This window comes from Sipha flava, unplaced genomic scaffold (genome assembly GCF_003268045.1).
Source record: "Sipha flava isolate LNK unplaced genomic scaffold, YSA_version1 199_pilon_pilon, whole genome shotgun sequence".
NCBI lineage: Eukaryota > Metazoa > Arthropoda > Insecta > Hemiptera > Aphididae > Sipha > Sipha flava.
The window spans coordinates 449,026-517,767 of NW_020272782.1; the positions used below are offsets into that span (position 1 = coordinate 449,026).

A 68,742-nucleotide genomic window follows, 5' to 3' on the forward strand; every position below is an offset into this window, starting at 1 on the left:
TATAAATTTTTTAAATCTATTTCAAACATTTATATTTAACTTAAATATATTAGCAGTAGCAGCAGTAAGATACTTATCTAGATGGTCTTTGATTAGCTAGAGTAGAGATTCTCAAACAATTTTTTCATATACCACATGTGTATATTATCAATCAGTCACATACCACTAATGATTAAAAATAGAACCATACAAACTTTACAGAGTTAAATACATTTATTTTAAATAAAAAAAAACAGTAAAATACCAAAATAAAATTATTATTTATTTATTAATAGAAATTTATTGGTGTTTTTAAATTAGTATATGAGTTAAATATTGAATTTTTAATTTCCGTTCCACCACCCTGTACGAGCTTGATTTTTTCAGTAATGACTAAAAAGAGATAATCCAGTTCTTACTATAAATATATAAATAAATAAATAAATATATATATATATATATATATAATACTAGGTGACATGTCACGTCTTTAAAAAAAAAAAAAAAAGGTTAATGAAAACATATTGAAATGTTTCTAAAAATAACATAAAATCTCATGTTAAAATCAAAATCATTAGATAGTTCGGGTTCCTAGTTCGAGAAAACCCCATGTATAATTGTCTATGCAAAAATCATTCTGAACATACCTAAATGTTTGACCTTGAGATTTGATAATCATAATTGAAAACATATATATATAGTATAGTTGATATTTTACAAGGAAGGTTTAGGTGAACGTTTTATAGATAATTGATAATAAATTTAAAATTAAAATTAAAAAAAAAAAAAAAAACTATTATAGTCAACTTGTGCGAAAATAACATTATGATTTTATTTTTTGATGGGGAATATGTACTGTTATTGCTGTAGTAAATTGAATCTTAAATGTATATATACTATAGTTAAGTGTAATTAGGATTAATCATTTTTGTTTTTATGAGGATTTTGTTGAAAAATATTTGTTTTTTTATTATTAGTCAACAATAAAATAAATTAACGTTAAATAAATTATCAGCAACACATCTACTATAAAAAACCAACTGGGTTAGCTCGTTAATTATTAATGATTGATAGTAATAAAGATTTTACAAAAACATCATCAATTTATAGAGTTGGAAAAGTATTGTTTTTTTTTTTTGTTTTAGATCCCAGTTGAAACAAAAAAAGTTAAATATTTGAAAAAAAAAAAAAATTAAAATAGTCAAATATTTAATTTAAGTTGAATATAAGCATAAATTTATATTAAATTAAATTAAATTATTTGTTAAGTCGAGATTAATATTCGACCAAATCTATAAATTTAATAAGAGACCATAAATTCAATACTATTATTACATAAGAAAATAAATTTAGATATTGACACAGAGATAAAACATAAATAGTAAGTAGATGGCGCCAAAATACAATCAAGAAACTACTTACATTTAGCGCCCCTAGTGGTTTATAAGTCCCCACAAATTACAAATCAAGTGAATATAAATACAATAATGAAACTAATTAAAACATTTTTTTGACTTGGTATATGAATGGCGAATATTAATAATAAAAATTTGCCAAAATAACAATATAAACTATTAATTTAAATACATCAGTAGTTTTTCAACAGATACACTATCTAAGCCAAATTACATAGGTCGAAGAATCTAAATTTCATTAAAATGTGACATTTTCAATTTTTGCACAAAACCACATTTCTATAATAAATTATATTATATCCATAAGATAATCAACAGCAAACTGTTCACACAATACTAATAAACAATTAAATAACTACAGAACTTTATCATTATCATAGTACAGTTAATAATTTAAAAGCCAGAGAGCGCTACATGTCAATGTATGAACTCTGAATAACCTTATCATAAAATAAACATTTCTAATAATTCTAAAGTTGTTTTTAATTTTCAATACTCAGTTTTAAAGAACATATTAAGATTTAAGTCCTATAATAAATATATATCTTTTTAATAAATAATACTAATAAGTTTATATTCATTTTATTTTTGGTAATTTATAGTTTTTGCTTAGTTTGTTTATTTAAAACTAATAAGCATATAAATAATTTTATAAAATTTTAATAGTATATATAAATATATATATATATATATATATACATATATATTTAGTTATAAAATCATATATTTATTTTTTACCTTCTTGAAGACCGTTTTGTGAGAATGAATCCCAAGAATCTTCTTTAATCCAGTCAGGCGAAGGCAATCCATCAAGCAAACACTCGTAACGTCCATTTTCTGTAGGATCAACAACACCTTCCGCACCAATATTTTGTATCTGTGCACCGTCAACATTAGAACACAATTTTTTATTTTCATCATCAATACCCATATAGTTAGATTCTTCATTGTCATTGGACTGTGGTATTTCTACAGGACTTGTAATAAGATCATCAGCTTTAACGTTGTTCTTAACCATTGTTTCATTTTCAGGATTAGTTATATCTTTATCCAAGTATGTATTTTCAATCAGTGATTCACTTGACTGATTATCTCCAATCAGTTTACTTTTATTACTTGAAATATTGTTCATTGATTTTTCCAAATCACTTATTTGATCCAAAGTGTTAACAGTTTTTTTTAATAATAGTTTACTACTTTCAATTTCATTTTCAAAATCATTTGTGTGTCCAGTTTCAGAATCATTAACATGTAGTTGAGACCCCAAGATTGTGCTGGTAATAAATTCTTGATCACATTTGCGACCAATAGAGTCATTCATTTCACCAACAATAGTAGAATTAAAATCAGATTTAGATGGTCGTAAATCTGAGATAATATTTGAACTGTCATCCTCTTCAAAATCAAAAACTCCACCAGAAATATTTTCATTTGATTTGCTCAGAGAAGGTATATCTTCCTCAACATCTTTATCTAAAAAACCACTTGTCTCTTGAGGTATATTTTCAACCACATTATTAACTTCGCTTGTATTCTTACTTTTATCATCTTCAGTTGTACTTTTGTCTAAGTCATTTTCTTTACCACCTTCAATTGTATTCGTATCAAAAGCTTTTTTATCCTCATCTTTTTCTTCATCTTTTTCAACTGTATTAGTATCCAAATTATTTTTATCTCCATCTTTATTTGCATCTTCAGCTTCATCAAAATCCCAATCCTTGAGGAGTTCATCATGTAATTTAATTTTTTTGGTACATGATTTTCTGTTTCTTCCATAATTTCGTTTAGTTGATGTTGGTGATGATAACTGAGTATTGGTATTCAAATTATTACTGCTTGTTGCAGATTGCTTCATAAGTTCAGCCTTAGCTTTATGGTCAGCAATATGTCGTTTTAAAATGTCAAAACGAGTAGTATTGAATGTACATCTATTTTGTTCACCAAAATAACAGAAATATGATTTAGTAGCAGAGGTATTACTTGTAGTAGTAGAAGGTTTAGGTTTAGCTTTTGGTGTTGAAGGTTTTATCTTATTAGGTAAAGGAGCAGATATTTTTGTTGCTGGTAATGATGGTCTACCTCTAACTGTACCCGATTTTCTAGCTTTTGTTTTTCTTGATTTTTCTGTAGTAAAAAGTTCATTTATGTTTATTTTAAGAGGTTTCTCGTCCTCTTTTTCTTCAAATTGTTCAAAAATATTTTCATCTCCACCAATTTCCTTTTCAAAACTTTTTACGTCAGCAACAAAATGTGTCATATTAAAGTACAATTTTTCTTTGTTACTTTTTAATTGTTTTTTATATAACACTGCAAAATAAATATAAATAATATAAAATAGAGTTAATATAATATTAAAAAGTTCAAAAATAAATACTCACAATATCCTTTTTTGAGAAATTCAAGTTTTCTGTTACAGTTATACATAGCAATCTTATTTATGTTAACAACACCTTCACTATAAAAACAAAAATGTCATTAATATCTTATTTTTTTATTGGTATGATAACATGCATTCTTTAATTAAAATTAATACTTACTACATTGACGCTTCACTTAAAAAACCAACTACACAGATTATCTTTTTCTTCTTAATGAATTCTTGATACGATTCAGGAGTTGTTGATTTATCAACTACAATCCCCGGCCACCAAACATGATTTAGTAACAAGACCCAGACCTTATCGCCTAAATTGTAAGGGTTTGTTTGGTCACACATTATCAATGACTATTTCTCCTATAAAAAGATAATAAATTAAGAATTATAGATTTATTTGGAGATCAATATACTTAAATAGGGTAATATGATTGATAAAACAGACATATTTATAACTATTTTAATATATAGGATTATCTTATTTTTAACTTTTATTTTATTTTTATAATTTTATTAGTTTTTTCAAGTTGGAAATGCTAGTGATATTACCAACAAAGAAAAATTATTTTAGGTTAACAATAATCCTTTAATGTATAAATTATCCAATTGTATTGTAGATAACAGATTTTAATATTATTAATTTTATCATAAAAAAAACTTGGTTATATAAATATAAATACATACTTCATACCCAATTTTACCAAAAGTAAATAAAGATTATTTATTTCAATCAAAAATATTTCTGTGAGCAAAAACGCAGAAATTTACCATTTTAAATATTTTATTAAAACTTTTCTATTTTAATACTTATACCACATTATGACAATTAAATACACCAAGTTATAGGACATATAATTGTTTAAAATCGGAGAACTAACTTTGAATAATAGTTGAGCCATTATTAGTACAAGGAATGAATTATTGAGTATATAATTAATTCTAAATGTATGTTAATACCTGATATGTCAATATTTCAATATAACGCAATTGCTACACAAAATTAAAATTAAAAATACAACACACATAAATATTTGCTACAATATGTACGCATCTCTAAAGTTTATCAGATATACTTGAGCATCAGACGTTTTACCAAGGATTAAAGCTGTGAACATTAATTTGATACGCGGCATCTGTACATCCATCACTAGATGGTAAATTTACAACTCGTAATGAGGTGGAAATTAGTGAGGACTGAGAATGTGATGGACAAATACTTACAAACAAAAAAACGAAGTATGTTGATTCAGTCCCGAAATGATTTGATTACTACGTGTACTTAACTAAAAAATGACGTTAAAGCATTTATGAGTACAAACAACATTTATCAGCACGCCTCGACTACCTCACCGTTAATCGGAGGTATTCATAAACGCAGTATGCGATCTATAAGTTGTCGACCAAGATTTAAAACTATACCAATCGGCACTTAAGAATTGGTTAAACTAAAAGTAACACGATTTTAGAATGATGACAAGAACGGCACACAGACGAAGTGGATTAAAACGTAACAACGAACACGGACATAAAAATAAAAAAAAACGCCTATGCGCGATGTGCAAATGGCATTACGGACAACGGGTAAGGCGAATGACAATTAGAATCATGAATGACGCCATTAAACTCTGAAACGCCGCGACGCCACCGCTATAGACAGCGATCGCTTGGTTCAGTGAGTACCACAACATTACGTCCGTGTCAAATTGGTAACCATGTTTTTGTACCTTCAACACGCGCCAACAATTTCAAACGACTTTAAAATAGTAAAACTTTCTTTTTTTTTTATTGTATAACATTTCTGGTGCATGGAAGTGACGACATTCATTGTTCGAAATTGAGTCAATTTGAGTACTAGATTTCATAATTGCATTTTTTTAACTATTTTATTGGATTCTACAGGTAATTAATCTATTAAAAACATTTTTTATTTCTTGATAAAAAAATCATGCAATGAAGGATTAAATGGAAAATTTTTTTATTATTAATTTAAGGTGTTGAGGTCTATTATAAAAGCACAGGTTTATCTCAATTGTATTAGTAGTGTAATGTACATGGGCATTAGTGTTGCTCTCAAGAATTTTATTTATTTTATTTTTCAAGGAGTTTAATCTACAGCTATAGATAATTAATATTTTAATAATATTAATATTAGTTATAAAGTATTTGTAATAATAATATTATCTATAATCATGGTTTAACCAAAATACAATGAGTTATCACAGTCATTCATCATTCAATTATTATCAATTATTTATTTTTTTTTGTGGAACAAATAAATTTATATTGTAATTGTAATAATTCTTTCACAAATTAATGACTACTTAATAATTAATGACCAAGACTGTTCCATATGGTATTGAATTTGATAAGAAGAATTAAATTCTTATAAATTTAAAAGATGTTCTTCCAGAGAACCAAAATACATTCTGGAAGAATGTTATCAGGAAAACTTCATTAGAACTTAATTTCAAAATTGTAATACTCAATTAAAATATATTAAATTGTTTGATTAAAAAAGTCTCTTAGCTAGGTAATTGCCTAATAATTTTTTATTGTATTTAAGTAATTAATTTTTAACTATCTGGTCTATTCTAAGACTGAAATTTTTATTTATTCAAAATGTTTGTTATAAATAAGATGGTCCTTTTTTTTTATATCTACTAATTTGTTTTTATGTGATATAAGTCTATTCAAAAATCTGAAATGATTATTTATTACAAAAGAAATATCAGTTTTTTATTGTATAACTATTAAATAGTGTATATGCGATATAATAGGTCCATTCAAAAGATTGAAATGGTTTTTTTTTTCAAAACATTTATTGTAAACAAGCAGTTACATTTTTTTTATTCTATAATTTTTTAATTGTTTTTATGCGATATAGGTCGATTAAAAAGTTTCAAATTTTGCTGTTTTATAATATTTAAAGATATTATTTTTATTTTTTTTTAATTTGAATATTTAAATTTACTAAAATAAACATACTAAATGCAATTTACATTGTTTTATTTTATTTATTAGTATGATATTTCAATAAGTGGAATGCCCATTTTACACTACACCAGATAATAGTTTTAAATTTTAATTCATATAAATGTGTACTTTTTATAATAAAAAGTTTCTTTATGGAGATACTGCATTTATTAAAGTTTATTTTTCTCTTAATACACAATAATACTAGATACAAATGCAGTATCTCCTTAAATATGAAAAAAAAAACAAAATAATGATCAAAGAACAAAAAATTGAGAATGCCTATGACTAAAGCACGGATTTCTATGTAAAAACATCTTTTTAATGTATGGATGACTTGAGAGTAAGATATGTCAGCAATTCATAGTACAAAGAATCTAAATACAAAGTTTTATTTTGCATATAAAAGATGTTTTTAATTTTGTTTTCGTTTTTATTAATTGATTTTGAAAATATCGTTTTTGTTTCACCTTTTTTTAAAACGTTATTATTTTTTTTAATGTTTCCAAATAACGTTTTTGTTTTTTTTTTTTTTTTTTATTTTTTTTTTTTTTTTTAATGTTTCCAAATAACGTTTTTTATTTTTTTTTTTTTTTTTTTTTATATAAACTATTATTTCTTATACCTAGGGTTGCCACAAATTTATAAGGCGAAATCAGGACAAAATAAACAAATTATTGAGTAATATAGGTACTTTTAATATATTGAGAGAACCAGTGGCGTATACAAGTGGGGGTTGTGGGAGCAGATCCTCCATAGGCGTTTTTTTTAAATGTTATAAAATAATTTTCTTAGTCTGAGGGCGTTAGAAACGTAAAAAAAAAAAAATGATGAAATAAAAAATAATGATTTGTTTGCAAATGATCGCTCCCCTATCCCACATATAAAATTTATGTATACGTCACTGAAGAAGGCTATTAAAGGTCGGTAATATAATATCTAAAAAAATTTTTGTAAAATAAAATATAATATATGTCTAAATTACAAATTATGTTTTTATTATATATTTTTATCAATTACGATTAAAAATGTACTTTGAGATTAACTGGTCGAAATTAAAAATTAAACAATACTGCATTTCCTCTAGACGTCTAAGCCGAGACATAGGGACATCCCGAAAACATTTTTCGGGACACAAAGTCCAAAACCAGAGACAATCCCGGTTTTCCGGGACGTATGGCAACCCTACTTATACCTAACTTTAAGGGCGGATCTAAGATTTTATCATGGGGGGGGATATAAAATATTTTCGTACATAATATGTATAGGTATGATAAGCTTTATTCTACTAAATTTACAAAATAAAATTTAATTTTCTTGATGACTGTGCCATTACTCTATGGTTGTATCCCGGGTCATGATATAAGTACGAGGTGTATATCCGTAATCTGATATAAAGTTAGATACTAATGTTTACTAGTGTAACCTTATTGGTTACGAAATAATGAAAACGAAATAATAAAAAAATAGTTTTTATTTAAATTGTGCATGCAAAAATTGAATTGGTTGCAAAAAAATTTTTTTAACTCTCGGCCCACGGGGGGGGATCTATCCCCCATACCCACCCCCGTAGATCCGCTACTGCCTAACTTATAATAGTTACAATGAATATTCAATATACTGAATATAGGAATGCACTTAAGTTATAATTATTCTTAATATTTAAAATATAAATTTCAAATAAAAATTATAATTTATATTTTATATGAAAATAAGAAAATTTAAAGTTATAAACCCTAACAAACATAGACTTGTTTATCTTTATATATTATTAAAACGTGAGGCGATTTCTTATGACAGTTATATCTAAAGTTCTACAGGACCGATTTTCATGATTTTTTTTCTTAACGAAAGTACTCGGTGTGTAGATGAGTCATCAAAAGAGAAAAATCAAAAAAAAAATAATTATTTAAATAGTTATTAGAATTATAAAGATTGCCGTATTGATAAATTACCATTATCTATTCAACATGAATTAATTGATAGCACAAATCAAGAAAAACGTGATATTATACGCACTATTATGAAGTATGTGAGTCTTGAAAATACAAGAGTTCCTAATGCATATTTTATTGATGGACCTGGTGGTATAGGGAAAACATTCATCTATAAATGCCTCATTAACAATTGCATAAAAATGGGTTACGATGTAATTCCGGTTGCTTGGACTGGAATAGTAGTATGTTATTACCCGGGGGTCGCACAGTACATAGTCGATTTAAATTACCTTTGATTTTGACGGATACTTCAGTTTCATTATTAAAGGTTAATAGCAAAGAGACATCAACTATTCGAAAATCAAAACTTATTATTTGGAACGAAGCTCCTAGGGCAAGTGTGTATGCGTTAATGGTTGTTAATCGATTATTAAAAGATATAATGGAAAACGAAGTTTTCACTGGTGGGAAAGTTATTGTCTTGGGAGGAGATTTTAATAAAGTTTTACTAGTTGTAATTTAAATGTCACCTCCAATCTACTGAATGGCACAAGATTTATTGTACGAAATATATATGATCATTCTTTAGACTTGAAATCTATTACTAGTCAGCGTTTTTTATTGCCTAGAATTGATTTGACCCCGTCAGATTCAACTCTTCCTTTTTCATCTACCAGACGTCAATTTTCGATAAGAATAGCTTTTGCTATGACAATAAACAAAGCGCAGGGTCAAACATTGGATAAAGTAGAATTGTATTTACCCCAACATGTATTTAGTCATGGTCAACTTTATGTTGCCATGTTCAGAGTTAGATCTTATGAAAAGTTAAAAATACAAATAATACCAAACAATTAAAAAGATATAAAGAATATATTTTATAAAGAAATTCTATAATAATAATACACAAATTCGTTGAACTTCATTTGTTTATCAATTTTTTTGTTTTAGGTGAAATATTTTCAGTTTTCCCGTTTATAAATATATTACGTATACCTTCTATAGTATCTATAAATGTAATTAAAGCTCAAGAAATTAAATTATTTTCTATTTTATGTTCTTCCTATACGTTAATTGCATATTATTCTAACGATGTATACATGATACATTCTTTATATTTATTTATTATATACAATTATTCAACTATTTGATTTTTTTACCGTAACACGGCAGTGACGGGTAATTCAGTCAGTTCTTGATTTTAAATACCGTATGGATATCAGAATAATGAATGTTAAATAATTTAACCATTTAAGAAAATATTTAAAAAACAATCACTAATAAAGTAAAAACTATAGTCATGTTATTGTTACTATTAACTATAATAGCCAATATGGTAATGAGAGGTATAATAAATTATAAAACAAAGTCAATTCCTAATCAACTGCTAAAATCAATAGATAATATAATTATCATATTATAATAAAGCGGCAGCCATGTTATTGATTATACTATGAACCATGACCATCATCATGAAAGATAATAGAATTTTACAGTCACCACTGCAATGTTTATGTGACATGTGGACTGTAATTAATTATTGTGTTATACTATTAACGTGCTTGTATTTCACTGCTTGTACGTCACTTGCCACGTGACGTGTATTTAACCAGACCGTGTTCTATGAAAATGTGTGATACCCATAGTCGCAAATTGGAGAGCTTGTGTGTGTGGGGGGGGGGCTAAGCCCCCTAAACTTATCCGTAGCCTTCTAAAAATCTACAAATTTAAAACACTATAATATTAAAAATGAGTATAATTTTTTTTTTTTATATTTAAATAATATCATATATTATGAGATGGCTATGTTAATTATAAAATAAAAATTATCACTGGTATTGTAGAATTAAATGTATATTAGTTTGATGAGCGATTTTCCAGTTTCACAATAATAAACGTTGAAAGAGAAGTATCGAATCAGCTTAAAGCAGAGGACATACTACTTGAGTATGCTAAGACCAATAAAAGGTTACAATTATAGTTTGTTGTTTATTTTAATTGACATATAGGTAAAATAAAATAAATTAATAAATGTATTACTATGTTGTTAAAACTATGTTATTATAAGTAAGCCCCCCCACCACTTGAAATTTGTGATAGATCGACCGTAATAATGAAGATAAGATTTTTTTATTAGATTATGAAGTAATATTATAAGGTAAGATAGGAATGGTGATTGGTGGTGGATGTGGGGGGGGGCAAAGTCCCCACGGGTCTACTTGACCTTATTATATTCAGCCCCCTGAGTCAAAAGTTGAAATTGCACCTATGGTGATACCAATATATATCTTATATATGCTATCAAATTTTGGTTACATATTTTCACAGTTATCTTATTAGATATGAAATATTTTCATAAGTTTTAATATACAATAATTGATGAATATTAAATTATATAGTAGACAGTATGTATTATATTATTATTAGGGCTCCGAACTTAATTCACTTAAAAAGTACTAAATATGCATGCACTTATGCGCTTAAAAAAGTACAAATATGCTTCAAAAATATGCACTTAATTTTTTTTCAACACAAAAATGTTCATAAATAAAGATATTTTATTAAATTTACTCGTATATAACAGTACTAATGTTGTTAGTATATTATACTAAGCTAAACATAATTTCTAGGTATAAATATATAAGATAAAATAAAATAAATAGTTTGAAATTTAAAATTTTCTTTCAAAATCCATGTTCCCATTAGGTTATTCATAGTGTCATGAAAATAATTTCAAGGTTACTTAGCAATAAATTGAATAGCCCAATAAAATTATGCAAATGCAACATCTTCCGAGCCCTATGTTATTATGAATACCAATGTTCGACTTGGAAAAATTAAAGAAGGGGGGCTCTATTTACTTTATAAAAAAAAAGAGCGTCCCCAAAACTTGTTAAGCGTTATAATTATAACAAAATAATATAAGGGGGACGCTAAAATTTCTGAAAATTAGTTGGGGTACTCCGTCCCCTTGCGTCCCCCCGGAAGTCGAGCACTGATGAATACTGTTATCATAGAATATTAAATTATTACTATTAAAATCTGTAACCACACGCTCAAAAGTTGGATAAAATCAGTGGTGTATCTAGGATTTTTTTCTAGGAGGTAATATAACCATAACTATTTTGTACATTTGGAGCCAAGGGGACAAATATCTTCTAGGAGGATCTTATTATTATACTTTTCCAGTTTCCGTAAAGTGCACTTTTATATAACATGATTTTATTTAAAACTATATCAACATTAATAATATTAAACATTTATTTTCATAATAAGTATAAGTTAGATCACAAAATAATGTCAATATTCTGTTCACCGATCGGTTAATTTTAAACGAGACACTATTACACGAAAGGACTGAGAGCAAATGTGAACAATGAACACATGGTTTACGCACTATCGCTAATATAGTATAAATTAAATAATCACAGATATAATTGATTAATAGATATATAAACTAACCATGAACATTAGGATATTAAACTATAATAATAATAATAATTCATCATAATTATTTAATGTTCACGATTTTCTTGAAACTAATAATAACTATATTGTCTACAACTGTCTACGTCTATTATTAACTTCTATTGATAACGGACTGATGGAATACTAAGAAATACTAGGAATCCATTACGGACTTACGGCTCAAGCATTTAAAAGAAAAATAAGAAAAGTGAAATGAATAAAAAAAAAAAAAGGTTCTGGGGGTGATATATCACCCAGAACACCCCCCGTAAATACGCCACTGGATAAAATCAACTTCATGGTATCTTAAGGTTAGTGAAGTAACTTGTGATTTATTATATGGTATACCTTGATGTAACAATATGATTCAGCCAATCAGAGATAATTATTTTAGAAGACACGACACGGCACGGTGTAGTTTGAATCCGGCTTTAGTTAACAGAATTATCAACTTTTTGATAACAGATATATATTTTTTTTTCATAATAAATAATAATAGTATTATACTATAATTTATTTTCGTTTTATTAATTGATTTCTTTAATATATTTTTTTCGTTTTCGTTTTTTTAATTTTTTTCCGTTTAATAACGTTATTTAAAAACGTTTTCCATCCCTGATATTTTTGCATTTTTCACCAATTAAAAATATATGTGTCAAAATAATTCTAAGAATAAAAAAGTATATATTTCAACCAGGTGCTTATTAACTGGCCCACCGGGATACGGGGAAAATCCCGGTAGGGCTTCTCAAAAATTATAAGACCTGGACGGCTGTATGCATAAGCACCAAAGGTACAAAAATGATCTATCATTTGTGCCAAGATCTGTAGGACATAAGCGCCAAAATTAATATTTTATATAAGTAGGTAGTTATTTAAAAATAGCTATCTTATAAAAATTATACTATATATTAATATAATATATAATATTAATGTCGATAATAAATTATAATATACACGGTGTATCAAAAGTCTTCATCCAATTTCAAAAATTTATATTTATATTAAAAATGAAGATATAAGGGTAGAATAAAGTAAAATATATTCTTAAAATAGTCAAGTTTTATTTACTTTGGTTACAAATGTTTAATATGACCCCTACCGGCTGCCCGACACACATCTATACGGTAATCAAATTCTTCCCAAACGTTGCTGATCATATCTGATATTGCGGCATGAACAGCATCTTTGATTCTAATTTTAAGCTCTTCCAAGGTTGTAGGTAATGGTGGTACATACACTTTATCTTTTATGTAGCCCCATAAAAAAAATCACACACTGTAAGGTCAGGGAAACGTGGTGACCAGGGATGAACTTCGAACAAAACTGTCGAACATGCTCGATGTTTCCGTTAGAGAAAAGAGGTCGACCTGAGCGTTTTTGTGCACACAGACAACCACTTTCTTGGAACGTTTGGTGCCAACGTCGAATCCTTTGAGCAGTAGAAGCTTCAGTTCCCTAAGTTCTTCGAAAATCACGTTGAATGGTTAATGCCGACTCGCACTTATTGAAACGTAGGACGTAAAACGCTTTCTGTTGTGGAGTCGTCATAACGAAACAAACTAACGGTTCCTAGTTCACTAACCATTACGGTGCCAAATTTATCAACTAAATAACTTAAAATAAATTTATTTAAATAATCTTTCCATTAATACATCGGTCATTAACCTGCAATTAACTGTTGCCGAACTATATCAGTTCGTAATCGGACGAAGACTTTTGAAACACCGTGTTCATGCAAATCCCTATAAATATAATAAATATTTATAATATATAATAATATATAATATAATATATAATAATATATATAATAATTATATAATAAATTTCGATAATAAATTATAGTATAAAATTATATATTATAATACATAAATTGGTTGATTTTTTAATCCCACTCTTTTCGCGTATTCATTCTGTACAATTTATTTCATCATCCTGGTATTTCTTCCATAGAACAATTATTTCTTCGTGAGATATCCTTAATTTATTGTTAAGAGTTTTTAAATAAATATGTTTTGCTTTGTAATTTTAATAATACATCAATTACTATACGAACGGAACAATGAGCCACATAAAATTTATCTTTTAACAGTCGATGATATAATTCAGTTGCATTTGTAGTTCGTATAACCTCATTATCCGGAATTTCAGCCCAAATTAAAATATTTTATTTAACCGAGGCTCACAGGTACCTACGATTTTGGCGCTTTTGTAGGATCCTTTTTTTTTTTTTGTATCTCATTTTGGCGCTTATGTCTTTCATCGGACCTGGACCCCCTTAGATACCTGTAGTTTCAGTTAAATTCAATAATTTTATTATTTTTAACAATTGCAATACAATACTGATGAACAGTCGACTTCTTAATTTAGTACCCAATGGAAAATGAGTAAAACACGCAATTTTTCGAATAATTTAATTGATTTGCTTTTGGTAAATATATCTGTTACCATTATTTCGATTAATAATGTCAATCAATTATTCCCATCACTAGTTGTAACATTACCAGCAGAATCGGTAAGTAATGTCACTGAAGTTCGGAGGAAAAAATGATCTGTATCAGCTAGGCAATATAGTAAATTTAAATATATTGCAATTTCTTTAAGCATATTTCCAATTTTGTTCTTCCGATAACCTGTTGATGCAATAACAGTTTTTATAACTAAAAAAAAATCTATCTGATGTTACATTTGTGGGTCATAAATCCATGTATTTCTTAAAAATATCATGTAACTCTTCTTTAATAGTAAATGATCGTGAACAATTTGTTTTTGAGTAGAGAAGTTTAATGTGTAATATATATTTCACTAATGAATATTATATATATTGTAATAAATGAACAGATATATATACAAAATATACAAAACAATTTTATCCGACCTACCTTTTTACTAAATATTGAGTATCAGGAGCTTCGTCAATGAATTTTTTATATCAGTTGAAGTCAAAACTTTAGAATTTTTACTTTTAATCCACTCGATTTTCTCTTAAAAAAAAACTTGTAATTTTAAATAAGTACCAACATTAATATTATGTTTCATATTTTTCATGCTTTTAAGCATTGAATAAATAGACCATAGAGTAAATGGTTTAATATCTAAAGATAATTTGTTAAAATTTGTAAGGAACACATTTTCCGAAAACAATTTGGTTTTATTTATTTTTCTCAATTTTAAAAGTTTTTCATAAGCCATTATTATCTTTCTTTTAATTTCTCGGGCAATAGATTTAGTGAAACAGCATTTGCCGTTTAAACCATGTATGGTGAAGTTAATGGTTCACTACAACTACTGTACTGATTGTCATCTTTCGTATTCATGCTTGTTTGCGCGCTTCGCAGTCAAACCATCCACTGGTTCGATTGTGTGACGTACTCGCGTCGCTTGCAATAAAAAAGAACACTTAACAAGGATAATTAATGAAATTATAACAAATCCCGAGATAAACGGGCCAAAAGCGCCACAGTAATATTAACTAAAAAAGTAATAATAAATATGATGAATCTAAAAATAACAATAAAATCACATAAGCTCCAAACGCGTTATAATAATATATCAAGACAAATCGTATAAAAATAAATATAATATTTTTAACAAATATAATGAAATATACCTTGGACGGTCTGGCGTTCGAGTGGTGATGCCCACGCGACCGTGTTCACACGTGCGACGAACGCCACGTAACCGGCAGAAGAATCGGTTGATCAGCGGCGTCGGTCTCAATTTACAATAACTGGCTTCTCCGCGCACGACGATAACCGAAAGAAAATTTCGCGGTCATAGGTCAGCTACGGTTCAAACAGTCGTCACACATTCGAAGTTGTCCCCGGAGATGACGACTCCACCGTGTTATGCCGCAACCACAAGAACACACGGCCGGTGGCACGGGAAAAACGACGAATTGGACGTTCGCAGAGAAAGTGTCGGCGGAAAAAAGTCCTGGCAGTAATGGCGTCTACGGATCGGTGATAATCGTACCGCGATAACGCGCCGATCGAAAATTTTCGACCATCACACGCTGACACTATTATCGGGTGCTCCGGTTAACGCGAAATGGGATAATTTGAACGGCAACGTGACACTTGGGCGAACGATCTAATTTTCTAATTCGAATTATTATATAAATCGCGCAAAACAAATTTATCCGTAACGTCCAACGCACTTGTGTGGGAACAGTGAAAACGAAATATGTTTAAATGTTTATACGTCGTGCAAAGAGGTTGTGATATGTCTACAAGATTTAACCGAAAGTTGGTAGTAATGTCGTACGTGATCTGCTCAAATGGGCGATCTACTGGTTATTCCAAGCGCCGAGCAGTTCCAAGATAATTTACGACTGTATATTTGTACGTTTATATGACTTCCCTTTTATGGTTCAATTAATACGATAAGATAAAATATATAATATAATATATAATATGAAATATACGATAGCCAGACGCCCAGACACATCGCCGCCACCGACTCACCACCATCGCCGTCTCTACTCGTTAGACAATAAGGCGCAGTGGCGGATCTACGGGGGTCGATATGGGGGATAGATCCCCTCCCCATGGGCCGAGAGTTAAAAAATTTTTTTTTGCAACTGATTCAATTTTTGCATGCACAATTTAAATAAAAACTATTCTTTTATTATTTCGTTACCAAGAAGGATACACTAGTATACGTTAGTATCTAACTTCATATCAGATTACAGATATACACTTCGTATTTATATCATGACCCGAAATACAGCCATAGAGTAACAGCACAATCATCAAGAAAATTAAATTTTGTTTTGTAAATTTAGTAGAATAAAGCTTATTATACCTATATATATTATGTACAAAAATATTTTATATCCCCCCCCCCATGATAAAATCCTAGATCCGCCACTGATAAGGCGTAAGACAATTAGGCGTATTGTGAAGAAAAGATACGGTATAAAAGTAAACGGAGCTTCATCATTACTCGAAAGGCAGTCGAAAGAAGAGTGGTGGCGATCACTTCATCAATCCATCCATCCATAGATACAATATTTGACGATTTTCTTTCAGACATGAAAACAACATTTTTATGCCGGGTTGCATGAAACCGAACTTTAAATTTATTTATGCTGAGTTGCATGAACGTCCGTTAAACATTTAACGAGCCGTTAGTGCGCTAATTCTGATACAAGTTTATCAATTTTCGTTGATGAATTTGTTTTGGATATTTTGTACATTTACCTATACCAAGGTTACTTAGAGATCGATCAAATCCTTTGGAGGAATTTAACGATCTCAATTTTAAGTGTCGATTTATGTAAGTAAGGTGTTTTAAAAACATATATAGCCTATATATTGTTATAAATTTAAATTTTAATAACACCAAACTATTTTTATTATATTATTTATATTCTAAATATATATTACGTTTTATTTAAAACAAAAATCTAAAAATATTCCATCATAATTAATGCAGTAAAAATTATTTATAATCCTACCGGCCCAGCCTGACTTTTCCACCCCTCCACCCTGGTCAAGTTCACTCATATATATTATAATCATTATATATAGGTAAGAACTACCAGTCTCATCCCCCCAGAAAAAAATTTACAAAGTTATAAATCTTGGTACGTAGGTACCGAGAAAGAAAATTTTCATTTTATACTATGGATTTTTAATGTTTCTATTATAAAAAATAATATATACAATATTGATTGTATAAAAACTTGAATTTAACTTTTGGTTATTTTTGTTGCGTCGTCGCCGTCCAACGACGATAACGAATCCGACGACGGCAACAACGCCGGTAATTGCTAATTTATAATTTCAAATTTAATTTACAAATATTGTTCTTTGATGTAACGTGTAAAATGAAAATATTAAAATGATCTAATTTTTATTTGATGCATTACTCAAATTTTTATACTTCCAAGTATACAATGCTTGTATACACTAGGTATACATAATATCAGTGGCGTAACTGGGAAAAAATCTAGGGGGGCAATATAATATATTTATTATTACCAAAACCCTGACACCCCTCCCCATCATCAGTTAAAACATATTTTTATTGTATGTATTTTATACAGTTTATCTAATTATTTGATTTTACATAAGTCTTTTAACTCATTTTGTCGTTTAGATTAACATAAATTGTAGGTAGCAAGTACTAGGTACCAATATTATTAAATAATACCTATATGAGTTCATTGATAAAAGGTGTTATTTGTACTGTTGGATTATCTGGGAGAGGAGGGTAAAATTATACCTTTATCCCTCAAAAAATTGTCAGGGGGCACTTGCCCCCCCATAATTACGCGACTGCATAATATTAATGTGTTTTATATATTATTCTAAATAGATCACAATTATGATTTCTAAAAAGCAACCCAATATTCAGTCTTTTTTGAAACCTCAAAAATTTGATAATATACAAAATAACACAGGTTCAGTAGTTTCAGGATTAGATATTGGTATCCCTACGTCATCTACGTCCTATATAAATAGACACGATATTTTCAATTATGTCAAAAGAGTATTGACTCAAAATGAAATACATGATATATAGTGAAATATAAATAATATAATTATTACATCATAACTCGTGTGTGTTTTTTTATATTATAAGCTTTAGGTACTTAATATTTAGACCTCCCCCCATAAAAAATTTGAAAATACGCCACTGAGAATTACCTATATATAATGTATAAATGACATTGGCGTAACTAGTCTTTTAAGTATGGGGGGATCGCTAGATTCCAAAAAAATGTTTGGTAGGAACATTTTTTTAATGGCTTGAATAATTATTCGTTTATATGAAACAATAATTTTTTTTATAGTGTAGGCAAAAATAAAGTTAATACTAATTTATAAGTATTATATTTATTATTTATTTACTAGTTTATAAGCACATACATTTACCCGAAAATTCGGGGAGGGGGGGGGGGTCGTAGCCCGCCACTAGTTACGCCTACGATGAATGGTAGTTGAATAAAATTACACTAAAATGTATATAATTTTTAAATTTAAAAACAGGCTATCAAAGGAAACATTTGGTTCAATGGATGCTTTATCGCAAATCTTATAATTGGTGTTTTACTCAGTGAAAAGGCCATACGCTCTTACCTTATTTCCTGTAAAGAACATTGTAAAACCAACCATTCCACTGTAACACGTTTTCTAAATGATAGCCTAAAATATTATGGCCCACTGGAGGCAAATTTTAAGTGATATTGCACCATATATAGTCAAGTTAGGTGATATTATTTTGGTAAATAATATCAAAAAAATATTTTTGAAAGCTCTGTAGTGAAAAGTTGAATAGGGCAACTAGATTATTTAAATTAAATAACACAACGATGATAGAATTATAATATAATATTTTAATAATTTATTCACAAGAAAAGTTAGTTCTTACAAGTAGGAACAAAATGAAAATTTTGGCCCGAGTAATATATCGGTTCTCCTTATATACTAATATTTATTAAGTAATCAGCACAATTCATATTATTAGATTAATTGCGTAATATGATTTATCTATAACAAAGGTTATTTCAACTATTATAAAATCCTTAACATTATATATATCACGTGATACTACATTCCTCCCACCATAGGTGAATTATTATATTTTGAAAATGTGATAACTTGCTTAGAAAAACATAGGATTACTGATATATGTTTAGCTGTATTTTTTTTTTTTACATACATTTCCTTACTAAGTTACGAGGTCCTATTGTAATCGATAATATATTAAAAATAGATTTTGTATATATTACATCCATAACAGCATCATGTGCATAACTTACTTCATGTTGTTTATTACAAACCAAATTGTGGGTCTCCTCCAAATTCAATTGTCTGCTATTATTATTTTTATTTACCTCCCCTATAAATTCTTTATAAATGATTTCATCTTTTTCCATATTTATTATTTTTGTTATATTTATTATCTAAATTGTCTAAATATGTCGTTATATTCAAAAACGTGTGTATGTTTTTATTTTTAAAATGTCTATTATTTTTTTTTATCAGTTATGCCATTCCACATAACTATTATGGGTGTTTTCCATTTTATATTTTTATAGTCCATTATACTTATTGTACTTAATATATTAATCTTAGCTGTTAATGAAAACTCCAATTGTTTTTACAATGGTATGAATGTTTTAGGTTTTATTAAATATTTCAAATTATTAATATCATTTTTATAAGTTACAGTTAATTTATTATTCGATAATTTCAATGGTCTACCTTCTCATTTTAATGTTTTAAAATTTAAACTATTACATATTGATCCTAATATAAGTATCATATCATCTTTAGTTGTCATAAATTCAAAATCTACTATAACGAATTTGAATTCCTCCCTATAAATAATAAATCACGTTTTAATTCAAATTCTCTGTTATAGGATAATTGTCTGTATTTGTGGGTAAATTATGTAATTGTTGTCCCCTACTGATCTTGATGTTTCAGTCTTTCTTTCTTCTAACGTAATGTCTTCTTGTATTTTATTTATAAGTCTTTTTATTAATTTGTGTGTTAATATACCTATTAGTGTTATTATTACAATATAAATGATGTAGTGATGTATTGATATGTGAAAGTTTATATTATTTTTTTCTGTACCATCTAAATCACTTTCTTATAATTCTTTATATGTTTTTGAATTTATATCTAAATCTTGTAGTTTAATTATATTTTTACCCTTTTCAATTTTTAATTTGCATTTGATTTGAAATTTTAGTTTGAGGTATAAAATCTGTTTTTATTGTTGTATTTACTTTAGTTGCTTCTAATATAAAAAGTATTTGTATGAGCTCTGCATGAATTCCCTAGACTTAATAACCTGTTCCTGTAATTGTCATTTGATGTGTGTTTGTATATGGTTTACATGTTATTATTATTGATTCTTCTTGAACTATATATAACTATTTATTTTCTGTATGAAGTTTATGATAAGTATTCTTATTAAATTATAATATTTTTATATTACAGTTGTCAATGTTTACCTCATTATTAAAGAAAAGTTCTACTTCAAAATTTGTTTTACCGTCTTTTAAATTAAGTTTTCTATAGGATTGCATAAATAATTTTTATTGATTATTTTACATTCATCTAATTACTCTTTTGTATATACGTAATATTCTTTATGCGTATTTATTGCTAAGAATTGATATTGTGGTTTAATGTTAAAGTAATTGCTATTATTATATAATTTTGTTGGACATTGAATTACATATATTAGATAATTATTTTTATAAAGGATTGTTACTTTTGATAGTTTTAATAATACGTCTATATTATTTTCGTTTATTTCTAATGAAAATTGAGTTTGTTTAGGTAGTGTTACAGCTTCTTCAAGAGTGGAAGTTTATAGAGAAGTAATGCAAGATTTACCATTACCTCCAGAACCAATTTTAACGAGGTGGAATATTTTGCTTGAAGCTGTTGTTTTTAATGCGTCACATTTTGGTGGTTTAAATCTGTTATAACAAGACTGTTAGCATTGAAAAATTTCAGATATAATAAAAATATAATTAGTTAAAAATCATTTTCATAAAATTTAATTTTGAAATTCTTGTTACATGCATAAAAAATTGGATCAAAATAAACTTTAAAAGAATCATTGGATAGTGTACAAACATGTTCAACGCAACTAAAAAACATCCCAGGAGATAAAGGCCATCAAATTTGTTTGAAAATCAAAGATGTCTTACAAAAAAAATCAAGGATATCAAATTTTATTAAGTATACAAAAAATGCTATCTGAAGATGAAGATGGACAGTTACCAAAAAATTATTCACTAAATATGACTACAAATAAGAAATTTTCAACATGAACAACTGTAAATTTTGAAAAATCTTTAGGTTTGTATAAGCATATTTTAAGTGATAGCAGAACTCACATGAATCCTGAACAATACATTGTAATTAATTGTTTCATGCATGATACATAAATTACATAATTGCATATTTTTAATTTTTTTTATTTTCATATATTTAAGAAAAACCATAGTGGTTAATTAAGTTCCTAATTTATTTAAACAAAAGATTGTTATTTCATTTTTTTATTTTGATTTATGTTATTTTGTTTATAAATTGAACAAAAGGTTAAAAAATATAATGTTACTATTTTATTAGTTTTATTAATTATTACTTATATTTATTCATTTTTATGTTAAAATAAATAAATTGATTTAAAAAACATATTTTTTCATATTTTACTAATATTTTTAAAGAATATTACAAGCATACGTTCAAATTTTTAAGAAAATATTAATTCACGTTTTACCTATGACTAATAGGTAATTAATAAAAAAAAAAAAGTAGGTAAAAATGATTTTATGGTGAAACCATAAGAAACCAAAGAAATCGAAAAACTCATTTTATCAACGATTCAATTATTGGAGATAATACTTGTTCCATTAGGAGGGTAGTATACATCCAATCCATTTTCAGCAAATTTAGTTGACCCAAACTACCAAGGACAGAACTGAAAAGATAGCTAAGATGTTGAAGATATATTGAATTTAAAAAAAAGTAGCAAAAAGTTGTTCTTAACCATTGTTTCTTTTGCAAGGTGATTATTTAGATCTTTATCCAAGTATGTATTTTCAATCAGTGATTCACTTGACTAATTATCTCCAATCAGATTACTTTTATTACTTGAAATATTGTTCATTGATTCTTCTAAATAACTTATTTGATCCAAAGTGTTAACAGTTTTTTTAATAATAATTTACTACTTTCAATTTCATTTTTAAAATCATTTGTACCCAGTTTCAGATTCTTTAACATGTAGTTGAGAATTGTAGACCCCAACTTGTCCTTTGAGGTATATTTTCAATCACATTTTTAAATTAATTTGTATTTTAATTTTTCTCATTTTCAGCTGAACTTTTGTCTAAGTCTGTTTCTTTACCACCTTCAATTGTATTTGTATCAAAATATTTGTTATCTTCATCTTTTCTTTCATTTTCAATTGTATTAGTATCCAATTTATTTTTATCCCTATCTTCATTTGCATTTTCAGCTTCATCTAAATCCCATTCCTTGTGGAGTTCATCTGCTAATTTAATATTTTTTGTACACAATTTTTTGGGTCTTACATTATTTTGTTTAGTTGATGTTGGTGTTGACAACTGAGTATTAATATTCAAACTATTGCTGCTTGTTGCAGATTGCTTCATAAGTTCAGCCTTAGCTTTATGGTCAGCAATATGTCGTTTTAAATTGTCAAAACGATTAGTACTGAATGTGCAACTTTTTGGATCACCAAAATAACAAAAATATGATTTAGTAGCAGAGGTATAACTTGTAGTAGGAACAGGTTTAGGTTTAGCTTTTGGCTTTAAAAGCATCATTTTATTAGATAAAGGAGCAGATATTTTTGATGCTAGTAATGATGATCTACCTCTAACTGTACCCGATTTTCTAGCTTTTATTTTTCTTGATTTTTCTGTAGTAAAAAGTTCATTTATGTTTATTTTAAGAGGTTTCTTATCCTCATTTTCTTCAAATTGTTCACAAATATTTTCATCTCCACCAATTTCCATTTCAAAACTTTTTACGTCAGCAACAAAATGTGTCATATTAAAGTACAATTTTTCTTTGTTACTTTTTAATTGTTTTTATATAACACTGCAAAATAAATATAAATAATGTAAAATAGAGTTAATATAATATTAAAAAGTTCAAAAATAAATACTCACAATATCCATTTTTGAGAAATTCAAGTTTTCTGTTGGAGTTATAAATAGCAATAAAACACCTTCACTGTAAAAACAAAAAAATAATTTATATCTTATTTTTTTATTGGTATGATAACATGCATTTTTTAATTAAAATTAATACTTATTACAATGACGTTTCTCTTAAAAAATCAACTACACAGATTAACTTTTTCTTCTTAATGAATTCTTGATACGATTTGGGAATATTTGATTTATCAACTACAGTACCCGACCATCAAACATGATTTAGTAACAAGACCCAGACCCTATCGCCTAAATTTTAAGGGTGTGTATGGTCACACATTATTATTGACTATTTATCCTATAAAAAGATAATAAATTAAGAATTATAGATTTATTTGGAGATCAATATACTTAAATAGGGTAATATGATTGATAAAACTGACATATTTATAACTATTTTAATATAAAGGATTATCTTATTATTAACTTTTATTTTATTTTTATAATTTTATTAGTTTTTTCAAGTTGGAAATGCTAGTGATATTACCAACAAAGAAAAATTATTTTAGGTTAACAATAATCCTTTAATGTATAAATTATCTAATTGTATTGTAGATAACAGATTATAATATTATTAATTTTATCATAAAAAAAGCTTGGTAAAATAAATATAATTACATACTCCATTCCCAGTTTTACCAAAAGAAAATAGATTTTTTATTTCTATCAAAAATATTTCTGTGAGTAAAAATGCAGAAATTTACCATTTTAAATATTTTATTAAAACTTTTCTATTTTAATACTTATGCCACATTAGGATAATTAAATGTACCAAGTTATAGGACATATAATTGCTTAAAATTGGAGAACTAACTCTGAACAATAGTTGAGCCATTATTAGTACAAGGTATGAAGTATTGAGTATATAGTTAATTCTAAGTTTATGTTAATACCTGTTATTAATTGATACTTAGAAAACCAATATTATACTGTCTCTATGAATGTATCAAAATTATATAAAAGATGGTCAATCCTTCACAATACATGTAGTGTAGGGCTAGTGTTTTCCATGTATGGGATTAGATAAAAACTAAAATACAACTATTACATTTTGCAAACATTTGAAATTAAATGAAATTACCTCCAGCGATTGCCAGGTATCCAAGTGGACCAAATTAACACTGACTTCAACTATTATATATATTTAAAATCAGACATTATTTTTTTTTTTAGTTATTAATTTTTAGGTATTAATGTATTATAAATATTAAATTAGGTAAATTAAATATTACTAAATACTTAATCAAAAATATTATTTTCAATGTTTTTGTATAAAAATAATAAGTAGGTAGTTTAGGTAAACGGGAAATAAATAATTTGAAAATTTTTACTACATAGCAATTTGTATTTTATGGAAACCATTTTATTTATTTTAAAAGAAAACACATAACTGTTAGAAAAATTAATGCTTCTAAAACGTGGAAAATATTTTTTAAATATTAGTATTTATGGTTAATATTGATGCCTTATAAGTAAAAATATATCATTATCAATAATTAAAGAATGAGATATCAATATTTCAAAATAACGCAGTTGCTACACAAAATTAAAATTAAAAATACAACACACATAAAAGTTTGCTACAATATGTACGCATTTCTAAAGTTTATTAGGTATACTTGAACATTAGAGTTTTACCAAGGGTTAAAGCTGTGAACATTAATTTGATACGCAGCGTCTGTACAACCACCACTAAATGGTAAATTTACAATTCGTAATGAGGTGGAAATTAGTGAAAACTGCAAATTTGATGGACAAATACTTACAAACAAAAAAACGAAGTATGTTGATTCAGTCCCGAAACGACTTTATTACTACGTGCACTATGCTAAAAGATGACGTTAAAGCCAGTCTTAGTACAAACAACGGTTTTCAGCACGCCTCGTCTACCGCACTTATAATTGGAGGCATTCATAAACATAGAATCCGATTCCTAACCTCTGATACGCCGCGACGCCACCGCTTTAGATATCGATCGCTTGGTTCAGCATGTAACACAACATTACGCCCGTGACATATTGGTGACCATGTTTTTGTTCCTTCAACACGCGCCAACGATTTCAAACGATTTTAAAATAGTTAAACTTTCCTTTTTTTTTTTTTATCGTATAACATTTCTGGCAGTGGAGTACATACAGGGTGGGTTTCCGGGTTCAACCTCCCCCAGGGCCATAAAAAAAAAAGAAAATTGTTATATTATTGATGACGTGTAATATATTTGTAGTTTCATTATTACGCTTTGAACTTAAAATATACAACTATACACATATTATGATAATTAAATAATTATATTGATAGGTGTTTGAAAAGTTTTGTTAATTATGCTGTTTTTATATTCCAATAGCTATTAATTTACTGTAATGTAAAAGTAAACTGTAAATTGGTAAAAAAGTTGTATAAAATAATAACTGTTTTTAGCAGTTATTTCTCTTATTTATCTGTACAACGAAAAAAAAAAAAAGATAATGATTATTTTTGTTAACCCCCCTCCCCCCCGAGCAAGATCGAATGTACGCCACTGATTTCTAGTATACGGAAGTGAAGACATCCATTGTTCGAAATTGAGTCAAATTGAGTACTTAGATTTCATAACTGCATTTTTTTAACAATTTTATTGGATTCTACTGGTTTTAATATATTTAAAATTTTTTTTTTATTTCTTAATAATAATTCATGCAGTGAAGAGTTAAATGGAAAAATATGATAATAATAATTTGAGTTTTTGAGGTCTATTTTAATAGCACAGGTTTATCTCATCTGTGTTAATAGTGTGATGGACTTGGACATCAATGGTGTTCTAAAGAATTTTCAATGGGGAGTTTAATCTATGGCTGTAGATAATTAATATTTTAATAATATTAATAATAGTAGGTACTTAATAAAGTATTTTTAATAATAATATTATCTATGTTCGTGGTTTAATCAAAATTCAATGTCATGACCACAAATATTTAATACAATAAAGAAATAATAAAATTATGTGGATTATAATATTGTAAGATAATGAACAATACAATTTAGTTTATTTTTATAAATAAATATAATCAATATAATAAGAAAATAAAACATGAAACTATCATCAAAGCATTTTATGATTTTGCTTTAAGATATGAAATTGACATTAATTCTAATTTTACTCAACAAATAATATCTTTTAAATCAATTGTTAATCAAATTTAATTGCCTAATATTCTAGGTATGGTAAATTACATAATAGAAATGATTTTTCAATTAGCTTTCCAGATATTTTTTACTATATCTGAATCTGTTGCTTCACCTGAACGATCATTTTCTAAATAAAAATTGTCAAGAATTATTTAAGAAATACAACTTCTCAAGAATGGTTAAATATATTCAAATATTTGAATTTAAATTATAGAATGAGAGTAATAGAAGAACTAAGTATTGACCAAATAATTAACAATTTCATGAACAAAAAAGTAGGAAAAATATTTTTACTACATAACACTGGTATAAAGTATTAAAATTGCGTAACAAATCTAATATTTATAAAACTTATTTATAACTTAAAATAACATAATTTTAATAATTATTTCCTTTTTACAAAGCAAAATTAAAAGTAAAGATTATAATGATTAATATTTATTGATGTTTTTATACTAAATTATAATTTGGTAGAAAAACATAAAATATATTTATTTAAATAAAAATCATATGTTGTATTCATACCGTATTTATTAATAATGTGTATTTCAATTAAAAATATTTTTTTAAATTTAAATAAAATAAAATCTAATTGTTCATTAAGTTATAGAAAATGTATTTTGGGAACAAATGCAATTTAATTGCCAAGTTATTTTTAGCAATTTTATTTTTAAATTGTATATCTTTTTCATGTATTTGTATAATCAAATGATAGTTTAAAAAAATGTCAGCTAAATTTTTTTTAAGAATTTATGGTCAAATTATTATTATACATTTTTTTTTTTTTTAAAAAAAATTATTATAATTATTATATACTTTTATTTATTATAATTTTTTTATTTTTGTTTTTTGCCAAATTAGGTATATGTATAGGTAAAACATTTTATACTTGTTCAACACGTAAGTTATATATTTAAAACTAATCCACAAATCTATTTGCTGTGCAACGTAACGTGAGGGTACTTCAATTTGATAATTATCAATTGTACGTAAATGTATTACTTGTTTTGTTGCAGGAACCCAATACTTCCCTCCATTTCATCAAACCACACTTAATTCTATGTTTTACATCCATGCCAAAGCCCCCACCCTTTTGTACAAATGATCCTAAATATTTAAAGTCACCTACATTACCGTTTATTTTCATTGGTCTCCTCATACCCCCACTTCTTAGAATCTTCTTCCAAATTTCATATTTAGATATAAATTAAAAATAATTTTTAAGGGTAATATAATTGATGAAATGAGTATTGAAGTAATACTGGAGAGTAATGAAGTAAATACCAGAAAGTATGTATTTATTTACCAATTTATGATACTACTCTAATCTAGACTAATACTGGTGAAATCCATTGTTATTATTTGTGAATTTTCATAAATATAAAAATAAAATTATGGTAATTTTAAAACCAATAACATACACATCATAACTGTATTCAAAACAATAGACTATATTTGTATTTACAAAAAAAAAATAATAGTAATAATAATAAATATGTTCACTTATATACAAAAAAAAAAAAAAAAATGGTAAAATATCAGTAAATAAATATCAAATTAAATTAGTAAATTAATGCGATATTTTTCTTTTTAAGTAATTATTATAATTTAATTTAATTTTAATAATATATTACAATAAAATGTTAGTCCTTATGTATATTATTAATTACATTTATAGATTATTATAATATTTGGTTGTCCACATTTGTGGTTTAATATGTACATTTTTATAAATAATAAACTTTTTTAAGTTCTAAAACAACTAATAAAAATTAATAATCAATATTGATGTTCAGTAGTATTATTTATTTGAATTCCAAAACTTCGAGCAAAATTGTCTCCTATAAATAGAATATAAGCACATTAAAAAAATTACTGAAAATACTTAAGTTAATATTTCAATATATTAAATGACATTGTATGTGATAATTTATACAAAATTTTTACAAAAATATTTCAAATGTTTTGAGTTAGCTACAGTCACAGTTATTAAATAAAAGGTAAAATCTGTCTATTTTTATAGTTGTCAATTAATATTAAGGAACTGTTATGAATTTTAATATAAATTAAGAATTATAAGATAAATGGTTGTACCACTGTAGCAAAGTTATCACAGTTATGTAATTAATTTTAAACTTATTTATTAAGTAAACTGTAATAATTATAATTATAAGTTAATACATAAACCTCATAGATCCAAAGTCTATAATGGAATGAAACATGTTATGAAACTAATTTATAAAAAACTAAACTAGTTTATTTACTTAATTGGTATTTGGTAATGATATTAAAAGAATGTTATATAATTAATAATAAACATAGATGATTTTATTACTTATGCAAAAATCATTAACACGACTTTAGGTGATCATTAATTAAAATAATTAGGGAATTATTTAATTTTTGATAATAAATGCATATATTGTTATAATGTGAATACATAATATGCAGTAATCAATAAAGTATTAATAATTGAAAGCGGTTTGGTGATTTTGTTTTCATCAATTTTATTACTTTAAAATAAAAATCACTCTTAAGATATTATGTATAATATTATGTTTAATGTTACCATAATATCGGATTAGAGCCAATTGTTCTTGATGTCTACGTTCGTGGGCACACTCTTGATTTGCTGCAATTTTCAATAGAGTCTTTTCTTTTTGGGCAGCAATATCTTTTAAAGTTTTCACCAACAAAGTTTCCGGATTCATATTATGTTCTGTAGATATTATTTTAGGCATTATTTTAGGCTGCCTAACAATCTTTCTTAATGTATTTCCATCGTAAATGTGAGTGTTGAATTCAGTTTCACTGAAATCTGTTGAACGAAATATTTTAGTAGATATCCTAACTATTATAAATCCATAGTTGACTCACTATTAACTAGATGTGTATCACAATCTGGGCTATCATTGCTGTTTAAATTATTTTCTATAATTGTATTATTCATTGACAAATTATTATTTTTTATCTTATTTTGCTTAAAACTTTTTCTTCTGAATATTGTTTTATACCTAAAATCAAAATAATAATTAATTTATTGTTGATAAAGTTAATATTGTTAAAATATACCTGTTTAAACATTGTTCGGCCGTTCTTGTAATATTAAGAATATCACTAATTACAGTTGCTATGTGTTCAAACATTTTCAATTTAGTTCTAAATGTTCTTTCTAAACCAACTTTAGAAATGTTCTTTCGGTATAATTCCATAAGTAGCTTAGTATCATCAATTCCCCATTCACTTATTGATTTATTAGGGCATTGTCCTGAAAAATAAAAATATACTTAATGATATTAATAATTTACAAACATATTAAAACTGATAATCGCTACTTTTGATTAAAAAATAAATAAATGAATAAACAAATGTAATAAAAACTTATGAAATTATAAAATATAATTTACAAATAAAAAAGTTTAATTTTGGAATATCACCATTAATTCTAGAGTTCTGTCCATTATAATCATGATCGGCTGATACTGAAGCTGTTACATCACTTTGAGATCTTTCCTGACTTTCCTCTTCATTATTTCCTACATCGGATTTAGCTTTTTGTACTATTGTAGGACCAACTTTAAGTTGGTTCACTACAGTCTTGTATCTAAATAAACCTTATATTATTATAAATCTGATACAATAAAATTGTTAAAAATTACCGGTTTTCACATTGGTGAGCACTTCTGATGATATTTAACTTAGTAGATATTATTTGTGCAATATATTTGAACATTTCTCTTTTGCTTTTAAACTTTTTCATGGGCCCCACTTGAGTCACATTACGTCTATACATATCCATAAGAATTTTTGTTTCATATTGACTCCATTCTCGGCAATTTCTTTTACCTTAACAATATTATATCATATTATATAATGATTTATAATTAAATTTAAACAAGCTGTTTGAAGAATCAAATAAAATAAAAAGATTTAAGTAACTTTTTATTTGTATAGTAGTTTTTACTTTTAAATTGACTAGATAATAAATTGGATAGTGTAAATGTTATTCATTATTAAATGAACCGATAATTAATTATTAAATGCTAGGCATCAGAACAGTTTAATACTATTAGGTCAAAGTGTAGTTACAATTTGACATTATATAAATCTAGTTATCTGAACTATCTATACTACAATTATTATCTTTCCATATTACCGTAAAATTATGCCTATTGTAATTAATATTAAATAATTATAATATTGTGTTTTTCTTCAATAATTTAATACAAATACAAGTATTCAATTTTAAATTATTATTATTTATTTAATTAAATAACTTTTGAAAAATAGATATTTATTTCATAATTACATTTTTGTTACATATGATTATATTACAAAAACTATATATATATATGTTTAATGATCATCAAATTGAATTGAATTTTACAGAAAAATTTGAGTATAATTAATTCATATTTAAACATAACAGAATATTGAAACAAAATAATATTATTTATATATTTATAGTTTATTTTATGTTTTTGAATATATGATCCATCAAAAATTTTAATAATTTATCATTATTATCATAATAATATCTTACATTTGTATAATGCTCATGTTAATAAGTCATTAAGTTGTTGGTTTATAATTTCTACTTTTTCATTTAACGGATACTTTTATACCAAGGAAATATATATTAAATCAAAATTTACTTAAAGTGTGATGGTAAATATATTTTGTTTATATACATTTAACTATTAATTGCAAAAAATGCAAGGAATAAATAATAATTACGAGACTCTAGAAGAATATCATTTTCAAGTTGTATTGACTCATCTGGATTACTATTGTTGTCATATGTTTCGAAAGGTTCTTCAATAATAAATATATCTTTTGGGTCTGAAATTTGAAAGCACAATATATAATATAAAAATTACTTAAAAAAACAAACTATTTAACTCACCAATTTGGGTATCATTTTTCACAAGATTTCCATTACAGACATAATATGTATCCATAATGCGGTTTCATAGATATGAAAATTGTAAAGACAAACTCAAATTTAAGTAAATCTTGTAGCAAAAAATAGATAACAGGAATATTTTAGAAATTTTTAAAATTTCCAATAGTGTTATCAATAAATTGTGTTTATCACTTATCATAAATACAATTTAGTGATTATCATAGAGAAGTATATTACACTATGGTGATTATGAACAATTTTAAGTGAATACTTTTGAGGTTATATTTGAAAAACGTTGCGTTTTCTTATCAGCGGTTTAGATATCCTTGTAGAATTATTTTTATTTTTCACAAAAAATTTGTATTATTTAGAGTTTCTTTTTTTTTCAATTTTTATTTTTTCCTTTTTCTTTTTCCGTCCTAAGATCTATTCCTAAATTTATTCGCAATCATTGTTTTGACGTTATATTAATCATGAGTAAATTGCTGTTTATTCGAAACATTCGTGGCCTAGATGAACCTTCACTCAGACAAATTATTAACAGTAAGAACTTGCCGTGTGGTACTATAATGTTTAAATCAGGTGGAGCATGTGCTACTGTTGACTTTATGGAACCATCCACTGCCGAATATGCTTTGACACAGCTCAATGGTAAATTTTTGGCTCAACTTTCATTTGCACCTTATAAAACTTGTTTAAATACATTATAGGTATGCCGCTTCAAGACCAAACTCTTGTTGTTGAACCATACAATGGATTGCATAGTCAAATGGTGAAAAAAGCAAGGTACGTCTTAAAATATATTTTAAAGAGATTTTGAGGCGTTGTCATATTAACAGTATACCTAATTATGATAATCAATTATGTCCATATCATACTTGAATGATAATTTCCTTTAAACTGTATAATTATATAATTTTTGCAAGTTATTGTTGATTACTTGAACTATTTTGAAAGTTTAATAAATTTTTAATTTTTTTGATAGGTATTGTTGAGCTTAATTAAATAATCTGTATTTAATAAATTATACATGTTTATTTTACTTAATATAAATGATAAAAAATAATATAGTTTTTCAGTATAAAAAATGTGGATTCTTAATATTCTCAGTTAAATATAAATAATTATTTACTAAATATAATTAACTGTTTTCATACATATTAAACATTTTAAAATGCAATACATTAAGTTTAATCTAATTTAAGATTATTAAAAAGAATATAAATCTTAAACAAATTTATTATACTTTGTATTGTTCATCAGTGTCAATTAACTTAATTGATGTACCTTATAAACTAGATTAGATAAAATACTACGTATTGCAAAAACACATATATCAAAGTTCTATTGGGATTGTATCATATCTAAACTTAAAATTTGAAAAATAATGCAATTATGATCTATACAATTTTGCTTTGCTGTCGTTTATGCTTCACATTTACAATTTTGATTTTATGGAAAATATTTTTTATTTCATTTTTGTAGATAAAATACATCATAGTAAGTTATTCAATTTCATGGACTATATATATGTTGTATAATATTTTAATCTTATAATTAATCATTATAAAATCAATCATTATATATATATATATATATGTATAACTAAAATAATATACGAAGGGCTAAATTCAATGATTTACTCATAATATTTATCAAAATAAATTGCTGTATATTATACATTTTTCTTCAAACATTTTCTACTATTTGAATTATAAGTAAATAATGTAAATAATATGAGCATCAAAATTTTAACTTAATATTTATAAACTAAAATTACTGTTAGTAAATTCAAATGTTGTCATCTATATCAGTATTTACTTACCTATGGGTTGCAAAATATTTTTGATGGGTTGCTGTTCTTAAACTAATGACAAGAAAAATATCTTGGTTATTAAAATATAATATTCTTAAAATTTATTAAAGACTTGTATTGGTATTGTTCTATCTGTTGATTTTTCTATTTCTGAACATATAAATTATATTTATAGTAAAGCAATATGTATGATAAGATTTATTAGGTAATGTTGGGACTTCAATGATATCCAATGTTTAAATATTTTATATTGTTAACTAGTGTTTTCAAATCTGGAGTATGTGTCCTTTTTATGGAACCCTTCTCAGATTGGTCCCACAAACCGTTTGAATAATATAAAGTCTATCTTATACATTTTCAATTAAATGATCTACTAAAAAATTTGCTTTGAAGTTAGGTATTCATTCACTTTCATTAAGGTGCAAGTTTAATAATATATCTTTTATTTTTAAAATTCTGAATGGTTGTATTGATTATCTTGAAATCCTTGAAAATATAGGTTAGTTGGTTCCCACATTTTGTACCAAATCCAAAATAACTTTTTATGAGTCAGTCCATAAAAGTCAGCTATATAGTTTTAATGGACCTTTAAGTCGTTTGCTTAGGGTTTGTAATAGTTTTGAACATTTTGACTTTAATTTTGATGATGAGTCTAAACTTCAGCTTTTATATTTGAGTTATGAATTAATAAATTGTTTAATACATTTTATTTTATTTTACACAAAAATACTAATATATCCTGTTGTAGTTAATGTAGACTCTATTGCCCTTTCCTTGGGAGTCAATAAATCAATAAAAAAAAAAAAAAAACAATAATTATGCATATCAGAAATTCTAATTCAGAATTAAGTTTTTACAGTATTACATTAAAGTATCTATATGATATAGGTTGTGAAGTAATGGTGGCAACAATTCTTAGTGAGTAAACATGCCAGAAGAAGAATAGTATCTTATATTGCTTTAGAAATTGTAAACTATTTTTTATTTGTAGTTAAAAAATAGGATATATGATAAATCACTTTTTTTCATGACAATAGTAGCAATGGTTATATCATTTTTTTATTTTCAAGTATAATTTAAAAATGTATCTAGAAAAATTATGTATTTAAAAACTTACAATTTTACCATAAGCATAAATAATACTTTTTTAATTTGTTTATTTATTTATATTTATTAATTCAACGCCTACAATTTAGTTTCAATTACATAAAATAAGATTTAATATCCAGTTAGATATAATTTTTACTTAAATTTATATTTTTGATATGTCGTTTTATTTTAAAGGAATACAAATAATATTCATAAATAAAACAAAGGTACTTCCTTTTTCAATAGTAATTATATTTTTTATTATTTATTTTATAATTAATTAGGAAAAAAATATTCAAGAATTCATTATTTTAAAATAATTAAAAAAAAAAACTTTTCCATGATTTAACCGGTCTTTGTAAATTGCTATACAAACATTTCAAGGTTTTAAAAATTCTATTATTTTTACCAGGATAAGCGCTTACAAATATTGATGGTAAGTCGGTTATAAATAGACAAATTTGCCACTATTTTTATAACAAAATTTGACAGTTCTAATTTTACTTGGTTTGTTAATTATCACCGACTTCATAAATAAGTCATTCATAGGTAGTTGTATTGCACACTAACCGGAATTAGATTAAATTAAAAAAAAAAAACCACAAATATTAAGGATTCGCCTGATTTAAATATAACTAAAAATTTTAATTATAAATTTTGAACCTGAATTAAAGAAAAAATTTGAGTTTTCCCTTAGAAGTAAGTTTTAATACGCCCCTGGTTACAAATGTGTCTATTAAAAATTATAAAATGGGCCGCTAGATTATCAATTCTCCCTGGTCCATTATGTTCTTAGTCTACCTCTGATTACTATACCAAAATACCAAAATACCTAATAGGCACTCGCAATTGAGTTAACTTGCTAATTTCGAGAGTATGGGCATTTTTATGACCATAATTAGAGGGTCCATAAGAAATATGCTTTTTCCCAATTTTGTAATTTTGGGAGTTATTTTAATATACATAATATATTATGTGGGTCTCTCGTGTGACATGTGCTAACCAAGAATATTTAAGTTTTTTGGAAAATTCTTTCTGTTTAATTGTATAGGCTAATTTTAAATGAAAATATCATGTATATATTGAATGGTATAATTTTAGGTGCGTGTACGATATAATATTGCGATTTTATTTACATTTTCTTATCGTTTTTTACGGGATTAACCCTTTGTATAATAATTTATTTACCGAAGCAGTTTTAATTGGAAACATTTTTAATGAAGTTTCTGTGGCCTAAAAATAACCACTTGTAAAGAATATTGTAAAATATTTAATTGTTTTATAAACGTTACTTTTTTTTTGTGGTCTATTTAATAAATTAGCATCCGGCTGCTTTTGTATATTATATATATTTTGCAAAAAAAAAAAAAAAATAAAAAAGAACGTTGACATTATTTTATAAATATGTTTCTAAACGTTAAATGATTTCATCTTGAGGAGTTTCCGTAATCTGTTATTTGTCAGTTTTGAGCATGTTTCGGTGATTTTCTGTTTTAAATTCTGAAGATTATATAAAACAATACCTAAATAATATATTTGGAAATTGTTGGATGAGGACGATTGTCCGATAGCTTGACCTGCATGTTCACTCGATTTAACATTACTTGATATTTTTCATTGGGAACATTTAAAATCTTTAGTTTAAGTTAATCCATCGATCAATTTCTAGCATTTAAACAGAAAGATAACAAATATGCACACAACTGACAAATTATTAGGTAACAGAAGCTGTTCAAGATGAAGTCATACGACGTTTAGAAGCATGTTTACAAAATAATATACAAGATTTCGAGCAATTCATAATATGACAATAAGTATTTTGTGTCATAAATTGTTTAAAATACAAATATATATTTAACTTTAATTGAATTTAAGTAGTCTTTATAATTCTTTCTTCCGTATACCGAGTTTTAAGTCATAAATAATTTTATAATGACAAAATACATAAATTTTTAAAAATTGAGCAAACTTTTTTTTTTTAACTTTCATTAGATGTAAATCAGTAAATTTTTGAGATAGAAAAACTATTTATAAAAAATGATTAAACAAAGCTTGTTTATCGGAATCTGGTGTTAAAAATACCTGTTGCCATTTAAAAAAAATTTGCAATTTCTGTTGAGTATGTGCACACTGAAAGGGGTTAGAAATTTAAAAAATCACCAAATAATTTATACTTCAATGTTCCCTATCCCCTTGAAAACCCCATTTCAGTCCGAGGTAACTAGACAAAAATATTTTATGTAACTATTTAAGTGCAGCATTGTTTACGTGTAGGTAACACAACATTCATAATTTACAACTAATTTATAAATTAAACTTGAGTATAATATGTTTATATTCTTGCGTTATATTATAATATGACTGTTACTTATATTAATATAAACATGAACATGCTGTAATACATTTTCATACCATTTTTATATATTTCTTTTAGCTTTTATGTACCTACCTACATAATTTGTGTGATCGTGCTTGATAAAATCAGCCCACCAAATTTCAGTATAGGTACTTAACCTATCTTATACTATACTACTCTCACTATAAATATTATATTTATAGTGTGCTATTTTTTCCCTCATCCGATTGGATGATGTTTATGATATGATATTTACACGTATTTTTATTGAGAAAACGGTTGTGATTGAAATACATATGAGTATAAACACGTATATATTAGGACATACGTCTTGAAGCGCGCGGGTATCTATTTACTAAATTGCGATATATGTGTATTGGTCATTCAGTTTTTATAAATTATTCCAAATGAAGAAATCTCCCGGGTAAAGTATGAACTCGTCGTCTTACACACTCACACATTAAATTATAATATATATATATATATAATTTTTAATATGCATTACTGTACGCAATACATATACGTGTGTAATAATTTGTATTATACTATTGTGAACATATATTGCAAGGTCGCGTTACTATACCAGCGCATCATATTTCTGTCTGTTGTGTTGCCAAACTTGACAATGGAATTCGGTACGGTGCGTGTGTGTGTGAGTTTGTTTGCGTGTGCGCGCGCTCGTGCGTTTGTACGTATCGGTAGCGGGGGTTGTGAGACTGGAATTCAAGGGGGTGAGTCGTGTGCTGCTTGGCCAGGTGGTGAGGAGGGGTTGGGCGTATGGAACCCTTCGGCGGACGGCTCGCGCGTTTAATCCCCGCGCGACTCGGTCCGCATCTGTCTCTGCGGCTGACGACGCCATCTTGTTTCCACACCCCAATCGGACGCGCGCACGCACATACGACCGACAGTGGCAGACACACGACTACGAGGGGAAAAAAAATAAAAATAAAATTATATTTCCTTTTTCGCCCTCCTCCATCGCGCGCTTATAGATGTGTCTATATAATATCCTTCCTGTATGTACACACATACACACACAAGGGTGGTTATACGTTTTTCTTTTTTCTTCTATACCGCGTTCCGCGTCTACATAAACGTGTAACGGTATCATCATTATAGAATAGGTGTATTTATCACCAATTATATTATATACTTACTTATTTAGTCTTGGGGTTTTTATGATTGTATAAGAATAAGGATATGTTATTCTCGACCAGGAATCGTGTATACGTATTACTATTGTTGTATACGTTGTATCTATAGTTTGTCTATGTATTATATGCTGGTAATTGTTTGATTTCCTCTTGTTAGGTTTAAAAGTGTACTAGTTTTCTTTAATCAAAAGTAGGTGCTGTATCCTTTAGAACTTATATATACAGGTAGCACTATCATGTTTTCTAATATTTTCTATGCATGATTAACATAATACGGCAATTATTTTTTGTAATTTGCGTATGAATATATCATAAAAATATTCGTATTTTATTTTATACATCATGTTCAAAAAAAAGAACATAACTTAAAGTAATTTAAGTAGGTAATATTTTGTAAAAATTCTATAAAAATATGCGTTTTAAGCGTTATTTTCATCACATTATTATAAGTGATATTATATTGATGATTAATATAATAAATTAACTCTATATGTATATGTATTTTATTTAATATACATTATATATTATTTTATGTTTAGTTATCTTATTTTAAGTTATTTTAATTTGAAATCAAAAAAACTTAATTTTAAACAAATAAAAAAAAAAATAATGGTAATATATTTTTCGAAACCAATACCTTTTTAAACCAATTTTTTTTAATATTAAATTTGCTTTATTTTGTGTGCTGTTTTCAGCATTGATAGAATTAATATTATAATTTAGAACCGTGTTTCTTAAACTTTTTAATAATATTTTTTATGCGGAACTCATATGAAAATTGTATTCAAAGAAGAAAAGTTCATATTACATGGTGATGAACGGTAACTAAAACAATACACTAAAATACTAAATACAGCAAATGCAATTAAATTATTTATCTATGTGATATTATAATATTCGAGAAGTAACATTACATCTGATTTTAATAACAGGAATAATAATAAAATTATTGTTTGAATGTGACTACGTAAATTATCAATAACTAAAGTAAAATTTGTTAATAAAAATGTTAATTTGTCTTAGTATCAGGATCAAATCCAATCTCTTTCGAAATGTTGACTTAGTTGCAGCGACTGCTGAGATTCCACATAAATACCTACGTTAAAATATAAGGAAGTAGGTACTCTCAATAATTTTTCATTTAACACCACGTATTTGTACTGCACTGCAAGGCGCTACGTTACTCGAAAAAAATATACAATATCGCAGATTATAGAAAGAATAATCGCCAAGGTACAGTCAACGGTCTTATTAAAACAAACATTTCATGTGTTACAATTAAGTGGACACGTGCTACTTACTCATTTTTCATTGATGTCGGTTGATTTTTGACTTATATTGTATATGTATAAAACACTATATTTATTATAGATTAATATTTATTGCACATTATAATGCATCAATTTGAACTCGTAATATTAAAGTATAATAATATTTTATAAATGTACACGCTTAACACGACTTTTACCCACTAGCCGCTTCTAATTTTTAGATTTTTTTTTAAATAAATTTATTTTGAATATTTTGAAAAAATTACTTTGAATTTCGTGGAACCAATATGTGATCTCTGCGGAACTTTGGGGTTTCGTAGAAAATTAATTAAGAACTTGAGTAGATTTAAACAAAATATTAGTAAAAGTCTTAATTGATAAATCTGAACGTTTAAATTTGAATGTTGAATAGCAAAATAAGCTTTCATTGTTATCAATAATTCTTTATATATTATATAATTGATATTCAATAATATTGTAAATGTATATTATTTATGTTAAATGTATTTCTAATCAGCAACTTGTACACTACTGTCTTTAATTGGGTTCCAATAGGCACATTATTATAATTAAAATACATTTTAGGTTCGCTTTATTTTTATGAATAATCGGTTTACGATTGACAGATCCTTATTTAGGTCTTGCTTTCTATAACAATGTGGATTTAATTTATAAATAAATAAAATAATGAAGAGTAATATTTTTTTATAAATTTCTGACTATAAAAACCGATACTCAGGGATACTTAATAAAAATAAATGTACTATTACCACAATATAATTTGGTTGATATATTTATAATTTCTTTAGTTAATATAAATATATAATCTACTACGAACTCGATATTTTATTTTTATTTAATTTAATGTTAAATGATAAATAATAATCCATCTTAAAATATGAAATCAAAAACATTTGTTCTCGTAAAAATAAATATTATTTTGGTATAGTTAGATACTAAAAAATAATGATAATAATAAAATAAATATAGTGTATAGTAATTATTAGTTAGGTATGCTTTTCAAAGGGCTTAAAAATAATTGTTCAAAAATTTATAAATTCACAGAAAATAAGTGTTGCTTATTAAAACAATAATTTTGTATGGTATATGAATGTATGATTTGTACAAATTTAATTTTCAAACTTAATCAAATATTTCTGTTAAAACGTACATATTTTCTATTAATGTAATAATAATACAAATTTTATAAATGTAATTTTTTGAAAATTATTTATAAATGGAATACTAATGTTGTTGCATACTAACTCGTAATTCCTGACTGTTTCTAGTATATTATCCAAGACCCACTATTATTTTTGTTTGTGCATATTTAAAGAAAAAAACTAAAAATATAATTTATACAGATGGTAGTACTATGACTGCTTATCAAAGTAAAAGAAATTATATCGAACATATTTTGGTTTAATTTTATATTATCACAGACTGCAATGATGAACAACTGAATTTATGTCTATAATATAGTGCAATGATTTTGAAAATTATTTTATTACCTTCTATTATTATGAAAAATAATAAATATTTGCTGCCTTTAATTAAATTTTATGTACTTATTATCAATGAAATCTTTACTACAATGTATTATAATATATTATACATATTGTAATTGTGTAATATATTTATTAAAATTTTCAAAATATCATTAATTGTTTTGTATTATTCCATTAATCATGTAACATGTTTTGATATTTTTAAAAATTTAAACGATTAAAAAGCTATTATTTTTTCTCCCTATAGCAGTAAATTTCGTCAGTCCATAATCATTAGAGTCTCACGTTGACAGTTTTCCCACAGTTATAATTATTCTTTATATATTTCAGGTATTACAAAATTATTGTTATTGTATAATATGTAAAGACCATACACTATATTAATATACTCATTAGTCATTAAAATAATATTTATAACTAATATAAGAATGTACGTATTAGTGAATTTTAGGAAACATTGAATTTCCAATAGTCATCTTCACATGGAATGTTACCATACGTATACATGCACCCTGTGGTGACTCTTTGAAACTATATATGTATACATTCTGTAAACGCGTATAATACGAGCTGAGAGGAGCGACACGGTCGTACACACATAAATATAATAATACATCCCTCTTTAAATTCTGTGTCTGTGAAATTTTGCCTGGATCTTTTTTGGTTGGCATTTTATTATTTACTTCGTTTTTTATATAAAACTACTCTCGGTATATCTATACATAAGTATTCCATGTGTTATCAGATTAAATGTGTGTATTCAAAAAAATTCCCATACTATATTTTTCGGCATATTAGTGTTCTATTACTTATTCTTCTTATATACACATTTGATTCAGAGAAAAAAAATAACAGTTAATTTCAGGAATCGTTTTTAGTATACAGTGTGTTCAACGATAAAGGTAACACGAAATATTTTCAACGTATCACCTTGTATTTATTTCCAAGTTTTTTTATCTGTCAAAGGACTTGAATATACATTTATTATTGAAAAATTCAAATTTTAACATTTTTTTCTTCGCGAATGTGTAGTAAAAAAATTTTTTTTTTAAATAGCAACCACTATTTTCGAGTTCATATTTGGATTACATTAATTTTATTGAACAACTTAGACTTATATAGTTTTGTTCTATCTTTAAAATTTGCTAATTGAGAGTGAATTAAAGTTTTGACCTATAAAATGTGTATTTATCGTATTTTTCAACAGTCTATCCACGGTTTTGCAATAATTCATGTGGTTTCTTATAATTTTTCTGAAAAATCAACCACGCTATTTTCATGAACATAGCATTTATATTATTTACACAGAGTTATTGATTCAAATAATTACTTAAACATAGCAAATGGGTAAATTTATGGTTGATTAACGAAATAATTCTGAATAAAATTTTACATTTTATCAAATTTAATCTGTAGAAAACGGCGGTTCCTGTAAATTATTAGTGTTTATATACACGTATCTATATTTATATTAATAATATTTACATCATATTAACTGTACTTGTGAGAAAATCGTGAATATATTATTTGAGTTAAATTTTAGTATATATTGTAATGTATAATCTATAAGCTATTTGTTAAAAAATATCATTTTCTGTTAAATAAATCACAATGAATATTTGAGTGATGTATAAATGAACGTTATTTTCGTACCCTCATTTCTATAATTCTATAGGAAATTCGGTCTTTAATACCTTTATACATAGCAATATGGCATCGGCTACCCTTATTGATCTTTCCTTACTTTTTTTTTTTTTTTTGACAGTCGATTCATAGAATTGAAATCGAATTCATATAATAGGGGGTTCTTAGCCAGCAGGCAGGGACACACGGAAGAAAACATAAATCTCACGTATTGATAAATGCGCTTTAACTATTGATCCCATATCCTACTTCATAATTTTTATTTTTAGATCCTACTTATGTTTCTTAGAAAAAACTTATTTTCTGTTTAAATTTGGTTTCACTACATTGTGGACATTTTGTTACTATGTTTTGAACCGGAAGCTATAAAAATGTGAATTTGGAAGAAAAACACCTTCAACACCTTCCAAAGTATTTAAAATTTAAAAGTGATGTAGTGACTTGCCGGTTGATCCATTCAAGACCGTTGAGTTTTTGTATTTCACTGGGAAACTCCTAGTTAGACCTATGAGATATGCATGTTGAATCCGTTAAACGGATGTGATTTGGTAGTGGAAGGGTTCTGACAGTCGAAATAATGTAAAATACGTTTTTGAACGAAGTTAGTTTATTGGGTCGATAATTAATAAAATACAAGTTCTAAGAATTATTAGAAATACAACGACATGTCCTAATGCTTGTATATTAAGTAGAATAACACTCGACTGATTAACTACATATTTGGAGGTGTCCAGCTATGGCATGACTAAAGCGTAAAATTACAATTCAGTTATAATCCCTACATAACTTACCAATTCATATAAATATAAATATTAAGGCTAATATACATAATAATAATAACGAATGCGTTTATAAAAGTGAATTAAGTATTTTACAAATTTAATTTCCAATTGTTGAATGCAATTTACTTATCCATTTCTGAAAGTTAATGTTTTTTTTATAATATATATATATATATATATACGAATTATTTTTCGTATACATTAGTAACAAACTACTAACAATGCTACAGGTTACTTTGTTTAAGTTTATATATATCATATACTCACAATCAAATAGTAAATCAATAATTAAGCAAAAGACCCGCGAAAATTATTTCTCCTTAGATATTTGTTGCACATTGAACCAGTAATACTTTATCGACTTGTTGCACTTGCTAAACAAATGAAAATGGTTACGCGCTGTATTATCTTAAAAAAATTTATCAGATGCTAAGAAATATATTATATTATATATAATATATATATGTACTATTAAATGTTCAATAATTACAGAAATAAATCAAACCTTCACTTTTCATTATTGGTGAGGAATGAGAGTTGAACAACATGAAATAAGTAATGAGTAACTAGAATTATAGTACATTATCAAAGTAAAAAAAAAAAATTCAATAAATATTTACGTGTGTGTACGTTAAAATCATTGTTAAATAGTAGTTGTTCCTGTGAAGTTAAATAATACTTTACCTTAAAAAAGTGCTGGTATCCCCGGTTGATTTAATTCGTTTCGGACATAGCGACAAGAGCGTAGGGACGCTCTAAAATCGTGGCGACGAATATTATACTATGTGCGTTTTTTTTATTGAAATATTTGTTGTTGTCGACTCGTGGGTCTGTCACGATTTTCACGCGCGATTTCCTTCGATATTTATGCGTGTAACCGCGAATATATTGTAGCCACAGCTTTGTCTGCTGTAAAAGGTGTATACATTTACATAATATATTTTAACTAGCAGCGTTTACACATGATATAATATAATAATATAGTACTGGAGAATTACAATATATTTTTTTAGAGTGTGTTCCCACCGAATTTTTGTACGTTAATGAGGGAACTCGACTATAAATGAAAATCGCAGGGAGTTCATCGGCTAATGCTGCACAACTACTAAGTCATGCCATGTCGCAGATCACTTATTATTATTACTCATGCCGTGTTATATTTCAATGCAGCATGATACCAACCTATTGTGTAGTAGGTTCTTAAATTTGTTTTGTAAATTTGAACATTATTAACTACATAACACGCGGTGCATTTATGCGGAATAACACCACGAAAATCGTCTATTTGATATAATGATTGTCAAGCTGACAAAAAAAATATTATTTATATATATATATATATATATATATATATATATATATATATATAAAATTTAACGGATGAGGTTCGCACCGATTTTATATACATATTGGTTTTTGTAATATAAATGTATAGACTAATACAAAATAGTATCCGTTTATAATTAGTATTAAAAAAAATTTGCTATCGTAAATCAATACAAGATGTAATTTTGTATCTTTTGCATGAAAATACTTAATATTTAGGTTCAAAGTCACCGTTTTATGCATCTGTATTGTCTGATAAAAATCATTTCCACAGTTTATACCTTATAGATTATCCTTTTATAGACCGCGTGTGTCCTTAATATAAGTTCGATAAATTATTACATTAATAATCTTCCCTTGTCGTTACCGTCCCCTTGGCACGGTCGTGACACGTCCAACGAAAAGCGTTTTTTTTCTTCGGCATTGTTGACATACCTATTTCACTGTTGACGACACGCTCTAACACAATACAATACATGCGTGCGTAGGCGTACGAGCCGACCGGTTGGGCTCGAGCCGGGCTAACACAAATCATGGGGGTAACTTGTGTCCCGTTATCGTGTGCGAGGGTGGTAGAACGTGCCCGGACCGTCCGCGGGGGAGTAATAAAAGTGGTCCCGGTAATAGGTCATCCTTAGTTTTTGGGCGCGGGACAATTGTCGTACGGGGGTGGATTAAATTCATTGTACATGAATAATAATAACACGCGATAACTGGTTGGAAACGGGAAAACTGGACCAGTACCGGGTACAAAAGGCGCACGCTTTATGTATTCTGTTATATGTGCATACATGTACATGAAATTCATCGTGATCACATAGTAGACAAATAAACATTGTGGGTAGGTACGTGCGGATAAATTCCCCCCATACACGGTCAGTTTTTAATGACAATCAACGTGACTGACATTCACGACTGACCGTGTATGCGTATGACTGATACTAACTGACAATCGAATTTTATAATTTTATAAATTATAAAATAATTTTTATAATTTGTATAATTGATGAAATTCAAACGTGTTTGAATTTTTATTATCAGTCTAGATGGTTGACATTTATGATTGCTCGTGCATGTACATGAATGTCAGTCAAACAAACCGAAAAGTGCAGTGCGCATGAGTGCCGTGCTTACCAAAATAATAAAAAAAGTATATATATTTGTTTAAGTACTATATTTTTTACTATACTTAATATATATTAAATTAATATTTTTAATTTAAACTTAGTTTGTAATATATCATTTGGTATAATATATAATAAATAAATTAAATAATGAAACATTTTGGCGTGACTTTATTAATTTATACCGTAGTTTACCGGCCACGTGGCGAGTAAAAAGTGAAATCTATAATAATCAAGTTTTGAAGTAAAAAAGTTACTTAAAAAAAATGACTGAAAAATTAAAGGAAATTGGTCTGACTGCTGATGTAAATAGTGCCAAGAAGAAAATAAATATATTGACAACAAATTATCGTAGGGAGCTCAAAAAAGTTTCGCAATAAACCATAGGAAATAGCATGAAAAATGTATTTTTTCGACTTACAAAATAAATGAATAAATGAAGATTGACATTCTTGATTTACCGAATATGGAAATTATCAATAATCAATCAGTCACATTGATTTTCATTCAAAACTGACCCTGTTTGAGGGCCTTAAGATTTTATGAGTAGACCAAATTTTATTTGTGACACTGACGTTTGCATTGCGTGTTATGAATTGTGTACCTTTTTATATGGTTTTCCGAGCTCGCATTTTGACGTATGTGTTATTTTTAACGGTTTTTTCATCGGATTAACGGTAGCGATTCATTCTGTGCTTGTATATTAATATATTATAATAATAATGTATTCTTGTATGGGCGTCCTTTATATTATAATATATTTTCGTGCAGTTTCAAAACACAGATACTAGTAAATAAATATAATTTATTATCGTCCTGAGCGCAATGCATTATTATTGCATTTGTTATTACTCGTATTATTTACTATAACATATTATGCGTGCCCTTCCAAATTTTATTATCTACACAGTCTGCAGAAATTGACGCACAATTCTAATATAACAAATTTATATGATAACGTTTTTCCCTTGGTAGTATTAACTTATTTTTCTATGTGGGTAGTAACATTTTCCAGTCTCACAAAAATAAAAAACAATTATTAAACTTATTTATTTTTTATTATTTTTGGTATTAGCATTAAAAATAATTGGTAAATCTTTTAATGGCTTTTAACTGAAAATCGTGACTCATAAGTCACTAAAATTCTCTAAAAATTGTATACACAATGTTTATTATACTACAATACTGTTTATTTTTTAAACTAATTTATATTAGTTTCAATTTAGTAGATCATTAAGATCATGTACTAATTTTTGTACTCATGCAATTACTAATACGAAAATCTATATAAACTTAATTGTGTACTCAAATACAAAAAGTATATCTTCATTATCAGTACATCTCCTTATGTATAAACAATCGTTTAATGCGAAAATGTTTATAATTATTTAATTATATTTATAATATAATTTATTACTTTTCTTTAACCTAAAGTTATAAAAATTCGTTTACGTATATGATTTTAATGTATCTTGTATTATTGCACTAGCCAAAACTTTTTCAAGACTAGTTATTAAACTTTTTTCATTTATTAACTTGTTCTAAATGATTTAATATATTATTAGTTGATGGGTTTAATAATGTAATAATTAATTGCAATTTGTAAGTCTAAAAGTTTATAAAATAAATAATAATAAGCAATCAAATTAATATTTTTTTGTAAATTATTATTGACTTTTGAGTAAGTTTAAAAATATTATCATTTTTGATTACATACCAATTATAATTCATATCTTTCCATTCATGTCTTTCTGATATTTTTAATTTAATAAATAAATAAAATATATTTATATATATATAATGCTACAATTTTTTTCTTTGGACTTAAAACTATTACTTTAAATTTATGGAAACCTATTAGATTTGAAAAATTCTATAAAACTATATGATTTATATACAGTATTTGCAATATATGATCTTAAATTGTAAGATGTGCATTTACTTATCTTACGGGTATAATGAATAACACCGATTAAAAATTATCATATCAATAATTACATGCATGCGCTTGAAGTTGCGTGATCGCTAATCACGCTTTTAATTATAATCAATGGCTTGTGCTCCCACGTATAAATTAATTTGTTTTAATATTCTTATTGTGATGTTAAACTGAAATAGATATTCAAAAATAAGAAACAAAAATGTTTGAATATAATTATTGAAAAATTATTTGAATGAATACTATCAATAAATATAATATTGTTTAACGCTTAAGTGGCTTGCTTACCGATTTTAATAACAATTAATTTGAGATTCGCCATTTTTATATGTAGCACGTACACAATGTACGCACTGTGGAAATGTGCAGTGCCCGTATAAAAAAAAATTAAAATACGCACTCAAAATGGCGAATGGGAACGGATTTCATTACCAGTCGCATTATATTATATAGCATTTTTTCGCGTTTGTGTGTTATATATATATATTCCCTAAGCATATCCGTCGGATGGGTTGAATAACGAATGTTTTGAATATATATGTATACATACATACTCTATGGAATATATTCAATGAGGGTTGATACGAGCAGGGTGCATACAACGCGCGCGTGCATTTGATAAACGATTTGAAATTATAATTTATTTTTTAATTTCAATTTAATATATATAGAAGCTATTTTTATATTTTGTTGTTACTATTCTTCACGTATTTAAAGCAATCACACATTCATACTATTTCTTTCTCTCTTACATTTGCATGCAGTATTTGACTTGGACGTGGGGATGTGGGATGTTTGAGTACCCCAATTAAATTATCATATATTCTAGCATACCACGAATATTTTTTCATTTTATTTTAGGACGGTATTTTATTGAAGTTTAGTTTTTACAAAACTACAAAAAGTTAAATTTTTATTAAAAACAAACTATTTACAAAATGTGAAGGTATTAGTTTTTGATATATCGGTACATGATAAATGATAATATATCATCAACATTGACGATTTTTGTTGATATACATGATCGGGTATTATGGAAATAGCCATTACATATAGCGCTTATTTATTAGTTAATTAATTGTATAATACCCACATAGATTTCTTTTGTTGGGTCAAATATCTAAAAAGTTCTTGTTGATCATTTTCATATTTCTAAAATTATTTACACATTATATTTTAAGATTTTTGGTTTATAATTTCGAATTAATATGTTTTGTCAAAATTTAATATTTTAATTTGTATCCTTAGATCTTTAATATAAAGCTATAATCATGAATATAATTTTAAAAACATTAAACATTAAAAATAATATCAAATAAAACCAAAATGGTAAAATCTAACAATTTAAATGATAACTTATTAATTTTATCGATTAAATAAATCTGCTTAAGTTGCATCCACTGTTACGTTGATATTACACACGTTTACATACATTATGGTGTATGGTGCACCGTTAATAATATTCGTGTGTATAAGTATATAATATTTAATTATACAATTTAATATATTTAGAATATTAATTTTCTAGGTTTGAATTGGTATATAATAATTAACGTCCGATAAATTGTTAATAACTGGTATTATTTTGCATTTACTCTCTGCTTGTAGTCTTGTATATGTTCTTTTAAGAATGAGATCCCATTGCAATTTTGCTTCCGGAAACAGATGTTATTTTTATCCTATTGAAAAAGTTTAAGCATAGAACACCGTTTCTAAATATTTATTTGTCTTATTATAATTTAAAATGTTTAGTGTTTATAATACAATATTTAAGACTCTTAACGTAAGTACAATTTATTAATTATCCGTCATTTAAATGCTCTTTTTTCATTATGTGTTCACTAAACAAGGTCACGTACTCACACATACCTAAGTGCTATCAATTTGTTACTTAACGACCCATTTATCGTAATTTACAGCATTTAAATAACAAATTTATCCATTATCTGTATACATGCATTTATACCCACTTCCTCTGTATTCAACAACATATTTATATTTAACAATAATCATTGTGATAAATTATAAATATGGCTACGTTTGATGTGATATCCGGACTAGATTCTGCTATTCATGAAAAAAAAATTCGTATGTAAGGTCCTTTGGCCTGTTTTGTTGTTACTACTATTGCAGGTAGTTTGAAAATCCTGACCTGCAAAATACACGAAATATATTGCTCACAATATACCACTGCCGCACTGGTATGACAGTGTAGATGTATATTGTTCGTGTATTATATATATACTCGGATGTGTATACACTTTTATCTCATACACATAGTATTCATTGTGTTGGAGGAACATATCACATTCCATATAGATCTATATAAAATATATAAAATCGCCTCTTTTTATGCACCATGTGACCTGTATAACGTCTTCTTTTTTTTTTTTATAGTGCTCTGCAGGTAAATCCCAGTGGTTTGGGTCTATTCCATTGACTCTTCATGGAATATTTACTTTGAAGAAAATCATGTTACTTTCAGATTTATAAATATACCAACGTTACTGTATATTTAGGACCTTTGTGTCGGTTCTTGTGCTAATATCTTAAATGTTATAGTTATTATTTTTATATGAAAATGCATGTTTTTACATAGACTAATGTCCAATACTACACGTATACATCGCCTAGTCTATCTAATATATGTATCCTCTATATGCTGTTATCGTGGTAAAATAGTTATAAAAATTTGCATTTGCTAAGAGAAATCTTTAGAGGGAAAGCGTTGACTGTCGTCATCAATGTTTTTACTAGAAAACAGTATCGTGAAATATAAACACAACAAACCACGCGCGCAGAAGGTCAAAGAAATGTCACGGACAAAAAAAAACACTGTTTAATAGATAGTTGCATAACTTTACTGCATTTTTTTTTTTTTTTTTGCGCTGCGTAAAATAATATGACATCAAATGTCTAGACGGACGGGTTCACGTATAATCATTGATATCCATAATATTACGTTAGTCTGTATCCAAGTATACCTGTATTTACGAAGTTTCGACTTTATCTGTACACATTATATTCTTGCTGGAGTTTTTTTTAAACCTATAAGAGCTTATTCCATCTACTATCGTAGTATTAATCGAACGGACAAATTGGGAAATATTGTGCCATGAAATGTGTACACATCAGCACAGACTATAAATTAATAATCATTATTAATTATATTATATATCTCACATTATACGTATGGGTATTTGTATATTACGACTAGGATCCCCCACGCCACTATCGTGGCTTATGCGGTGTGCCCGAAATGGTTCGACGTTATCCCGTTCAAAGTGTACGCCGATAATGAATGGCGTGAGTTCCGAAGTAAAAAATAAATAAAATATAAAGAAAAAAACTATTAAGGAAGGAAGAGAGGAAAAAAACACGTTTTAGGTTTGGAACACCATTCGACGGCGACGACGACAGCAGCGGCCGACTATACACCGCCGTAGTTGGCCACACTGCGTTTTATATATATATATAGTTGGTCGGTCGGACGAGTTTTAAGTATTTTTTTTCTCTCCCTCTCTCTGTCTACCGCGACCCGTCCGTCCGTATCGTTGTATTTGCGCCGTGCGCTCCGACCAAAAATTCGACACATCAATTTCAAAAACGTACATTAATTTAGTAATATATTTTAATAGAAATATAATTTTTCTTAACAAATTTATATCATCGTGATCGTAGTAAGTTTTGTCAGCTGTTGTTTTTCAGTTTTGTTTGTTTTAAATCCGTGAATCTGGTATAACGGTAATATAACAACAAAAACAACAACAATCGTCGTAGTAATAAATATAATATGTTCTACTAATTAGTATTAATGAAGTATTAACTCGATCGCGTTTCCAAATAATATTTTTGTTTGAAGTGCTCGATATTTAAAATAATTATTATTACTATTGTCTTGTGAAGAAGTGTGTGATCGTCGTCGCGTGTTATTCAGTTAAATCTAATATAACGTCGTTGACGCCGTAGCAGGAATAATATTTACTTCGAAGAAGGATAATTCGTTGAATACTTTTAATCCGCTCCTGGTTCGTCGTCGTCATCAATTGTGCGCTTGCGAATACGTAAGACATCACCTAATAGCGTGAAACTTGTGCTCGGCCAACAGTACGTAGTTTTTTTCTCTCATTTTATCTAAAAGAAATTAATTATGTTCAATTCTCGCCATCGCTACCGATTGACAACGTCAACGGAGTATAAAGTTTTGGTATATTTCGAAAACGTTTATTATACCGCGTTCTAAGCGCGTTCGTACCCAACAGTGGCCGACATCTACTGTACTTACTCGTCGTCTATCGACTTAAATATTGTTTATAAGTGAATTTGTCGTGTCGTTATCACATGATCCATTCTCTAGTCTGTATAAGGAAAAAATGTTTTTTCATTACGAGTGTTTTATTAATATATATGATGAAAATTCTTTGTCGCTACTGTCCCGCGTGACAATCCCTTGGCTCGTTACAAGATTTTCCGTCCACTTCCCGACGCGTACGCACGCGACAAATCACATTTCCCACACGTGGCTTGCGATGTCCGTCGGAGCATTTCCATCGGCTGCACACCCCACGCGAGTGCGCTTCGCTCGCAGGTCACGTCGTGGAAAAATTATAATGAATAAAACGCCGCTTCTTTTACTACGCGCCGGTTCCGTGTGCGCTCGTGCACCATAACATAATATACTTTGTGCCTACTAATACTTATACAATGAATATTCTTCTTGTACATTGTCGTTGTTATTACTACTGCTGCTGCACTTGCATGCTCCCGATTGTTTCGTGTAATAATAATAATAATAATATTATTATTATAATGCACTTGCGAGCGCACAAGGCACACACACACACACGTACACGTTACCCGGCTAGAGAGGAGAGCCGTGGCCACCGCCGCACATTCCTCGTGTGTGCGTGCGTGCAGAGGACACGCCGTCGTCGGTGGAGAAGGGCAAACGCGCGCCGCCGAGTTGTCGTACGCGTGTATCGTGTCGGCGTGGCGAGGGGTAGGCGGGACGGGCGTTTATATTCGTCGTCGTCGTCGTCGCCGCCGCTGCCGCCGCCGCCACAACGTTCGAATAAGATCGATATTACGATACTTGGCGGCGGATACGCGCGCAGTAAAACCGTTAGTCACATGTGGTAGGATACCGGCGAAACGCCAACAAGTTTATGCTTATACTTATACCCGGCGTCGTATAAAAATCGTTTCCACTCGAAATTTTTCTCCGTTTTTTCCCGGACCGGTAGATTTACTCCACGGAAGTGATCCGTGTGTTTGTGTGTGTGTTTTTGTTCGCGTGATGATATATTACTACGATTGTTGGTGCTGTTCTATTTTATAATAATGTGTGTGTACATATGTGTGTGTGTTTAGTTCAACATATCGTCGGGTAGTTATGACTCCGAACGACATGGACCAGAGTCAGCAGCAGGCCAATCAGGGTAACACTCAAGATTTCAACGGTTATGCATACGGTCAACAGAGTTCTCAATTCCAACAGAGACAAGCTGCCGTCCAGAGGTAAAATTAATTGTTGATAATAATTACGATTTTATGCGAATTGATGAAGGAAGTTTATTATAACGTTACATTTTAATCGTGTTGTCCCGCGCTTGAAAGTCGCGTCCTCTTGTTTGAGGCCTAAAAATCTCCGTGTATTTTAACCAATATCTACGGGTTGCTGACAACTAGATAAGTTCCAAGTGATTCTGTTGGGCTTTTATTGTTGAGGTTAGGTTATCGAATAACTGCCGCGCCAACACCGCCGTGGTTATCACGCGTGACGCGCTCGCGCGGGGCCAATGGCAGCCGCGGTGGTCTTCGAGGGGAATCGTCATCGTCATGTACATAATATAATATACCGCCGCGTGTGCGTGGCTCGTGATGGACAAATGAATGCTCTCCTGCTTTTTTTCGGCAAGGGGCTAGTCTACGGCATTCACGAGTCTCACCCCACGTAACATGGCGGCAGCATGCCGTTTTTACGTTAAGAATAATCCGATAACATTGGGGTTGCGAAGGGAAAAAAATATTCAGCACGAGAACAGCGAAGACGGACGAGGCGATTCGTCGCTGCCCCTGTATACATTCGTTTCTTCCGTAATTTTCGTCCGACAGGTGTGAAGAAAACGCGTTTGTACCGTATAATTACTCTAAACGTGTGCGTCGACACGTGTTCGTTCTATATTGTAAACCATTCGCTATACAACGTATACACGTTCAGAATATGCCAAGACGACCAGTTGTTACCCGAACAAAAAAGGTTGTTCGATATTTTTTTGTATCCGGAGTATTAAAAAAAAATAAACCTTACTCGTAGTGAATCATAACTGCAATCGTCGGGTGCTGCTGGTGACGTTTACCAGCAACGTGTCGGTCGCGCGCAAATCTCCAATATTTATCACGGGAATATAGTTAAACAACCTGTTTCCCGGCCCCCGGTAGCCGAAGCAGTCGTCATGCGCGTTTGGCGTATACACGCGTCGCCCGGCGTTTCGGTGGTGGTCAACGACCGGAAGTTGTTTTCGAAACGCGACCGTAATTGACGCAATGTGTATATTACGAACGTGCGCGCACGGATATATAACGCGACGTGGAATGCCGTTGCAGCAGCTGTACTTAATTCGTTTTTACGCGTTTTATAACCCCGTCCACGTACGAATGCATTTGGCCTACGCTTACCTATACGCTTACCATTTATGTTACACGGGTGTTGAATAAGTATAATTCTTATGTTATTTGTGAACGGATTACATAAGTTTCGAGTCGATCCTAGCAGGTAACTGGAGAACGCGGCGTAGACGTTGTCGCGCGTCCGTTTGAATATAGATGACAGCGTACAGGTAGTTCAAATTACATAGTCTTCGCCCGACCACTTTCGTGACATTTATGGTCTGTTTCAAGTCTTTTACGGAAAAACGAATATAACCTCTTCGCCCTTCGTCATGGTCCCCAATTTTTACGCGCTTGTTTTGCGAACGATATAATCGTGTAGTGATCGCGTGTCCGCGCTTTCAATTCAATCACCTCTAAAAAAATGTATTTAAATTCCAACGATATCATCTAAATACAGTCATCTCGGTAACAGTGCCTATTTAATGTTTTATAAGAAAAATATTTAAATTAATTTATTCGTGAAAACCACTTACCTATGTATTAAAATAATATTGTCTTAAGTTATTATATATTATGAGCTACGCTGGGCGTTTTCAATTATTCCAAAAATATAAACAACCACATAATCACTTCCACGATTTCCAATAGTTGTGATAGTAATGGGTTTTGAGTAATAATTTTTATGCCTTTTTACATATAATTTTATACATAAAATAAAAAATTGAAATTTTTTTTATGTAGATATGTCACAAATGAAAAATAGGGAGAGGGGATAAGTTAAAATAAGAGCTCAATTTTTCTTTATAGAGGCGGCTGAATTTGATTTCGCCTAATGCACTATTTTCGCTTGGGCCGGCCCTGGTCGTGTCCCAAAATTACGCAAAAGTATCAATTTTTTACGAATTCGTTATTTTTATTAACCTTAATTACATGAAAGTTTATAATTTATAAATATTCCTGTTTTACGTGTTGATAACATTTTTAAACTAATTACATCCTATTATCATAATGTAAATCAATGTATTTTAATCTATTAATTTATAAAGAATATTATTGAATTTGTAACGATTATTATTTCTTAAAATCAGTATTGTATAGTTATCAATAAAAATATTTCTAATCAGTTAATATTATTAATTAATTATAATTATTTATGAGGGTTCTTATTCTAATGATCGATTATAATGTTTTAAGTATGTATAATTTCATTATATTATTATTATTAGTTATAATACAATTAACTTATTCGTCGTTACTAAGTATTAAAAGTAAAATGAAGCTAAAAAGTCTATAAATTATTTGAAACCCTGATTTGTTAATTTTATTTATTCAACGCAATATTGAAATTTGAAAGTATTTTTATTCGATTGAGTATTTACTGATCTAATTAGTTTTTTAAAATATAATTTTCAAAACTTCGAATTCATCGTAGTTTATTTTAGATTTATTTTTTATAATTCTTGATTTTATCTCTCAGCATTTAAAATTATATTTCAAAAATAAGTGTATTAAACGTATAGAAAATTACCGTTTGAAGTCTCTTAAATTCTTCTAATAAAATTATGCACGAGGATTTTATTATTGTAATTTTAGTCCATCATTTTTATTTGAAATTACTATAATAAGGCAAAGTATTTATTAGTCATTAGCTTTTTAATTTCATTCAGCACTTCTTGTAAGAGTATACAAGAAAATTGTTAAAAATATCTAAAATTAATACTTTGCACTTCTAGTTAAAACAAATGTATCCGGTTAGGAAGTTTAGTATATTTCAAAATTATAATTTATATTAAATAAATATTTTTGTGAATTTTAATTAAATAACGTAATTATATATGTGTCAATATTTCTTCGAATTACATTCCTTTGATGTTCTCGCTTAATAACAATAAAAAATAAAAAACATTAAATATTTATTTATTTTGTTATATTTTGTTTTAAATATAAAATTGTAATTGTATAAAGGGTAGGGAATAAAATAATAATAAAACAAAGTATTTATGGCATTATGAAATTGAGTAAATATTATTCTGACTTCGAGACATTAAATAAAAATTGTTTATTTTTCTGGCGATTTTGTTATATTAACATATTTTTTCCTCGTCTCATAAAGTATATATAGTAACTTAAAATGTTGTATAATACATAAATATAAGCAATCAAAGATATACATACATTTTAAATTTTAATTATTTAATCTTGTCCAGATCGATAACGTAAAATGCATTTATAATATAAATTAATTACCTATCTACTAACAATTATTTATTTTTTAATAATACTTATTATTTTTTAAATTCTGTTTTAGTGTTATTATTTGTATTTGATTAATTTCCAATAGCAGCAATATAGCAGTATAAATTAACGGAAATACAATATTATTTGGTTATAACCACCTTATTTTTTGTCAATTGAGAAGTTCCAAACATTTTCCTACGGAAAACATATCCATGAGTAATTTGCATTTAAATCATTAATCAATATTTCATGTTAGATGTTGACATTTTTAGAATCTGTCATAACAGTATATAAGCTCGACTGGCGCCAAATAATCGTAATTTCGATTCAGTTGTATTTTTTGAGCTTTACAATAATACGACTAGCGAATAGGTAATATGTGTACACTTGTTGGGATTCTCATAAAATTATTATTTTATGTAAATTATAAAGGCACACGCATGTTCGCGTTTCAATCGTCTGTATCCGAGCGATTTCCGACTATATGACGATTACGGCGGTTTTATAGACGAACGCTGTATTCGTAGTCGTGTTTTAGTCGATTCCGCCGGTCCTCATCATGCGAAACGGGACAACCGCGTGATGGGTCCGAGCCAATTTTTGCGTCCGTTTATTACTCTATAATATATGTATACGCGGGATGATGGGAATCGCGGCGGTAGTTGTGCAGAAATGTGCCGAGGGCCAAATAGTATGTGTTCTGTAGCACGTAATAAAAATATGATTTTACGAGTCGTAGTATAAAAATAAATAAAACGACGAATAAAAAAAATATCGTCGCAGCGGCCAATGCCTACGAAAACAAGCGTCACATACACGCGTGATGGGTTGTCGGAATGAATTGTCGGGAAGGGGGATCCTGAAGGGCCCGTTCAGGTATTATAATATATACACTTATATATACATAGTTATTATTACACACGCTAATCGATAGCAACGTAATGGCGGCGACTATGGCATAAAAGCGTGTCTGCCGCAACCGATTTTTACCGTCAGCTCCACTCGCGGTGGGGGTGATGGCACGCGAAAAGGGAACGTGCTAAAAAAAAAAAAAAAAATAGTATAGGCAAAATCGTGCGGGTGGACGATGGGCATTAGAAAAAAAAAATACGCCGACAGAGTATACACACACACACACACACACATATAGGTAGTGCGTATTCATGTGTGGGTGGTCTCTGTGTTTTGCATTATTATTTTTTTTTTCGTCCCGTCTAATTATAATGCATGTGCGAACCGTTTACAATGGGGCACGCGTTCGGTACACTTTGTGGGGGTGGATGCTGCGTACAGGATGGGCCGGCGGCCGGACAATCACGTGCCCGCGCCGCCGCCTACCGTACGTGCGCGCGCGCTCGTGTGAGAGTACGTACGTATTACAGGACCGCTCGTGGCACAGGGAAAGGGGTAAGCGAATAATATAATACGCGTGGGCGACGAAGAGGAGGAGTATTTTGCGCGTGGGACGTCGACGGTGACGCTGCAACCCGGTTATGGTCGTCGTCGCGAGGGGGATGATTACAACAATAGTATTCCGTAAAGTAGTAGTAAATAGTAGTATTGCCCTGCCGTTGGTGGCCCGTGCGAGAGCGGCTCCCCTTTCCCCCCACCCCCGAGATTCTTCTCCGGTGCATGTTGTTATTATGTTATAGTGACTGCGGCCCCCGCACTACCGAATATGTATTTTAAAGAAGCCTCTTTTTTCCACATAGTTTATACCACTAATGCACGCCTATGTTTAATGCGTCGAATCATGCGCACGTATCTATTATTTTAATTATCATTATTATTTGATTTTTTCCCCTGCAATCTGATTACATTTTCGTTACCTCCGTTTTCCATTGTGTATTGCAGATATTTGAGGTATTTTGTCGGAACGAAATTCGGAATTTTTCTTTTTGTCTTTCTTAGTCCTTCATTATTATGCTGTCGTTATGTTTTGTTTTGTTTCACGTCCAACAATAAAATGTATAATACAAACGTCAAAGTAATATTCTGAGCTCCACGTTGATTAAATATAACTAAGAGTGAATGCAGAAAATAATTTTTGTTCTAAATGTTACTGCGTTTAAAAAAAAAAAAAAAAAAATTCTTGTCTAAAAGTATTTTCATGATTGTATAGAAGTACACTGCCGGAAGCTAGTCATGTTAACAGTCATCTTTGTGTACAGATATCTCCGTTTTTAATAATAATGCTCTCTTGACATTTTCAAACTATTAACTACCATATATTTTAGAAATTAAAATGTATACGAAGTATCATTTTATAATGGTGCTTCATAAAATATATAAAAAATATTTCTTTTATCATAAATCAAATATGAATGCCTTACTGTTTTTAATTTTAAGTGTATTTTAAAAAAGCATACGATTCCATCATTTAGTAGTATACATAAATAGTATATAGACATAATGTTTTCGTTTGTCCGTAACGGTTTTCCCGAGTTAAAATTCCATACAAATTGAGAATAAAAACTAGAGTATATATTTTATTAAAGAATATAAAATACCTAGTGTTTTATCAATTTTCATGTGCCTTTGTTTTGAAATGCATTTATTATTATTACAACTTTAAATCATAATTTTCAACGCTTGGAATTCTGTTTATGGAACTTGTGAAGTTAATTATATCCAATTACGTCTGAGTGTACTTATTATACGAGTTAGACATCGTGCAATAATTTATAAGTAATGTGGAACAGAGTTTGAGCGGCTCATTCTTATTTAATTATAGGTTTATTTTTCAATAAAATTACTGTATATCCTAACGATAACTAAAATGCGTATGTATTCATATTCAAAATGAATATTAATCAACATTTCTTCAATTATTTATTGATTTTATATTAACTACTATGATTAAAAAATATAGTTTTCAGTATTTCTAATTTATGTAATAATTACAATCTTAGGTTTAATTTAATTTCAGTTTTTTATATGTAATATCGAGTATATTATACTAATATATTTAGTATAGTTATGAAATTAAATAATAATGTATAATTGAGTAAATATAATGTATAATTCTAAATTATCAGGGTGAGTAATGTTAGTTATATATTTATTAAAGTTTTGCACACAATTAACAGTACATTTTAATTTCAAATTTTAATTGGTTATGAATAATAATTTAATATAATAATAACTACTTAATTATAATATTCTAAATTAGAATTAATTTTTATAGTATTCATATATTTTTAAATTCTTCGAATTTAATTGTTCAACTATGCATAACATATCAACTAACGATTGTTACGTATTGTGTTAATAAATTATGAATAAAAATTAAGGTTTTGTCAAATGATAAGTTCATAAAAATAATTATTTTTTATCTTAAGTCTATTTACATTTTTACTCACAGATTGACACATTTATTGTATGAAAAAACCATTAAATTGTGTACGTCAATGACCTTGACCCGAGACCTAATAAGAATGTTATCGAAATCTTACAATATTACATATGTGGCAGTATTCAAACATGGCGTGACTTCAAAATGTTTTAAAAAGTGCCGATAATAAGTTGTTATTATGAAATGAAAACAAGTCCTTACTTAAATCATTATGAATAAGTATTTTTTAAGTTGTATTTTTTCTATAAACAATGCATTACCTAGACTGATACTTCAGTCTAGACTTGAAATTCACTCGTATAATCTGTAAATTGGTTTAATAGACACTTGTATTGAATCTAATTATGCATAGATATTTTTAACGTTATAATTTTTAGTATTGTGTTAAATTTTTCAAATGAATTAGATTATATTATTATAATTATAAGTTCTATTTTTATACCTATTCATTCCATATTTGATTTTATTTATTCATTACGTCAAATTTGGTTTCAATTAATATACAATTCTTGTATACATTTTACAATTTATCGTTTAATATTTATATTTTAATCATTTTATCGATTTTATATCTCATTAGATTAGTGTCGTTGTATTATTTATTTTTTTATTGAATATAATACGATATGTATATTGAGATAGTTTCATAGATCAAAAATCGGTTTATCTATAGTATTTATTAGGTTTTTGTTCGTTGAGAATATTTTTAATGTTTATAAGTAATATTTATTCCAAATGCTAGGCAATAATCATCCTTAGCGGTGTGAATTCCTAAAAAAAATTTCTACCGATGCCTATTAGATTTCAAGGTCTGCTTCTAATTCCCCCCATTTTTAACCCACCCATATATTTATTTTTTATGTTTTGTTTGCCTTGTTTCTCAATAATAATACAATATATTTTTATCCCTCGGCATTCAGCCCAACATTAAAATCGAAACCAACAAGTAATACACCTTGGTGCATATAATACTTTCATAATTTAATAAAACGTTATTTGCCGTGCAAACACCCGAATGAAAATTTTTAAAATTTTTAAGACTAAGTTAGATACTTTAAAGTACTAAATTTTAACTCTTAAATTATTGTTTTTATGTGCCTAGTTTTATAGAAATATATTTTATAATTTTCTCCCAAAATCATGAATATGTATAATAATTTTCAAAGCACAAATTTCGTTCATAACGTTTATATCGCTTCGCAGCGAGTATTTATTGACCTTTATAGTTATACAAAAATTATATTTTGTAAATATTTCACTCTATAAAATCGAACACTTTTACAGACATAAATATAAAGTAAAACTTAACGAATTTTTAAACATATAAAAACCAATATTGTATAATATAGGTACTTTATTAATTGTAACGTCATGGACCAATGCGTATATTCTAATAATATTTTTATTATTTCAATAGATCAATTTACACAAAGCAAGTAATATAATAATATACAGTCGAGTCACGATAACTCGAAGTTGAAGGGGGATAAATATTCGCTTCAAGATATGTATTATTCGAGATATCTAACTAATTTATAGGGGAAGAATTTTCTAGAGGAATAAAACACAGTTCGAGTTGTCAAGTTTTTCGAGTTATCGCGACTCGATTGTATTAATAAATACCGATCTAATTAATATATAATTTTTAAAAAAGCTAATTTTATTAATAAATCTTAATTATTAGCTCAAGAACGTAATGTTTACAGAAATCGAGTAAATATTCGTTTTTATTTAATTTTTATATAACCTCTAACCTAATAAAATTAAAATCAGCTTTTTATCGTTAAATATTGTAAATTACGTTTAACTTAAACAATCACTTCAGTCAAACGCAACGAATTCATATAATATATAACATAATTCACTGTAGTCACATTGTAAATTTTTATCGTTTATTTTTGGCAGTTTTCAGCAGTGCACTCAAAAGTTACATAGAACACAAATATTACATGTTTGTAGCTGTATATCTTGTAAAATGGTTTATAAATTATACAATATTTTAAACGCTGACTTAACATGTACCATAGTATTTATATATATATATATATGTGCGTATGTGTACACGTATAAATATATTATTTAATATACACACACGTTTGAACTATGTAGAGATCTGGCGCATGTTGCGTTAAATTTCGATGTTTGCTACAATCCCCTCCTTGCTTTCACCGCTATCCTTAACTGCATTAAATGACGCGAACTAAATGTAAATTTATTATACTCAGAAATTGATCCGTTTGACTCTATAAAATATATTATAAACTATTCATATAGGTGTTATTTATTATTAATATTTTGTACATTATGCACCAATCCCAAATGTCAGAAAATACATATACTGTTATTTTTCGCTTTTAAAACATCTTTTTACAGTGTCAATAAAAACGCATTCATCTTTGACCTGCTCTTATTGAGTTAAAGAGAACCTCAGGCAGGATTCGTTATAATATTTTCATCATCGACAGTATAAATTATCAACATTTTGAGATCAACAAGTAGAATTCTCCGGAGTTAAAACTATTCAGCGGCAAAAACAAATGGACGCCATACTCGTACCCTCCTGTTATGTGCTATGTAAACCGGTTCAATTGGCAGACGGTGTTACTGGTTATTAGGAATGAAATCTATTTTGAAAAAAAAAATAATTTGTATTTTATATTCATTCAAAATATGCATTACCCGTGTATGGGATCAGGATTTAAAAAAAGTATAGTTATATAAAAACACAAATCCTCGCAGTTAAAAAATGTTTTCACCAATGTGACCAAAATTTTTTTAGTCCACGTGTATAATATCACAGCCCTGACAATAAACAAAAGTAAAGTAAATAAATCATTAGTGATTTTTCTCGGTATATTTATATATCTAATAATGGGATTAGGTAGAAATGAGAAAACAACGATATCCGGATTCATTAGGAACATTTAGGTCAAACGTTTCCTTCCAATAAAAATAGATTTCCTGACCATATCTCTCAGCTACTTGCCGAAAATCTTCGTGTCAGAAACTCCCCAGTGACAAAAAACGTTATAACAACATCTCATGTTTCTTAAAAAACCTACTCAAATATAATACAGAAACATACCAACAATATATACAATCCTTAACCTACTCAAAAAACTCAATTTGAAAATCTACTAAAAGAATATTAAACCAACAAAACACAATACTACCACCTATTAGAAATCCTGATAGTACTTTTTCCAAGTCCAACACAGAAAAATCAAATCTGTTTGCCTCTTAGTAAAAAAATAATTTCACTCCTCACCCCGACATAAATAATCTTGATTATACTTCATATGTCGAAAAATCTAATCAACTGCCTTCCAATGTCCCTACACATAAGATACACCTCTCCTAGTGAAATTCAAAATATCATCAAAAAATTACTTAATAAAAATCATCAGGTCACAACCTAATAACAAATCAAATAATAAAATATTTGCCTAAAAAAGCCATTCTACTCTTAACCTTCATCAACTATTCTTCGTCTCTCTCACATTCCCTACTTATGGAAACACTCCATACTAATTATGATCCCCAAACCCGACATACCCCCGATCTACTTTCTTCTTATCGACCAGTCTTTTACCCTCCTTCTTAAAAATTATAGAAAAATTATATTAACCTGAATCAATTCTATACTAAAATGCTATATCAGAATCACTCGAAAATAAGCAATACTCTATTGTACAATGTGTCGATTAAATTTTTTAAGTTAAATTATTTCAACATGTCATTCTCTATTGATAATAAGGATGCACACTATTTGCTTCCCAAAAATAATAAAGATATATAATAAATTAAGGTAATAAGTTAGGTAATAAATCAGATAATAAATTCGATCAATAACTTGCGTCTAGATATCGGGATGTAAGTCGACTATGTCATAACTTTCGATATGTTTACTAAAACGTGTGATATCTATTGATAACTAATCAAATTTACTATATTGGTCTAATAAATTGAGTGAATCGTATTAACATTATTTTAGCAATAATTATGTCAGCTTTATTTATATATTATACTCGTATATCACAACTTGTTAGATTTTATCAAACTCCAGGCATCGAGTAGACCAATTAGAAGAATTTTTAATTTTATACCTAATATAACCATTTTATACTCATAATTTATTTCATATCAATAAATTTATTTTATTAATATATCGAATTGTATGCTAAAAAATTATGTTACACCGATGTTTTATTTATACATTCAAATATGTGTGTATTTATAAAAAATATAAATAATATACAATCGATATTATCTCAATCAAATGATCAATATTTTACTATCGATTATCTTTTAATATTAACATGTTTAATTTTGTTACTCTACTTTGTCGTATGAAATATATATAGGTACGCAATTATTTTTTAAAGAAATTGTGCTGGGACGCAAGTAGGTTATGGCCTGTTATCGGCCTTTTTGGTCGGGACAAAATTTACCTTCTTCTTCTTAGGGTTTATTGGGCTTTTAAGACAATCTCGTTTCACAACAAATCTTCCTTCTTTCTCTATCCAGTGCTAGAGTTCTCCAATTGGAGTAACTTTTTTAAGTAATCGTATTTAATAGGTAACACAACTTACCTATTAAATAAAATTTGAAACGCAAGTAGTATGCACCGAATAATACTAAATTTTTTATCAGTTTGAGTCAATCTTAGATAGTCGAATAAAATATTAGTCAAATTGTTAATTTGTACCACGTAGAATAACTAAATTAGTCACACAGTACTACTAAGTTGGTAGGAATTAGTCTCTTACACCCATTTTAATAAACTATATGGGTAGCGTATATTCGTAATACTATTATTATTTATGGATATTCACGTGGAAAACCGCACAAGAAACCGATATCAATACTTATTCGTATTGATATACTACGACAACAAGAGGGCTTATTTCGATAACACAGAATTAAGTCTTCCTGTCCACAAGTAATCATAGACTTCCAAACTCGTCGGAATCTCTCCTGACCATATCCTTATCCTAAATGGCTGCATATAAATACAGTACCCATAGAACAGAATAGACTTACCCTACTAATTGCCTCGACGCTCATTTAGTCGTGGAATCCGCGCGCCTCACATCGGCACCAGCTCTGAATGTCAATTTTTACTATTCTCGGGCGGAGCTCATATATTCTGTCTTAAAATATTTTATTTGTATTAACTATATATTTTATTCATTACTATAATTATTGGCTTAACATTAAACCACAGTGTTTTGTTATTTAAACACCTTCCATCACCACAACATCATCCACGTAAACCGTTCAAGTATTTATTCTCGTATACGGTGTATTGTGGTGTTCTCTCGCGGATCAGCGCGCTACATCAACACTAGTGATCACTGCAACACTTTCACTACTACAAGAAGTAGAAGAAGTTTTATTTTTAAAAAATCAGTTAATTTGTGTTCAAACATTTTGCAAATTATCACTCTTTAGTTTGGCATTCTTTTTTTTTATATTGGTCATCGCTTAACCATTTTTTACTCATCTTCACAGAAAAAAAAGATAGTAAAAATAATCAATAAATTACATTAAGTTAGTAAGTAAAATAAAGCGAAAACGATTTACGTACAAAATATTTACACGCACTTAGATGTGAACAGAGGTTGAGTTCAGATTAATTGTTTATTATGTTTAATTGCTAGATATTTTATTTATTAAAATCATTAATAACGATTTCCTTCATAAAAATTTCCGAATCTTAATATATTATACATATATAGAATATATGAATATATTTATACATATATAGACGGTGATAAGAAATTATGAATATATATATAGTTTTAACTTTTGGTGGGGGTAAGCTATTGTCTACTATTTTCATATAGGAGTAGGGGTATATGTAACATATTTTATAATATTCGAAAACTAAAAACGTATATAAATATAATAATGTGTAATACCATATTACGCCATACCATCAAAAATTTGCCGCTATAGGCACGTCTTATTTGTAAGATTTTGTACCTATTTGCATTGTCTACATATAAATACGCCACTGGACATAAATATAGGCTGAAGTCTAGATGTTTTAGAATAATGATTTTTTTTTTTTTTATGAATCAACGTGTCTTATAATTGATTGTTCTATTAGAAGTTTTATAATATTACAATAATTTCAGAAATAATTTTAAAAAATATTGAATTTGAATTTAAATTATCTGATATAAAGTGTGATGATGAACTCCTTCTTGAGTTAATAACCTATGAATCATATACTCATATATAGTCAGCTCATATATACAGCTCCAATTTATATAGATTGAACTATTTCGTTCAAACGAAATTACACTATTGGTAATGTCTAATTTACCAAGCTTTTTAACCTTCAACCTATAATGGTTGTCCTTTTGTAATATAGACTTCACACGTCACTATTATTTTATATTGATAAAATCGTTCCATTCGCGCACGCGCGCGCGCTTGTGTGTGTGTGTGTGTATTATATCACGACATTACGCCCACGCATAATATGCGATATGCACATTTACCAATATCCGTCTTGGTAGTCCCTACCATCTTCACATCTGAGTTACAGTGTAGATTCGATTCACCCCGATGATATTTAACACGAGTGCATGCCCGGCTCAAGTTTTTAAACAAACATAGGCGAAGTTTAGTTTTTGCCGCCCCTTACGTGTAAATATTTTATCAAAAATTGTCCAGGATAAATGCCGTCCTAGGCATGGGCTTATGTCGCTTACCCCTTGAGCCGGGCCTGCACGAGTGTACGATTTTTTTTATAAACAATTATGCCGCCCGCAGCACCAACACTCAGACACACGTCCAATGGGGATTTCGTATTATGTGGTTGTCTCCCGTAGAAGATAAATAAATTGTTTACGTCATTGTCGGTAGGTGTTCAATTAATTACAAAACGTGTCGTTTAAAAATAATTTCACTCTTCCCACGCCGCTTGCGTTATCTATAGCGTTGTGTTTATTTTTACATCCGTGGGTAAATGACCTGGGTGGCTGGTAAGCTGAAATAGCATTTGAAATTTAATCGTTTAAATGACGGACAAACTCTGCGTGCTTGGAAATGGTTTTCTCAGGATTACGCGATTTACTACGACGTTGTAATATTTCTAGGGTTTCTAAGCAATCGGTCTGTTGAACGCGACAACGTTCACATTCGTCGGCGAAAGAATGCCATGTTCGTTTTTCTTCGATATTAACAATATCAGTGGTGACATAAAAATATATAATATGTATTGTATGCCGTATCTGGAAGTTGTAGGATTCGATACTTTTTATAATTCTCAGATTATTAGTGAATTACTTCCTCCATAAGCTATTTCTGTAAAATTTAGACAAAAAAAAAATCTTAGAATATCCTATATGGAAGATTTAAACTCGCTTCGTACATCAATGATGTCGTACACGAATGTTTGCTAGTTTTCACTTATTCACAGAATATTATTAAAATTTGTTTACATTATGTAAACCTATGTACGTATTACCGTTCAGTGTTAGAATGTGCACGCGCCCACGTCATAGCCTTCCATTATCTCCTACGATTACACGTTGACCGATTTGTTCCGACTCGATATACCGTAACATACAAATATCTATTACGAAGAGATGACATGAGAAGTCATACCATTGACCGTCATCAATTATGTCGTCATAATAATAATATTAATAGTAATCGTAATTCGGTTACGACTATCGTTTTTACCGTATTAATTCTTAATCGTGTAATAATTTCATAGTCGCCGACGATGAGGACGATTGATTGATACCGGGTGTGTTTCGGGTCTTCGGTGTCGGTCACACTGTGGCTCCGCCGAATGGATCGGTGACTCGAAAAAAAGCGGCAACGTGTTTGGGGCCGGCAGCAAACGCCGGTACCTACGCCAACATGGCAACACTGTCTGATCGCGTTCAGCAGCGCTCCGTCACTCCGCCGTTGCCGCCCCGTAATTCATTCCCGTGCCCGACGTTTGCAAAATCGAAAAACCAATGACGATAACACGGACACACACACACACGCACTTACATACGTGTGCGCGCGGGCGCACTCACAATCACCCACACGTACACACATCGAGACAATATTTTTGTATTGTACACACGCGCACGCAAACACACACACACTCAAAGATCCGCCCGTTCAGTGGTAAACCATTATTGCCAGTCGTAGTATAATGAATGTTATGAAATATTAAGTTGTAGTCGAAACGATAGTAGTAGTAGTAGTAGTAGTACTGTTAATATTAAACGTAATCAAATATTAATCAATGTACGGGTGGTTGTAAAAATAAAATAAAATACTACCTCAAGATAATGACGTTATTTCAATGAATCCGGGTCAGTTGCCCCGGCGTCATCGCCGTTGACATCAACTGTTAATGGTTGTGCACGCGTGCACAGCCGATGGGCTGCGTCTTTGGCGGAGGATTAGGTAGCGGAGGAGGACGTTGCTGTTTCGCAACGATGTCGAAAATTCGCCAATAAAATAGTGATTAGCAATGTGCCCAGTGGCGTAAGATTCGACCAGTTGGAACAGATACTGTTGCAATTTGGTCAGGTGAAAGAAATCGAAAAGCTTAGCCAACGCGAT

The 68,742-nt window shown here is 28.2% G+C and overlaps 4 protein-coding genes and 1 long non-coding RNA gene across 9 annotated transcripts in view; 1 reads left to right on the forward strand and 4 right to left on the reverse strand.

The window, feature by feature from the left end:
- The window catches only part of LOC112681924, a 12,838-nt gene extending 7,441 nt beyond the window's left edge, over positions 1-5,397 (reverse strand). For 2 of the 3 annotated variants that reach the window (XM_025552288.1, XM_025552290.1), the window contains exons 1-4: positions 4,990-5,397; positions 3,932-4,128; positions 3,773-3,849; positions 2,133-3,701 (exon numbers count right to left, since the gene is read on the reverse strand). In XM_025552288.1, the coding sequence (XP_025408073.1) occupies positions 2,133-3,701; positions 3,773-3,849; positions 3,932-4,110 (1,825 nt within the window). In that variant the 5' untranslated portion in view covers positions 4,111-4,128; positions 4,990-5,397. The remainder of the gene's footprint in view (positions 1-2,132; positions 3,702-3,772; positions 3,850-3,931; positions 4,129-4,989) is intronic. The other variant, XM_025552289.1, reaches the window with a different exon arrangement.
- Positions 5,398-22,616: 17,219 nt separating this feature from the next.
- On the reverse strand, positions 22,617-25,995 carry LOC112681925. 2 transcript variants are annotated; one of them, XM_025552292.1, is made up of 3 exons: positions 25,638-25,995; positions 23,827-23,890; positions 22,617-23,755 (listed from the first exon to the last, which is right to left on the reverse strand). In XM_025552292.1, the coding sequence occupies exon 3, from the start codon at positions 23,704-23,706 to the stop codon at positions 22,987-22,989; it is 720 nt and encodes a 239-aa protein (XP_025408077.1). In that variant the 5' UTR covers positions 23,707-23,755; positions 23,827-23,890; positions 25,638-25,995; the 3' UTR covers positions 22,617-22,986. The 2 variants fall into 2 exon arrangements, with proteins under 2 accessions (XP_025408077.1, XP_025408078.1); XM_025552293.1 differs by lacking the exon at positions 25,638-25,995 and adding an exon at positions 25,510-25,603.
- Positions 25,996-28,785: 2,790 nt separating this feature from the next.
- On the reverse strand, positions 28,786-32,124 carry LOC112681914. The gene is made up of 8 exons (XM_025552274.1): positions 31,943-32,124; positions 31,774-31,878; positions 30,696-30,882; positions 30,474-30,640; positions 30,109-30,304; positions 29,914-30,050; positions 29,606-29,854; positions 28,786-28,877 (listed from the first exon to the last, which is right to left on the reverse strand). The coding sequence occupies exons 1-8, from the start codon at positions 31,995-31,997 to the stop codon at positions 28,816-28,818; spliced, it is 1,158 nt and encodes a 385-aa protein (XP_025408059.1). The 5' UTR covers positions 31,998-32,124; the 3' UTR covers positions 28,786-28,815.
- A 141-nt stretch (positions 32,125-32,265) lies between these two features.
- Positions 32,266-53,487, forward strand: LOC112681920. Of its 2 annotated transcripts, XM_025552286.1 has the most exons (3): positions 32,266-32,593; positions 32,653-32,728; positions 53,322-53,487. In XM_025552286.1, the coding sequence occupies exons 1-3, from the start codon at positions 32,416-32,418 to the stop codon at positions 53,470-53,472; spliced, it is 405 nt and encodes a 134-aa protein (XP_025408071.1). In that variant the 5' UTR covers positions 32,266-32,415; the 3' UTR covers positions 53,473-53,487. The 2 variants fall into 2 exon arrangements, 1 of the variants encoding a protein (XP_025408071.1); XR_003148445.1 differs by lacking the exons at positions 32,266-32,593; positions 32,653-32,728 and adding an exon at positions 51,638-52,058 and having other exon boundaries at positions 53,322-53,413.
- LOC112681921 lies at positions 51,723-52,728 on the reverse strand. Its single transcript, XR_003148446.1, has 2 exons — positions 52,237-52,728; positions 51,723-52,085 (listed from the first exon to the last, which is right to left on the reverse strand). It is a non-coding gene; the product is annotated as an uncharacterized LOC112681921 (long non-coding RNA).
- Positions 53,488-68,742: the final 15,255 nt, after the last annotated feature.

What these genes read in the sequence shown, in the direction of transcription:
- LOC112681925 (XM_025552292.1), bottom strand. Translation starts at nt 23,706, where the DNA reads ATGACACATTTTGTTGCTGACGTAAAAAGTTTTGAAATGGAAATTGGT.
- LOC112681914 (XM_025552274.1), bottom strand. Translation starts at nt 31,997, where the DNA reads ATGGATACATATTATGTCTGTAATGGAAATCTTGTGAAAAATGATACC. An exon ending in GAAAAATGATACCCAAATTG is followed by an intron (nt 31,879 to 31,942) that starts GTGAGTTAAATA and finishes TTCAAATTTCAG; the next exon opens with ACCCAAAAGATATATTTATT. An exon ending in GGCTCTAATCCGATATTATG is followed by an intron (nt 28,878 to 29,605) that starts GTAACATTAAAC and finishes TTCTATTTATAG; the next exon opens with GAGACAATTTTGCTCGAAGT.
- LOC112681920 (XM_025552286.1), top strand. Translation starts at nt 32,416, where the DNA reads ATGAGTAAATTGCTGTTTATTCGAAACATTCGTGGCCTAGATGAACCT. An exon ending in TGCTTTGACACAGCTCAATG is followed by an intron (nt 32,594 to 32,652) that starts GTAAATTTTTGG and finishes AATACATTATAG; the next exon opens with GTATGCCGCTTCAAGACCAA. An exon ending in CAAATGGTGAAAAAAGCAAG is followed by an intron (nt 32,729 to 53,321) that starts GTACGTCTTAAA and finishes GTGTGTGTTTAG; the next exon opens with TTCAACATATCGTCGGGTAG.